This window comes from Zingiber officinale, chromosome 9B (genome assembly GCF_018446385.1).
Source record: "Zingiber officinale cultivar Zhangliang chromosome 9B, Zo_v1.1, whole genome shotgun sequence".
NCBI lineage: Eukaryota > Viridiplantae > Streptophyta > Magnoliopsida > Zingiberales > Zingiberaceae > Zingiber > Zingiber officinale.
Window position 1 is genome coordinate 36,695,079 of NC_056003.1, and position 72,089 is coordinate 36,767,167.

General features: G+C 38.3%; 2 protein-coding genes, 1 long non-coding RNA gene and 1 pseudogene across 3 annotated transcripts; 1 reads left to right on the plus strand and 3 right to left on the minus strand.

Annotated features, from left to right (window-relative positions):
- Nucleotides 1–15,597: 15,597 nt before the first annotated feature.
- Nucleotides 15,598–18,695, minus strand: LOC122025604 (G-type lectin S-receptor-like serine/threonine-protein kinase At4g27290). The gene is made up of 7 exons (XM_042584439.1): nt 17,386–18,695; nt 17,194–17,313; nt 16,965–17,101; nt 16,676–16,883; nt 16,353–16,590; nt 16,117–16,267; nt 15,598–16,019 (listed from the first exon to the last, which is right to left on the minus strand). Exons 1-7 carry the CDS (start codon nt 18,680–18,682, stop codon nt 15,714–15,716), a joined length of 2,457 nt encoding a protein of 818 aa, XP_042440373.1. The 5' UTR covers nt 18,683–18,695; the 3' UTR covers nt 15,598–15,713.
- A 4,276-nt stretch (nt 18,696–22,971) lies between these two features.
- On the minus strand, nt 22,972–25,760 carry LOC122023758. The gene is made up of 2 exons (XR_006123226.1): nt 25,465–25,760; nt 22,972–23,208 (listed from the first exon to the last, which is right to left on the minus strand). It is a non-coding gene; the product is annotated as an uncharacterized LOC122023758 (long non-coding RNA).
- Nucleotides 25,761–26,752: 992 nt separating this feature from the next.
- LOC122022934 (tubulin alpha-3 chain-like) lies at nt 26,753–27,682 on the plus strand. The gene is made up of 3 exons (XM_042581038.1): nt 26,753–26,762; nt 27,069–27,129; nt 27,221–27,682. The coding sequence occupies exons 1-3, from the start codon at nt 26,753–26,755 to the stop codon at nt 27,534–27,536; spliced, it is 387 nt and encodes a 128-aa protein (XP_042436972.1). The 3' UTR covers nt 27,537–27,682.
- Nucleotides 27,683–27,850: 168 nt separating this feature from the next.
- Nucleotides 27,851–30,718, minus strand: LOC122023757 (annotated as a pseudogene).
- Nucleotides 30,719–72,089: the final 41,371 nt, after the last annotated feature.

The window sequence follows — 72,089 nt, forward strand, 5'->3', positions numbered from 1 at the left end:
GAGTTCAATCTACCTCCATACCTGATGATTTAATTGATAAACTAAAGAATTTATCTTTAGGCCCTGCAGAAAAACCCAGAGAAGGAAGAGGCAAGCTCAGAGTCTTTAAGGACCCTTACAAGATCCTGAAGGAAGAACAGGAGAAACTAAAAAATTGATGGCAACAAGAGCGATTACTAAGCAACCTTCTAGTTCCTCTTAGACTCCCTCTTTAAAGACCAAATTTGAGAGTATCGAAGAAATCATAGGAGGATGCATAATCTGCAGCAAGCAACAAGAAGACTTGGCAGAAGGCTAACTGGAGGATCCACTCCAGCATATACTCTCGAACAACAAATAGATCCTCAGGCTCAACTGAGGTTATCTATGCAAGAAAGAGCGACCATAGTCCCTGTAGAAATACTATACCACTCCAGAAGGGATGACGCACATCATCAGGTTTACATGCATTGCTCTGAAGAGGCTATACTGGTGACTGAAGGAAACCAGTATCTTTCTCATATTGTATGTTGATGGCATACTTCTCATTAGAAATGATATCCTCACTCTTCAGTTAATAAAAACTTGACTTATTTCTCGATGAAAGATTTAGGTGAAGCAGCCTATATTTTAGGCATCAAAATCTATAGAGATAGATCCAAGAGATTGTTTGGTCTAAGTCAGAGTACATATATTGACAAGGTGCTTAATCTTTTTGTCATGTAGAATTCTAAGAAGGAATTTCTACTAATGTCACATTGTGTGATCCTTTCGAAGACTCAATGCCCCTCTTCTAGGGAAGAAAGGGATCGCATGGATCAAATTCCTTATGCATCTGTTCTAGGATCTATCATATACATCATGCTTTGTATGCGTCCTGATGTCTTGTATGCGTTAAGCATGACAAATAGATATTAGTTAGATCCAAGTGAAGGTCACTGGATAGCAATCCAAAATATTCTTAAGTACTTGAAAAGAATGAAAGAATATTTCTTAATATTTGGAGGTGATGAGGAGCTCGCTATAAAGTATTACAGTGATGCAAACTTCCAAACTGACAAGGATGATTCTAGATCACAGTTAGGGTATGCATTTTACTTAAATAGTGGTGTTGGTATTAGATATTATGGTGGTTCCATCTCATTCGAGAGATCATCGATAGAGGAGATGTGAGCCTATGCAGAATATCGACTGATGCTAACATTGCAGATCCTTTGACCAAGGCTTTTACATAGATAAAGCATGATCATCACTTGGTTATTGGATATTAGATATTTCCGTGATTAACACTAGTGGCATAAGGAGATTGTTAGTGGAAGTCCTAAGAGCCAATCAAGAGTTGATTAACTTAGGACATTTTGTATCATATTTTATTAATAAAAAGAAATGGTTATTATATTTACTTTAGATCTATACTAGATAAATAAGTATAACAATGTCCTAGGATAGTAAGTTCTAGTCTATAGTATATCAATTCATTGAATTGATAGTGGGAGCTTGTAAATATATATAAACACTACTCTTAACTATTCCTAGTCAAACATTAATATGCAATGACACAATTAATACGTTGAGACTGGCATGTAGGTCAATTGATGACTTAATCTCACAAGTCATAGATATGAGATATCACGTTGACACATAGGTATATATTAGAGAATATGTACTAAATTGACCCGTTATGAGATATTTCATGGATCATTATATGAGTGTCATAAATATTATTATAGTGACTATTGGTATGAATAGTTCTTAGACATGAAGTTACTACAATTCCCTACATAAGGAGTTGTATACTTTAGTATCGTCAAACATCACCTGTAACAAAATGGATGATAAAGTTGATCACTGGATATGCAATAGGTTATGTAGATAGATGTGAGTGATGTAAATGGGATATATCCCTTCCATATGACAGAAGTTATATGTAGGCCTCTTGATTGAGTAGGACACAAGAATGCATGGTCATGCTAAAATTAGTCAATATGAGATATTGAGCTTATTTAATTGAGTGTGTCTACTTAGGGATCAAGAAACATAAAGATTGATAAGATGATGACACGATTTATGCCTCAATGATTAATCTAGATATCAAGGATAGAAGGACTAAGTTATACAAGATAATAGATACAGAAAGGTTAGTTTAGATCTCAACATTCTCGTCATGTGGGTAGCAATGATGCATTGCTAGATGCTACTCATTGCTTATATATCTAAAGTAGTTTAGATACATTGCTAACGTTATGAGAACCTATTGGGTAACACACAAAAAATATGTTAATTTGGAGATGGGTTTATTTTAGTTTAACTAAAATACTATTGACCATAAGAATAATGGATTAATTCAAAGTGTTAGTGTCATCTTTATAGTGATTAGCACTAGTACTAGTGGAAGATTGTTAGTATTAGTCCGAAGAACCAATTATAAGATATTAGACTTATTAGGTTAATGGCTTATTGAGTTAATGGATAATCCAATATACTAAATCCAACTCATTAAGAGGATAATATAGATTAATAAAGATGAATTGATATCATTATTAGAAGAAGACCAAAAGGCAAAGACTCTTGATATTCCTTGAGACTCTTAGTATTCCTTGAAGAATATAAAGGTCTTTTGAGATCATTTTTCATGAGAGACTCTTGATCTTGTAATCTTCTTCCTCCTTCCTCTTTGGACGAACCTTCTATGTGGCTAGCACCACAAAGTTTGTTCTTCTCCAATTCGTGAGTTCATTAGATAGACGAAACATGTTCATGTGGATACCATAGAGACTCGCCCACTTGATCGTGTTGAGATCTACCGAGAATAAAGTTACTATTGGGAGTTCGTATTTACGCAACAAAGGTATAACTCCTTTTTAACAAACTTAGTATATGTTTTTCTCCTTCGCATGGATCTTTTGAAAGGGTCTAGTTAGTTTTTTCGCTGCACTTTTTGTATGTTTATCTCTCTAGATCCTTACAAATTACTAGCATGGTCCGGGCCTCCCCACGAGCATCCGATTACTCTTGACCTACTTGGGCCTCCCTATGAGCATCTGATTATTCTGACCTACTCCGAGTCTCCCCACGAGTATCCGATCACACTAACCTGGGTTGGGCCTTCCCCATGAGCATCTAATCACCCTGCCCCATTTCAGACCTCACCACAAGCATCTGATCATCCTGACCTGCTCCGAGCCTCCTGTAACTTCGTTCAAGATCACCCCACATGGCATTTGGTCTAGACCATAGCTCTGATACCAATTGTTGCGCAAAGAGGGGGCAACACCTCTCAACCTCTAACGTAAAAGAAGAGAAATAGAGAAAGAGATCATGTGGAGCAACGAGACAAAAATACTCAAGAAAAGGAGCAAATACGAGAAAGGAGAAGAAAAAGAGTTACCATGGTTCAGTGGCGTGCCTACTCCACAAAAAGGGCCAAAGTTTTATTAGAATTATCTCTATAAAAGAGAATCACATTCAATGATTCTCATGATTATACAATATGCTTATAATGATCCCTATAAATAGTGTATAAACCCTAGACCTGGTAAAATCATAATAAAATTTTGTTATGAAAAATTACAACAGAATTCTATTATGAAAAACAATAATAGAATTCTAATATATAAAATCGTAACAGAATTTTATTACAAAAAATATTAATAGACTTTTTCCCATAAATCCCTTGCATTGGCCTTCATCTACATATGAGCCAACCATCAACAATCTCCACCTTGGAGAATATTCACTCCTTTAAAGAATATGAGTATCTGAACAAAATTCCACCTGGATCTATGGATTTAGGCTTCCTTCCTCTAACATTAAGAGATATGGATCAAGTTCAAGCAATTCTTGAACATCTCTGTGGTCACTGGCTTTATAGGCATGTCTGCAGCATTGTTTGCAGTGTGAACCTTGTTGGTGCGGGAAGCATCCGACGATCGAACCTAGGTTTTGATTATGTCAAAGGGTCTAAAGTCAAGTTGTCTTGTTATCTAACAAGTTTGAATGAGATTGCAAGAAAAATCCTAAGTATTCTTAGGTAAAGGTCCTACCTGCAGTTAGGCAAGTGGAAAATCCTAGAGGGTGGTAACCCTAGGTTCTAGGGGGAGCTAACCCTAGATGGAAAGTCTTGGTGGGTCGAAAGCTTCAGGCAAAATCCTAGAGTCGAGGACTCTAAGTTGAAATCCTAGTGTCGCAAACTGGGTGGAAGTCTGGGCGGGTCGTGGAGCGGACGTCCAGCATGAAAACCGGAAGCTTTGAACGCTGAGCAAAAGTCCAATTGGTCTAGAGGATCAATTTGGCAACAAGTAACTTCTCCTGAGAGGAGTAGGTTAAGATGTGTTCCTCAAAGAGGGAATAGTAGGTGTAGGTTCGACCTAGAGTTTCGATCAAACTCAAAGTCAGAACCGGATAGCTAGAGGTTGTCAAAGTTCAGTTTATATATATTGTTTTATGCCTGGACTAACTTTATTTTACAGAAAATAAGGGGCTAGAAAAAGTTGGTCCGAGTGCTCGAAGACAGTCCAAGCACCTATACCTCAAAAGTTATCGCCAAGCTAATGTGGCGCACGCGGAGTGGCTAAGCCATGTGGTCCAGGTGCCTGGAACAATTTATAAAAGCAACTTCAACTAGGAGCTTCAGAACAACACAACGAACGACTTTTGCTTCTTTGAGCTACTCAGAAAATGCTTCCACGACACCCGAAAGCTCCGACAATAATTCTTCTAGAGATTTCCTCATACAAAGTTGTCGGTATTGTTTTATTTAAAAGTTACTTGTACTATAACTATAATCATTTTGTATTATTTTGGATTGATTAGTGATTGCCCATCAAAAGCACTCTTACGTGCGAACCTTAGAGTAGGAGTTGCCACAGACTCCGAACCAAGTAAAATCTTGAACTTGTTAGCATTTTTGTGTTTTTTTTTCTTTCATTATTCCACTACATATTTACTTAAAACGAACGAAATAGCCACGAGCGTTATTCACCCCCCCCCCCCCTCCCTAGTGCTTTTTCGATCCTACAATTGGTATCAGAGCGGGTAAGCCTTTCATTTTTTCCCTCCAAAATTATTTTTAAAAAATTCATTTTCATCATTCGTCAGTATTAGCAAAATATTATATTTTCCAAAATTTGTAATAATATTTTTTTATTAATATTTTATTATTTTTTCTCACTAATTATTTTTATTTTTCTCCCACACTACTAAACTAAGACCAAGTCTTGGAACATTTGTTATTATTTTTATTGTGTGCAATATTCTTGTTTTAATAGCCCACCAAGAAGTTTACATCACAACTCGTCTGTCTCTTTTCTTCGATGAAGACTTTGGCTACTGGAAGGGCAGAATGGAGTACTGCCTGAAGACAGAGGGAGAGATGTGGATCATCATTCACAGGCTTCTCCCTACCAGTCGACAGCACCAGAGCACTTGTCCCCTACGATAAATGGGATGCACCAACTCGTAAGAAAATTGAAGCCAATGCAAAAGCAACACAAACTCTTCAATGCGATTTAACCAAAGAAGAGCTTAACCAGGTTGGTGCCTTCAACAGTGCAAAGGAGTTGTGGGAAAAATTGATTGAGCTGCACGAGGGCACCTCCGATACTAAGATAAGTAAAAGGGATTTAATTTTAAATAAATTATATAATGTAAAAATGTAGGAAGGTGAGTCAGCAAGTCAGCTACATGCTCGCATATAAGACCTTCTCAACGACCTCCATGCAATCGATCAAAAGGTGGAGAAATGTGACGTCATAAGGTATGCACTGAATGCTTTTCCGAGGAATCCATTGTGGGCTTCAATGGTAGATGCTTACAAGGTATCCAAGGATCTCTCGATAATTAGGTTAGATGAATTTTTTTTCAGAATTTGAATTGAACGAACAGACTAATGCACGTCCGACCGAGAAAGGTATAGCTCTAATTTCAGGAACAAACAGAACATGGGAACCAAAAGCAAAGCACAGAACCGAACTCAAGTTCTAAGGTGAATTAGACTCAAAAGATGATAAGATTATCACCAAGCTTAAAAAATTGGTATGAAAAATGTGTAAAAAGAAGAAAGTCGCTCAATCAAACACGAAGGCTAAGTCTGGGGTTACTTGCTACGGCTGCAACCAAAAGGGACACTACAAGCCTGACTGTCCAAATCAGAAGTAAGGAAAAAGGAAGGCATTAAAGGCAACGTGGGATGAGTCGTCGGAAGAGTCAAACGAAGAAGAACACAATCAAGCAGGCTACCTTGCTCTACCAGTCCAAGAGTACGTTGCCGAAACCGAGTCCGAGTCTGATATCGAGAGTGAATCGAAAGCCGAGTCTGAGAGAAGCCACGGATCCGTATCCATTTCCGAAGAGCCTAATCACATAGTAAGCTCTTTAATTTCTAGTTCTAACGTAGATGATTTACAAAATTTAGTTTCATATTTATTAAAGAAATTGGCCAAATCCAACATCTGGGTCAAGTCACTCCAAAAGGAGGTAACAATCCTTAAGGAAGAGACTAACCTAAGTTCTTTAACTAAGCAAGTTCAAGAAGAAAATTTCAATTTGAAAACTCAAGTCAAAGAACTCAAGGACTCATTGGAACGGTTCACTTTCGGTTGCAAGAATCTTGATCTGATTCTTGGAAAACAAAGGGTCGTATACAACTAAAATGGGCTTAGATACAAGGTCAAATAAAGATTTAGATCCTACTTATCATTAATAAATCGATCAAATAGAAACTTAGTCCAAGCATGGGTCTCCAAGTCTAACTTGATTAATCAAGTTATACTTGGTCAATATTGGATCTCCAAGGATCAGATTCATTACCTTGATAGACCTTATCGAGGCTATGATCCAGGGGAAGCCAATAAAAAGACCATTTTTATCATAAAATAGGATTGTCTGATGTTTGATTTACTGCTTTTTATTATTCATACTTAGACTAGGGTAGATAAGAACTTAGGCTTGATTCATACTTGACTAGTTAGACTTAGGATTTTCAGAAAGGAAATTAAATATTCAATTTCTTTGAAAGATTTTGTCTAGAAGTGGTGGATGATCTCATACCCAAGAAGGCATAGTACCTCGCCACAGCCGGGAAGCCAATTATTAAAATAAATATTTAATTGACTAACTGTAAAACCTTAGTCTAACTCAATTGTAAATCAATCCTAGATTGGAATTTAAATTGATGATTAAATTAACCATTTCATAAAACTATTAAGGTTCCCTAATTTAAAATCTAGAAAAGAGTGAGATGGACCTAAGTTTAAAGTAGTTAACCAAACCCAAATTAATTAATTCAATTAAGTTAACTTAATTAATTTTGAAAAAGTAATTTCAAAATGATAATTAATTATTTTCAAATCATAATTAAATTATAATTATTTTAAATTATAATTAATTTCAAAATTATAATTAATTTTAAAATCATAATTAATTTTAAAATCATAATTAATTCTAAAATTATAATTAATTTCAAAATCATTATTTACAAAATTATAATTTCAAGATCATAATTAATTTTAATAAAATTCAAAAATCTTAATTATTTGATTATTAATTTTTAAATCATAATTAAATTTCAAATTATTAATTCTTAGATTTTCAAAATCTTAATTATTTTAAAAAGATAATTAATTTTCAAATCATAATTAATATGTAAGTTTATAATTTCAAACTTAATTAATTTTTAATATATTTTCAAAATCTTCAAAATTTTAGTTATTGTCAAATGTTTAAATCTAATTAAACTTATATTTTAAAATTTGAAATTCAAACTCATTGAAAATTCAAACTTATATTTTAAATCTCAATTTCAATGTTTTTAAATATTGATAAAATTAAAATAAACTTAACTTCGTCTCACACAAACTTATAAGTTTTACATGCTTGATAACATAGAATGGGTGAGATGGAAAATCAAGAAAATAAATAATAAATGTTATGTTTTTTTATTTATATGCTTGGACTTTAGGATCCTAAAAAAATTTTGGCATTAATTAAAGGGGAATACAAAGAAGTTTAAGACATTAATTTTTATTTTTATCTTGTTAAAGCATTGTTTTTCAAAGTTAAACTTTTCAGAAGTTCAAAATATTTTTGAAAGAGGAAGTTCATTTTTTTAAAAGAGAAATAAATTATCTTTGAAAAGACATAAACTAAGTATTTGCTAAAGTATTTTTACAAGAAAATATTTTTAAAGTTAAGTTTTTATCAAAATATTTTTAAATCTAAGGTTTTATTAAAATATTTTTAAAGCTAAAGCTTTTATCAAAATCTTTTTTAAGTTGAGTACTTTTAACTAAGTTTTTTTTCCAAACCTTTATTTTTAAAGCTAAGTATTAAATTCATCAAAGTCTTTTTAAAGCTAAGTTCTTATCAACTTCTTTTGAAAGCTAAGTACTCGATAAAATAATTATTTTTAAAGCTAAAATTTAGCTAAGTTATTTTTTTTAGAAAAAGCTAATATAGTTTCAAAACCTAAGATTAGCTTTTTTTTTTTTACATCTAAGTAATTTTCAAAGCTAAAATTTAGCTAAGTTCTTTTTTAGAAAAAGCTAAGTATTTTCAAAGCATTTCTAAATTAGATAAATGTGTTTCAAAGCACTTATTTTCAAAAGCTAAGTTTAGCTAAGTTTTTAAAAAAGTCAACTTACTTTCAAACGCTTAAAAATTAGCTAAGTCATTTTAAGTGATACCCTTCAAGGGGAGCTTAAAGTTAAATAGAATAAATATTTTCTATCTTTACATATAAAACAACCTTCTTTCTACTTAGTATTATTTTTTATTTATGTCAAAGGGGGAGAGAAAGTCAAAGTTAAGAATTTAAACATAACTTTTATGAAAGGGGGAGCATAAGGGAGTTTTTTTACAAATTATTGTATTTATGCTCATGCTTAAATTCTTTTATTTATTGTTATGTTTTACTTAATTTTGAACTGTATTGTCATAATCAAAAAGGGGAGATTGTTATTGTGGGAAGCATCTGACGATCGAACTTGAGTTTTGATTATGTCAAAGGATCCAAAGTTAAGTTGTCTTGTGATCTAACAAGTTTGAATGAGATTATAGGAAAAGTCCTAAGTGTACTTAGGCAAAAGTCCTAGCTATGGTTAGGTAAGTGGAAAACCTTAGGGGGCGGTAACCCTAAGTCCTAGGGGGAGGTAACCCTAGGTGGAAAGTCTTGGAGGGTCGAGAGCTTCAGACAAAATCCTAGAGTCGAGGACTCTAGGTTGAAATCCTAATGTCGCGAACCGGGTGGAAGTCTAGGCGGGTTGTGGAGCGGACGTCCAACATGAAGACTGGAAGCTTCGAACGCTGAGCAAAAATCTAGTTGGTCTGGAGGATCAATCTGGCAACAGGTAACTTCTCCTAAAAGGAGTAGGTGAGGACGCGTTCCCTGAAGAGGGAACAATAGGTGTTGGTTCGACCTAGTGTTTCAATAAAACTCAAAGTCAGAACAGGATAGTCAGAGGCTGTCAAATTTCAGTTTATATATATTATTTTATACCTAGATTAACTTTATTTTGTAGAAAATAAGGGACTGAAAAAAGCTAGTCCGAGCGCCTGGAACTGGTCCGGGCGCCCCAAGCTGGTCCAGGCGCCCAAAGTCGGTCCAGGTGCCCGGAACTCAAAAGTTATCGCCAAGCTGATATGGCGCGCGCGGAGTGGCCGAGCCACGTGGTCCAAGCGCCCGGAATAGCCTATAAAAGCAGCTTCGACCAGGATCTTCAAAACAACACAACAAATGACTTTCACTTCTTCGAGCTGCTCAGAAAACACTTCCACGACGCCCGAAAGCTCCGACGATGATTCTTCTAGAGATTTCCTCATACAAAGTTGTCGGTATTGTTTTATTTAAAAGTTACTTGTACTACAACTGTAATAATTTTGTATTGTTTCGGCTTGACTAGTGATTGTTCATCAAAAGTACTCTTACGTGCGGGCCTTGGAGTAGGAGTCTCCACAGGCTTTGAACCAAGTAAAATCTTGAACTTGTTAGCATTACTGTGTTTTCTTTTCTTTCATTATTCCACTATGTATTTACTTAAAATGAATGAAATAGCCACGAGCGCTATTCAAACCCCCCCCCTTCTAGCGCTTTTCGATCCTACAAACCTTCTCAAGTTAAATTTCCCCAGAAGTAATCAGCTCTCTGATCTTTTGAAACCTTACATAAATGTGCTTAATTCTCGCATGATACACCTAATTCTTCGTCAAATAGATAACACTCTGACTATAACATAACAACTTGACTCCACCTTGTTGAATGTCCAGTTCTCTAACCAACCTTATAAGTCATAAAGCTTCCTTTGCTTCTTCAGCTGGTGCCATGTACTTCAACTCCATAGTAGACAATGCAATAATAGATTGTATCATAGATTTCCAATATATAAGTCCTCTTATCATAGTGAAAATATATCTTGTAGTAGACCTCCTATCATCTAAATCTCTTGCATAGTCTACATCTATATACACAACAATTGAAGGATCTTTCGATTGTTTACTAAACATGATGTCATAATTAGTTGTATTTCTCAAGTATCTGGAAATTCACTTCACTGCATCCCAATGTGATCGGCCATGATTTGAGAGAAACTTGTTCACCATACTCACTGCTTGCGCCAAATTTGGTCTTGTGTAAACCATGGCATACATCAAGCAACCAACTACACTGGCATAAGGAACCTTTGACATCTCTTTGATCTCGTCATCTATCTTTAGTCACTGTGTACTAGATAACTTGAAGTGATGTGCCAGGGGTGTGCTCACCGACTTTACATTTTTTCATGTTGAATATATCCAACACCTTTTCCACATAGCTACGTTGAGACAACCATAATCTCCCTGCAACTCTATCACTGTGAATCTCCATTCCAAAAATTTTCTTGGTCTTTCCCAAATCTTTTATATCAAATTCCTTGCTCAGTAGCCTTTTTAATTTATAGACATCTTTCATCTTCTTCATAACAATGAGTATATCATCTATGTATAGTAGTAAGAAAACCAGTGATTCATCTTCAAGGCTCTTTACATATATGCAGTAATCATACTCACATCTCCTATATCCATTTTGAATCATGTATAAATCAAAACGTTTGTACCATTACCTAAGAGATTATTTCAATTCATAGAGTGATTTCTTCAACTTGCAAATCAACCTCTCTTGTCTAAGCTGACTAAATCCCTCAGGTTATGACATAAAAATTTATTCCTCCAAATTTCCATGAAGAAATGTTGTCTTCATATTCATTTGCTCCAGCTACAAATAGTGATATGCCACGAAAGCCAACACAACTCTAATTGACGTATGTCTTACTACTGGAGAGAAAATTTCTTCATAAGCAATCCCCTTTCTTTGTTAATACCTCTTTATTACCAATTGAGCCTTGAACTTCACTTCTTCTCCCTCTGACATTGCTTCTTTCTTCTTGAATATCCACTTGCATCCTATAGATTTCTTTCCTTCAGGAACTTCCACTAGATCCCACATTTGATTCTTATGTAACGACTCTATCTCCTCTACCATAGCACCCGTCCACTTGTCCTTCTTAGAGTTGTGTATCACCTCCTAAAAAGATGTAGGGTCTCCTCTACTAGTGATAAGTACATAAGATATCAAGTCTTCAAATTCATATCTGGTGGGTGGTTTTACGACTCGCTTAGTTCTTCCACCAGTAATAGTATGATGCTTCGTGTGCTCTGAGTTAGAATCATCAGAGTCATGAGTCTCTAGCTTCACTTGCACAACATCTTTCTCCATGTTGCTCTGTGATGTTTCCTTTCCTTCTTTCTGAATACGTTGTAGCATAGTCTTCTTATCAAACATCACATCTCTATTGATCACCACCTTGTTTGCCTTAGGATCCCAAAGCTTAAAGCCTTTAACTCCTTTTTGATATCCCAGAAAAATGCACTGCTTTAACTTTGCATCCAGATTTGATCTTTCCTTACTAGATATGTGCATATAAGCTGGGCATTCAAAAACTCGAAGATGAGAATAATCTACTTGATTTCCTGTTTATACTTCCTCTGATACTTTGCCTTCTAGTACTACCCTTGGTAATCTATTAATGAGATAACATGTCATGTTAATTGCTTCTGCTCAAAAATTCTTTGCTAACCCTGCATTCAGCCTGAGACAGTTTGTCTTTTGAATGATTGTCCTATTCAACCTTTCCACCACTCTGTTCTGCTAAGGTGTCCTGTGAACTAAGAAATGCCTCATTATCCCATGCTGCTCACAAAATTCCTAAAACTTTGAATCTATGTACTCAATCCCTTTATCTAACCTAAGGCATTTGATCTTCCTTCTGGTCTGGTTTTCCACTTCAATTTTTCCATAATTTAAACTTTGTAAAATTTTCGATTTGTAACGCATAAAGTATACCCAGACCTTTCGTGAGTAATCATCAGTAAAACTTACAAAATACAAGAACCCTCCTCGTGATGCTACACTGACTGATCCCGATAGATCCATATGTATGTAGTCCAAAATCTCTTCGTCTTGTTTGTTGTCGTCTTAAATTACACTTTGCTCTATTTTCCAATAACACAGAATTTACATAATTCAAGCTTGCACATCTTGACACCCTTCAACAAATCTCTCTTGTGAAGTTTTAGCATCCCATGTTCACCTATATGCCCTAGCCATATATGCCACAAGACAATAATGTTTGATTCAGACTCCATCGAGATAACTCCACCTACAACTATAGTCTCTATCAACTTATAAATGTTTCCTGCTAACTTTTATCCTTCATTATCATCAAAGCTCCCTTGCTGACTTTTATCACCCTGCTTACTAATTTGTAATTACAACTAATACCATTTGGTGTGGCTAGTGAGATCAAGTTCTTCCTTAGCTCTGGTATATATCTGGCATCACATAGGGCTCTGATCACACTATCAAATATCTTGATTCTGATGTTCCCTATACCGACAACTATGCATGATATATCATTTTCCATCAACACTGAATCAGAATTCATTGCCCTATAGGTGTCAAATCACTCCTTATTTGGAGTCATGTGATATAAACATACAGAGTCTAAGATACATGTATTCGTCAGCTACTTTAAATTTGACATAACTGATAACATATTCCTATCACCGCTTTCTGAATTGTCCTCTTCAACTATGTTTACAGACTTTGCCAAACTACCTTTGTTCTCTACAACATATTTCTTTATCTATGAACAATCTCTCTTCATATGACCTTTGTCTCTATACTTGTAGCACATGATCACCTCCTTCCTTCTCGACTTAGAACGAGTATTGTTGTTGTTACCCGATCCATGTTAAGATTTGTTCCTACCACGCTCTTGGTTACTATTTACCACAAGTTCTTCTCCCTGAGAAACTCCATCGCTAACCTAACAACGTACATGTGATCTCCTCCAATTTGAGAGTTTCCTTACCACATATCAAAGTAGTAACCAAATTCTTGTACATAGGAGATGAAGATAGAGAATTCAACAATATCAGCGCCTTGTCCTTGAAGTTCTTCCCAATCTGATCTCTTCATACTTTCCGATTTCCTTTCTCCTAACGCCTTTACCATGCCTTGTTGCACCAACAAGTACTTAACCCTTCTTTGCTATAATCCGAGGTTCCATCAAACTTCATCATATCAAACTTTGCAGAAGTCGTCCCCGACATGTTGAAGAAATCTATCAAAATCTGTAGCTCTGATACCATTGATTGTACTCAAAAGATGTTCACATATCTCCACAATGACACGATATTGTTTACTTTGGACCTAAGTCATCGTGATTTTATTCTTGGGCTCTACCCAAAATGTCTCATGTTAATGGAGATATCTTATATTCTTTTAAACTCATGATCTTTTCTAAATTTTTTTAATGTAAATTTTGATTGAATCCTCAACAGGTATAAATTTCAAAAACAAGAGTAGAGTTCACATCACTAACATAAATATGAACTTACCAAACAAGAATTTGTCTAGGCTTCCATTGGGCTCCATGATCGACACTACCTTGTTCTTGAACTCATCGACACCTCGTTCTGATGTTTTGGGCAATCTTTTCACAGCTATCTCCTCTTCTTGCAACCTACGCTGCAATCCTCACACTAAGCTTTAGCCTACTTAAACACAACAATGATCATTTCATCAAGCTTAGAATTCACACCTTATATACTGGACCAAATTCGCCCTCTCCAAGCTTGTTAGAAGAAGAAAAGTTATCAGTAGCCTGTACAATTGCAGCAAAGTCGAACGACGGCAGGTTTATCATTTCTTCTTCAGTTTTTTTCCGGATGGAATACTCTGTTTTCTTCCTTTTCCAAATGAAACAAGCAACAAGTGTTAGGAAAGTCAAAGTTGCCACCGAGGAAACGACTATTATCACGCCTCTGCGACTCCTGCCAGAACTACTTGACTCGATGGCTGTAAGAGGAGACGGCAAATTTAAGTGTGATTGATAATATTTCATCACCTTCATTTACGTCTGCAGCTGCAACCCTGACGAATAGATCCTGTCCGGAGCCAGAGTTGAACAGTCTGATGGTGAACCACAAGATGCACCCTCGGCCACTTCCGCTGATGTAGCGTAACAAATTTGACTTAAGGATTAAGTTTGTTTGATGATTTAGAAGTCTTTAGTCAATTCAATCTTCTTCTTTTCTGCACGTTTAGTCAACTTAGATTATGTCAATTTGAATTTTAGTGCCAAATCTAATTGATTTCACACTTAAATTTTACTTTCATGTGGAGAGGAAGACGACGTCTTAACTTAAACTCTTTATCCAACCATCAAAATCCAAAATCGCATCAGGCCACTCAAGACAAAATTGCACCAATGCAATCCACATAGTTGCGAATCGAAGCAAACTCTTATTAGAACTTGAAGACCAACTCCTGAGGCATTTAATCTCACATCCAAACACCCTTATGATTGTTACTATTCTATTTATTAGCTTCAGCAATACAATCTGATAATCCAAGTCTGACTAGTAGCATAGAAGATTTAGAGGCTAAAAATTTATCTGTAAGGAAAAATTATTTATCTATTATTCAAGATTTACAAATGAGAGTTTTTTTTTTCTCAGTTAAACATCCTCATGAGCTTTGTTATTCCAAGACAAGTCCATCTTTCATTTGTTGATAGTGTGGCATTGAAACCCCTCCTATTAGCTATCCACTTAGTTTCTAATGCAACTTATCAGCTCTAGCTACTTAAAAAAATCACTTTTTTTTAATAATTCTACCACTGGTCCATTCACATAGTAATGGATAATCTAAGGAATTATCATTTCTGGGGAAAAAAACAGTTTGGATGAAAGTGCCTTCTTTATAATCTATTATGGTCTAGCATAGCATTAGACCCCTTGCTAGCTTGAATTTCTTTCCATCTGTAAGTGACCAAGTTCTTTAGTAAACTCTAACTAAATCAAATAATATTTGTTGTTTGGGGGGATTCTACCTAATTCCCTTGCATTCCATCGCATGACTTGGGAAATTTGCATGCATCTGAGAAGTGAGAATGGTATACCTTAGGCACACCTTGGAAGTATTAAAACTAGGACTTTATTATTAGAACATGTTTATTGGCTCTTTTGGCCTAAAAAATCTCTAACTTTACACCAAGATATGGCATATTAATACAACACATTTTCAAATTATTGATCTTCATATATTGTCTACAATTGTTTGTTCAATATGTAGCAAAATAAAATAAAAATACTCAATTCACATCAACTTGGTAGTCACATTTTGATTGTGATAATTTCTATCGACCTTCTAAAATTGTGATTGATAACTGATTAGAAAATACTGCACAATGCTCATAGTTATTTAAATTAGTTTCTGATAGATCACTTGGCACCACAAAACCTGGTCTTTTAGGCTCTAGCAATTGAGTAGTTTCGTTACTCAAAGACCATACTATTGATGACATTGTAGGTCTATCTTCTGGTTGTTCTTGAACACATAAGAGTCCAATATTTATACACTTCAAAACCTCAGCAACACAAAATGCCCCCATTGATCCATCCAATGCTTCCAAAACTCTATCTTCTTTCCACAAAGTCCAAATCTGCATATAGTTGATTGACTCTTTAAAAATAAAAATAAAAAAGATAAATATGATATATAATAAGCTAAATATATATACATTATATATAGACACTTACATGATCTAGGAGGTTTAGGTGCTCTACAGAAATATAAAATCCAGCATTCTTTTTACCGGTAATGATTTCAAGTATTAATACTCCAAAACTAAAAACATCTGATTTCACTGAATAAGCTCCATTTTTGACGTATTCTGGAGACATATACCCACTGTAGAAGTAAAGATGAAGAAGAATTAGTTTTTTATATGAATCAATTACATTATACATAAATATAAAAGTTAAGATTTACATACTATGTTCCAACCACTCTCCTTGTTCTTCTTATTGTTTCATTTCCATTAAATATTTTTGCCAGACCAAAATCTGATATTTTTGGATTCATATTCTCATCCAGAAGAATATTGCTTGCTTTCAAATCTCTATGAATGATTCTTAGTAAGGAATCATGATGAAGATAGAGAAGACCTCGAGCAATGCCAAGAATTATATTGTAACGCAATTTCCAATCTAATGATCTAGCTTTGACTTTATCTGAGCATCAATGTATATGTAGTGTTGGTATAAATTTCAAAAACAAGAGTAGAAGTTCACATCACTAACATAAATATGAATTTACCAAACAAGAATTTGTCTAGGCTTCCATTGGGCATGAATTGATAGATCAACATCCTCTCCCTTGTTTCAATGCAATAGCCAAGAAGTCGAACAAGATTTCGATGTTGTAGCTCCGCAATCGACACAACCTCGTTCTTGAATTCATCGGCACCTTGTTCTGATGTTTTGGACAATCTTTTTACAGCTATTTCCTGCTCTTTCAACCAACCCTGCAATCGTCATAGTAAACTTTAGCATACTTAAACATAACAATGATCCACATCGAGATTTATCAAGCTTAGAGTATACACCTTATATACGGGACCAAATCCGCCCTCTCCGAGCTTGTTAGAGGAAGAAAAGTTATCAGTAGCCCGTACAATTGCAGCAAAGTCGAACGAGGGCAGGTTTATCGTCTCTTCTTCAGTTTCTCTCCGGATAGAATACTCTGTTTTGACATATTCAAATAACAATCGCAATGTGTGAATAGTCAATGCTGAAAAGGATGAATTGTCAGAGAAGAGGAAGATGAGATGATACGTTTTTTCTTCCTTTTCCAAATGAAACAACCAACAAGTGTTAGGAAAGTCAAAGTTGCCACCGAGGAAACGACTGTGATCATGCCTCTGCGACTCCGGCGAGAACCACTTGATTCCATAGCTGTATGAGGATAAGGCAAATTTAAGTGTGATTGATAATATTTCATGACTGCTATTGATAGTATTTCATCACCTTCATTTAAATCTGCAGCTGCAACCTTGACGAATAGATCTTGTCCGGATCCAGAGTAGAACAGTTTGATGTCTGTGAGCGGAGTGAACCACAATATGCACCCTCGGCCACTGCCGCTGATGTTGGCTCTCGCATAAGCCGTGCAAGAACAGTTGCTCAGGCACGAAATTTTACAGTCGTCGAGGCTTTCCGTGCTCCAGTCCACCGTCGACGCGGATGTGTCCGGCAATTTCACGTTGCTCTGCTGGATGAACCCGTCTGTTTTGTTATGGCAGTCCAACTCTGTGTTCCTCACGCAGCCACCGGAGGTGTTCACGATGCGCTCCCAGTCGTTTCGATTCCGGGGATGAAAGCCCTGCAGACACTTGCACGGCGGCCAGTCGGGGTAGCAAAGGCCGTAGGGGCCGCAGAGGGAAATGGTGCGGTCGCAGGCGTCCCTCGGAAACTCCGTCCGCTTGATCCATGACTGACTTTCCTTGGTCCACAGAAGGACCTCTATGGCCCCTGACGTCGGATTGATGACCGTTTGCCTGATCAGCGAGGGATCGGGGACGGTGTAGCTGTACACCACCTGCTCGCCGTCGATCACCACGCTGTAGTCCAACATATCGGTCGACATCATCTCTGGGACGCCGCTGAAGTAGAGGCCGTTCCATAGCCCGAAGCGCAAATTCTGCTGCGTGCCCACCCACACGAATAGCTGGGGACCGTTGCGCAAGTCGATGCCAAGGGTGTAGTTCCCCTCTGCCGGGTCGCTGGTGCTCGCCCACGCCGTGAGGATGCGGTTGTGTCGGCTCGTCAGGTTCCACCCCAACTTCATGCCCGGGAGGAGCGTGTTCGTCGGGAAGTCGAAGCTCTGCCATGCGTAGCTGCTGCTGCCGAAGTCGCCGGCTTCTCGAACGACCAAGTTCCCGTTGTCGAGGAGTTGCGCCACGGGGTTAGCGAGTGACGATGAGCTGGACGACCACAAGATGGTGGAGCTGCTGTCGGAGACGACAAGCGTTCCGTTTGTAGTGAGCGAAAGGACTCCGGACCCATCGGTGATCGGGCGGTTGCGGTTGGCGACCCATACGAAGGTTTTCTGGGAGACGTTGCGGAACCACATGCCAACGTAACGGTTGCTGGATCCGGCGGGGGTAAAGAAACCCAGCTCGAAGGAGTCGGAGATCAAGATTTCTCCGGAAGCGTCGAGGAGACGCTGGCCAGAGGTTAAGGTATCGCCGGCATAGGAGAGTGAAAACAGAGCAGCCGTGAGGTTGAAGAGGATGCAGAGGAGGAACGGGATTCTTCTCGCCATGGATTCGGCTTGAATGTACATGTTTATCAATGAAAACAAAATTAATATGATCTAATTTGATGTGGAAGAATATACGGACTCGTACAGTGAAGATAAAAGGTGTGAGAAATTCAGAGGATTGACAGTTTCTTAATTCTTATCATCAAATTGAAAGTCAACCTGTCCTTGACTTTTGACTTTTGACTATTGACTATTGGCTTTCACCTTCTTCTTGACAAAATCAAACACGAGATTTCACATGCGATTTTAGTTAAAAAAAAAAAAAAAACTACCACATTTAGGTAAAAAATTTAGTGAAAATTGATTTAATCTGTTAAACCGCTCAAGTGAAGAAGGACATTTGGGAATAAAGTTAACGATGAAATGTTCTTTTAATATGTTTTAAACATGGTCCCTTTGGCCATTTTATTTTTCTGGATTTTAAAATTTTCTGGTAAAAAGTGACTTGTGAGCCTAATCACCCTTCAACCTCACAATAAGATATATATATATATATATATAAAAGTTTTTTATATATAAAAGTTTTTTTATCGATATAAATTAAGAAGTACTTGTCACGAACGGTCTAGAAATTCAACATTCCATGATTACACTTCCTATTTAGAGAAAAAAAATCCTACAAATAAGTAGTAACACCTAAGTGACAACTTTTTATTCCTCAAGAAATTCTAATATAAAAAAATGTTGAACAGAGAAATTCTAATATAAAAATGTAGAACCGTCACATTAATAGTCTCTCGACCAGCCACCATCATTGGCAATGAGGTAAAGAGGAGAAGCTCAAGTGGTAAATGTCCGGGAGGAGTCTACCGAGGCAGTGAAACCCTCTATTGAGTTTTGCCTCTCCCCCACCACCAAAGTTTATTCTAAGAAGTTACCACTAAATTATGCTCCCAAGGGTGAGAAATTCTAATATAATTATATAATTATAGTAAAAGGTGGAATCTGTCACCCCAGCAGTCCCACACAACCATCTGTAAGGAGGTAAATAGGAAAATTACAGTTGACCATATAGGATCGATGCACATGATAGGAGATGAATCACGTGACTTTAAAGACGCTTAATCTTTTTCGAATCTTAAAAGAAAGTGTGCAGCGAAAAATTAAACTAAGAAAGCGGAAGCTATGAGAAAGTGAACACAAGTATTTTTACTTAGTTCGGAGCCTTGCCGACCCTACTCCAAGATCCAGATCACTTAGACCTATCGATGGCAATCTACTAAAATCCTCTATCGATAAACTCCCGGTAGAGTAATCGAGTACACAGAATAATATGAACAAAGTGTAACACTCTACACTTTCCTTAACAATAAAACAAATAACTGTAACTTAAATTTTTATCAACACAAAAATAAAGAATTTGAAGCGCCGGTGTGTTGGTGTCGAAAGTAGCCTTCCGGTGTCGTAGGAATCTCCTTGCATCAGCGCACAAGTACAAAAGTCAGAGCAAAAGATATTCTGAGGTTGTTGTTCGAAGCTTCTTTTATAGTCAATTCCGTATTGGTGCAATTTGCACTAACAGTCCAACTCAGGTTTTGATGAATGACAAGTGAGTTAAGTTAGGTGTTGTCTTAATCTAAACTTGTTATCAAGTGTGCAGAGTTGACTAACTTAACGGGTCAAGAGAACCTAATACCAGGTGGGAAGTCCAGTTGAGATGTGTGATTCTCGAGTGGTGAAGTCCGGATGTGTGATTCTAGCAGGAGATCGGGATATGTGATTCTCGAGTGGTGAAGTCTGAATGCACGATCCCGGTAGAAAGACCTAGTGGGCCAGATTGACATCAAGAAGGTAACTTGACATTCGGTAAGTGAGGTAAGTCACTGAAGGAGAGTGACTAAGTAAGGATGCGTCCCGATTAAGGAGACAGTAGGCTCCGATCCAATTTAGGGTATACATCTCCTTTTACAAGAAATGGTGAATCCTTTGTTGGCTATTCAAATACTTTCGGACACTTCGACTTATACCCAATTATTCCGGGTGCATATCTCCATGGAGGTGTTTGCTTAAGATGTCAAAATATAAGTCTTCATGACCAAGATAACTTGAATACCTCAAGTTGAAGGAACCTTGCACTCGAATTGCATTAAGAACTTTACAGACATATCCATATATGTAGAGAATCATATGAAGACTTACAACAGGTCACTCCAATGAACTAGTTATCATAACTAGCTAGCATCCACATTTAACTCTTGACATCCCAATATCTCTAGCTAGTGAGGAACAATTGCTTGGATAAACCAAGGAGTATAACAAGTGCTAGTCTTACATAATCGATGATGGCCGAACTCATCAATTCAATGAATAGGGACTATTTCAATATATTCATAATTTCACATGTAGAGATACTCACTAGTTGTGATCCAATTACAAGTTCTTTCATACTATGAATCGTATTGAGGATATTCATTAAATGAGTTTAATATTCAATCATACACATAAAAAATATGCACTCAAACAGTGAATTTTATTTATTCAATAAATGATACAATATCTAAGATACTTACCTTAGGACACCTCTCAAATATGACATACAATCTCATTAGGACTCGTCATCATTGGATCACTCTCCTTCAGTGACTTACCTCAATTACCATTTGCAATCTCTTGACTTGCCTCTTAACCCACTAAGTCTTCTTGCCAGAATCACACATCCTGACTTCAGTCAATTGTCTAGAATCGAACATCCCGACTGAACTTAAGCCAACTGTTAGGTCTCATAGACCAAGTTGAACTTCCTGTTAGAATCGTACATCTGGACTTCAACCTAATATCTAGTCCTCTAGACTTGTCAATTCATACACACTCGATAAAGAGGTTAGATAAACATAACATCTAACTTTAATCTATTTGTCATTTATCAAAACCTAAGTTTGATCATTGGTGTTAATTGCACCAACATGACATTGCAGAGAGGACATTTTCTTCGACTTTGTCTAGATTCGACCCGTATTTATTGTAGCAATATCTACCCTGCAGTAGCCAACTGAACCATGTCCCGGTGGTGAGAAATTCTAATATAAAACAATGATTAACAAGATCAGGTAACGTCAAACCTAGGGCAACCGGCCTGACCCCATCGAAGTTTCCCACTAGCCGCCAATGTAAATTGTGAAGCATTGATGGCGGGTGGCCCAGAAGCTCAACATCCCTTGGTTGTGTGTCCCATTTGGAAGAAAAATCCCCGCAAATGCACCGTAGTTGGGAATTGAACTATAGTTGCATGGGTGACAATTAGACGTCCCTCCACTACACCATATCCTCGAAATGAGAAATTCTAATATAAAATAATAAACCCAGCTAGCCTTAGGGTTGACCGGTCCGGTCCCATAAAATTTTTCCACCGACCACCAGGATAAATTAGGAAGTGCTCGCAGCGAGCAGCATAGAAGTCCAACATCCATTGGTTGTGCCTCCATTTGGAGAAAAAATTCCCACAAATATGTCATAGTTAGGAATTGAACTGTAGGTGCTTGGGTAACAACTTGAATATCCTACCGCTACACCATAACCTCGGATTATATATATATATATATATATATATATATATAAGTTAGCTTCATTGACTAACCCTGTGTTAGCAATTCGAGTTGCAAAAATCACTTTTTGCGTTGCGGAAACCTTGAAGCTAGCCACGGATCCGTGCGAAGATATATTTAAAATTAAATCATGTACATGTTTCTACACTAGATCTACCTTAGATCTACATGAAATGAGATTATGCCTTTATTGCAAAGCCCTTCGCTTATCCCGCTCGTCCAAGAGTTGTCGGATCTCGTAGGGTGTCAAGTGTACACCCCTCTAAAAGCATCCACACGGACAAAAGGTGGAGAAGAACCACTTAGAGTGTGCTAGCACTCTTGGGTGGCTCGGCAATGAAGGAGAGGGAGAGAACAAGAGAATGAGAGGAGGAAGAAGAAGACTTCAATGATCACACAATTACTTTTCTCATCATTAAGTGGTCGGCCACCTTATGAGAGGTTATATACCTCCATGTAATACCAAGAGACATGACTCTTGGTCTCCCTCATGAGGTGACACACACTTGATATAGCCATGATGATGTGGAACATCATCATTGGCCGGCCCCCATGCCATATCACAATGAAGTGACATTTGGTCAAGTCAAACTTGACCCTTCATCTTCCCTCTCAAGTCAAGTCAAACTTGACTCATTTATCTCCCATGATTGATCAAATCTAACCACTGAAACATCCTGTGACCAATCCCTCAATTTTTTTTTTTTTTTTTTGTAACCCTCTCGACCTCTGCTATGTAGATAACTGTAGTGCAATTCCATCATAATGATTTATTTTATCCAATGTAAATAATGTCATCGCAATAGGAGTTTAAACAAAAGAACAATGAATTCTCGAATTTCTCTCTAAACAAATGAAGGACCTCTCACAATGAAATGAATATGCTCTGCACTCTTAGACGTCCGGACAGTGCCATGCGTCCATCTCGCCTTCTTGCCTACTCCGTCCACATATGTTCCGTCACATTCTGGTAGACGTCCTCACCTGTAACGTAAGCATCATGAGTCTACGAACCCAGCAAGTACAATTCGATATGAGTAATATGACATCCATGAAGTAGCAAGAATAGTAACTAGTATGCATAAACTTATCTCAAATACAGTAAACCGAAGAAAGGTATGATATGTAAAAGTTCCTACATAGCTAATAAGGGTGAATATGTCACATATCCGATAACCATTATTAGAGCCAGTCAACAGTCCCATGAACCTAGAGGTACCTCCTAAAGAACATGCAGTCAGTCATATAGCCGAAGCTAATAATAAATTATCAGTCAAGTTTGAATAGACCCTCCCCGGAGATCATCCCGGGTCACTCATCCCCTACTGTCACCACATATGCACATACTCAACCAATTAGCCACATAGAATTTCCTATAACCATAATAAATTCCCGTCATTCATTCCTTGGTATAATCGAGTCATTCTTTCCATATTCCTTTCTATAACATTAGCATACTTCATTTAATCCATAGGCATTCATAAGAATCTTTCCAGAGTCAAATTCATGCATAACATAAGAAAACTACTAGGTAAGAACCCGACTCATGCATAATAAAATAGAGAATAGCTCACGAGAAACAAAACTAGCATGGAAAGCTTGAATCCCTTTTGGACACATGGAACACTATCTGATACCAAAACCCACAGCGAAGCTACAATAGTTAGAGGAAAACCATACCAATTCTCATACAAAGTCTCAAACACATCAGTAAAACATAAGAATAAATTCAAAATTGATCCAACATTCACTAAGTCTGTTTAGAAGAGAAAGAAGCTCAAAACCTTCACAAGAAAAATCAGTACACCTCAAACCGAATCAATATCTTGCTACCATCTCCAAGAGAGACCAATCAAAATCCCAAGTTGACACAAAAGAACAAAACCAGCCCGAATTAGCTCCAACATTAAAGAACTTCAACATTAAACGGCCAAATGCATAAGAACCAATATCTACTCCAAATCTTTCCTATATACCCGTGCTATCTCAAGGAAAGAACCTGAGCAACATCATTAGACCAAAATATGTCCAGTATTTCAAAACCCACCAGAAGCAATAAGAACGTCGTCATACATAGCTTAATTAACAAAGGAATTGTCTCCAACTACAAGGCAATAAGAATAAGCATAACATCATCATTCAAAACCTAATCTATCAATAAATCTGGTCCAGAATTTCGGAAGCACTAAAGAGACGCAAGGACCTCATCGATCACAGCTTAGTTTACCCAACAATCCATTAAGAATTTCAGAGGTTTATTACAGTGTTGACAGAACCAAGGGTCGAATTCACCATGAATCAAAACACAAAACAGAATTAGAATGCACCTTCATTTCTGTGCCTAGAAATCCCTGATCAAAACACAACCTCAGAATCAATTCGGAAACCCAAGAAGGAAGCAAATCATCCTCGAAATGGACTCAAAGACCTCACAGGAACCAAAAGCCAACTTCAGAACTCCACAGAAAATCAACACGCAACTTATATCTCTATTTAACCTCTCAGCTAGGCAATCAAATAAACAGGTAGCATTCAGAGAGCTCGCATCAACAACGACATGGAGATAATCGGATCCAACCCATTAACAGCCAATTCGAAAATCCGAACTTAACAAATACTTGTAATCACCATAGCAGATATATTAAAATCTGTTGAATCAAGTCCGGAAAACAAACTTAACTAATCATAGAGGCAGATCAGCCCGTATTAGATCCAACACAGCAATGCTACACATGAAATCCAACAGACATGACAAGAAACCAAAACGATACAAGTGACCGCAAAGCATCCAATGTCCACTGAGTTCATCTGTAATCCTACGAGCAGGAACAAAGGGAGAACCCGAAAGAAACCATCGAACCATAATAAACACATTACTTCTATCACAAAAGCTCCATGCCATCGTAACAGAGAAAACTTGGAAGATGAAATCGAGTTAGCGCCAAAACCCCCAAATCTGCAGCATCTCAACCTCACAAAACCGAAAACATGCCACATCGAATCCCATCATAAGCTCAAATCCTTGCGGAACTCCAAACAAGGCCACCGTCCGACACGAATGCCTCCAAAAACAAACACAAATCTAAAGCAAAGCCTCAAGAGGATACCCACCGAACCAGGACAACATAGAAACCTTGAGTTGAGTCAGGAGTATCACAGAATAAAATCGATTCGCGAGACATTCAATAGAACAAACCACATCGTTAAGGACTCAACATCTCCTAGGTTTCCATTCCATACCTCACAGATCTCACGTTAACATAGGGAATGAACTTGCCTTCCTTTCCTCATTCCTCTGTCGGAGACCTCGCCCTAGATGTAACCGTGCCGCCGGTGAGGTGGTCGAAGGACTCCACGTCCGCTCGCAACTCCCTCGCGGGCTCACCGAGATAGTGTCGTGCTTGATCGAGAACCTGAGCTCGGTGGAGAGCCGATCGACACCAGCGAAGGTGAAGAGGAGAGGTGGAATCGGCGATTCGGGCGAAACCATCCGGAATCGGGGAGGGATCTTCTGGACCGCATTTCTCTGGTCCGCCCCTGGACCACATGGGGATATAAAATCTCCCTCACGTGTAAAACACGTGCACGCACCCACTCGAAAAACAGCCCTAACCTCTCTCTCGCCCTCCAGCGTCGCTCCAGCGCCGAAGCCCCAGCCCCGTCGCCTCCCTCCCTCCCTCCAGCGCCGAAGACCTAGCCCCGTCGCCTCCCTCCCTCCCTCCAGCGCCGAAGCCCTAGCTCCGTCGCCTCCCTCCAGCGCCGAAGCCCTAGCCCCGTTGCCTCCCTCCCCCGACCTCGAGCGCCGACCTCCATCGCGACGACCTCCAGCGCCGACCTCCATCGCGACGACCTCCAGCGGCCTCCAGCATCGCGGCGACCTCCCTCCTGCGGCCTCCAGCGACCTTCGCGCCCTCCAGCCCCCGCGACGACCTCCAACGGCCCCCTCCAACGACCTCCGCAACATCCAGTGCATCGCCGACATCCCTCCCGCTGCCTCCACCTTCAGTGCATCCCTACAAAGTGTTCCTAATTTCCCCAACGTACACATCAATTCTTACAAAGTGTTCCTATTTACCCCATTTATCAGTTTATTCTTACAAATTGAATCAACTTAGACTTGAACAATCACCAACTGACATTATGGTTTCTTACCTTGCATGTTCTACGCTAGTAGTGTTTCACAAGCAGTCGCATGTGCATCTACATGCATCTTTTAGCAATTGTTCAATTTGGATCCATGCTTTCCCCTTGCATTTATTTTCCTAGCTGTTTTGAGAGACTTTTCCTAGTTGATGTTGAAAAACTTTTCATTTATTCTTGTTTGTGATGTTTAAACTTGTCATTTATTTTGAGTTTGAGTTGCTGTTACCAAATCCTTTGAATTATAGTTGATTTAGTTAAAGGGTGTTGGCTTTGGGGATTTTGTTGGATTCTTGATGTTTATATGATCTGTGGAGCAGGATGTTTAAGTTTCTTAGTTTGTAAAAGCAATGCATGCTTTAATGAATTAAACTCATGATATGTTGACATGGGCAACAGTTAGTAAGTGTTCTATTTTATATAGGAATGTGTTCTATTGATCTCTATTAGGATTTAATTTCCAAATCTGAATTTTTGTGAAGTATGTTCATAAGTTCTTATTTATGCTACTGATCATTCTCAAAAGAAATCCTTTAAACTATAGTTGATTTAATTAAAGCTATTACAATTCATGTTAGATGCCCCCTTGAGTTGCTATTTTTTAAATGTCTTATTTTGATTATCTGATTCATAGGTAGTTTTGATTATCAAATTAAATATCTTAATGTGATTATATAATTTATGTCTTATTTTTTGCATGGTAGTGTTGTTCAATGCTGCCGTTGCCACCATTAAGACTAAAAGAACCGTCCAATTTGTTGATTGGTGAGCAACCTGGCATTTTTTTTTTTCATTTGCAAGGTTTGATATCTTGTGTGCTTTTGATTGATTACTATATCTTTGTTGCGTTTTCAAGGTGCCCTACTGGTTTCAAGTGTGGTATTAACTACCAGCCGCCCACAGTGGTGCCTGGAGGAGACCTAGCCAAGGTTCAGCGTGATGTGTGCATGATCAGCAACAACACTTCCGTTGCCGAAGTATTCTCAAGAATTGACCACAAGTTTGATCTCATGTACGCCAAGCGAGCATTTGTTCACTGGTACGTTGGTGAAGGAATGGAAGAAGGGGAGTTCTCAGAAGCACGAGAGGACTTGGCTGCACTCGAGAAGGATTACGAGGAGGTTGGCGCAGAAGGTGCAGATGAAGACGGGGAAGATCCTGAAGATTACTAAGTGATCTTGTTTCCTTAATGGGATTTGCTTTTTGTTCATCTGCTTCGGGGAATCATTGTATCTGCTTGAAGCTTTGCCATCTTTTTGTGTTGGAAATTTGGAATGTTTAAGACCGTAAACCTGAACTGTTTCAGCTATTCTGCTTACAATTTGACTCATGTCATATCGTTAATGCTATATTGTCTTTACTTTCAGGTTATGTTCACGGTTGGTGATGGACGCATGTGTGTGTTTTTTGTGGAAGATTGATGGAATGAAAATAGCATATTGAAATGCCGATGTAACGTTAGACAACAAATTGAGGCATATCTCAATAACCAAATCAAACACACATTTGACAGAGCCAAGATAACATTCAGTCATTGACACTGCCATTGCCTAAGTACCCTAAAAAAAAGTAGGGACCAATGGCAGATCCATCAAAGCATTACCAGAAACCATATTTCTCTTAAGAAATATGGCTGCTTCTCTCCAAATTTACACAGCTCAAGAAAACAATACTAAATCAAGAAACGACACTACACTGGATGTTAACAAATCACAATACTTAAAGGCTACGGACAAGTAGAGCTTCGACCAGGTCCTCCATAGTAAAAGTATTGCCCCCATTCACCATTGTTCCCATTCTGCACATTGTAGCAATTCGATTGCTCCGTGAAGGATCCGATCCTTGTTGGAGCTCTTAGATTGTTAGAACCATCAACTATCTGAATGTTCCTGAAGTAGCTCGCCTTGCTGTATCCTTCTTCAGCGAAGTGCCCACTCCCCATCTCTGTGGAAGTATGCACACCATCTGGCTCAGAGTTCACAGCCTCCCCTCCCCATTGGATCATTGACGCACTATCTGCCAGGTAGGAGAAGAGAAAGGAAGGCCAGTAGCCAAGCACATAGTCCCTCCCAAATTGCATCCACCAGTGCCCCTCCTTAGGATCCTGTCAGTGCCATTATTCATAATGGTAAAGAAAAATGTTATCAATTATAAAGAAAAAGATCTGCAGAGCTTTTGCATTTGGTGTTTGTGCATGATGAAACAAACAAGAGTGGTTGAGATTCTCCAGCTTGGTTTATTATTATACTAGAATTTGCATGTTAACTGAAACTGAACCTTCCAAACAAGTATGCTTATATCGTATTGTGATCCGTCATAGTTCGAAATTGGGTAGATTGGCACCCATCGCAATCTCATTGTTTATTTTAATGAAACCAGAACACAGTAGGTTGTAGCAGCCAGTTGCTTGGTATGCATCACTCTGAAATTTTACATAAAAAACTAATAATCAACTAAGCAAGTACCAAAAAACAAAAAACAACCATGAAACCAATTCTTTTGATATTAATCTAAGAAATGGTACAATGAAATGAAGAATATCTCAGTAAGTGCATCTCCTTTACTAATAATAAACTGCAAAGATAAAACAGGATAACAAAACTAGTGGAGATTGAACTCACAGTCCAATAAGTAAAAAGCCTTGTGTAATTGTCCCCATACAGATCTGGGCTGACCTGATATTGAAACACTAGAATAAGTTAATGCAAGCATTGATCCTAAGAGAATGGTTGAGAAGATTAGGATGATCAAATTTGAAGAACAGAAGTATACCTGCCAACCAACTTCAATGCTGTTAAGATCCTCCCCGAAAGAGCCCCCTAATATCCAGAGCTGAGAGAGACTGAACTCATTGAATTCCTGGACCTTTGGCTGCCAGACATTAATTGTTGCTTTTGCTCCATAGTATTTCTCACCCTCAGCATAAGCAATTGCATGCTACTCGAAGAACCAATCAAGCAACAAAAAGAAATTTTCCAACTATTACAAACAGACACATTACTTAAAGAGGCTGCTTCAATTATAACACATCAGATATATGTTCATTTGAAGCATGATACCTGATGGCCATTTTTTGCATGTCTTTCCTTGTACATGAACAACACTACCATGCAAAAAATAAGACATAAATTATATAATCAAATTAAGATATTTAATTTGATAATCAAAACTACCTATGAATCAGATAATCAAAATAAGACATTTAAAAAATAGCAACTCAAGGGGCATCTAACATGAATTGTAATAGCTTTAACTAAATCAACTATAGTTTAAATGATTTCTTTTGAGAATGATCAGTAGCATAAATAAGAACTTATGAACATACTTCACAAAAATTCAGATTTGGAAATTAAATCCTAATAGAGATCAATAGAACACATTCCTATATAAAATAGAACACTTACTAACTGTTGCCCATGTCAACATATCATGAGTTTAATTCATTAAAGCATGCATTGCTTTTACAAACTAAGAAACTTAAACATCCTGCTCCACAGATCATATAAACATCAAGAATCCAACAAAATCCCCAAAGTCAACACCCTTTAACTAAATCAACTATAGTTCAAAGGATTTGGTAACAGCAACTCAAACTCAAAATAAATGACAAGTTTAAACATCACAAACAAGAATAAATGAAAAGTTTTTCAACATCAACTAGGAAAAGTCTCTCAAAACAGCTAGGAAAATAAATGCAAGGGGAAAGCATGGATCCAAATTGAACAATTGCTAAAAGATGCATGTAGATGCACATGCGACTGCTTGTGAAACACTACTAGCGTAGAACATGCAAGGTAAGAAACCATAATATCAGTTGGTGATTGTTCAAGTCTAAGTTGATTCAATTTGTAAGAATAAACTGATAAATGGGACAAATAGGAACACTTTGTAAGAATTGATGTGTACGTTGGGGAAATTAGGAACACTTTGTAGGGATGCACTGGAGGTGGAGGCAGCGGGAGGGAGGTCGGCGATGCACTGGATGTTGCGGAGGTCGTTGGAGGGGGCCGTTGGAGGTCGTCGCGGGGGCTGGAGGGCGCGAAGGTCGCTGGAGGCCGCAGGAGGGAGGTCGCTGCGATGCTGGAGGCCGCTGGAGGTCGTCGCGATGGAGGTCGGCGCTGGAGGTCGTCGCGATGGAGGTCGGCGCTCGAGGTCGGGGGAGGGAGGCAACGGGGCTAAGGCTTCGGCGCTGGAGGGAGGCGACGGAGCTAGGGCTTCGGCGCTGGAGGGAGGGAGGGAGGCGACGGGGCTAGGTCTTCGGCGCTGGAGGGAGGGAGGGAGGCGACGGGGCTGGGGCTTCGGTGCTGGAGCGACGCTGGAGGGCGAGAGAGAGGTTAGGGCTGTTTTTCGAGTGGGTGCGTGCACGTGTTTTACACGTGAGGGAGATTTTATATCCCCACTGTGGTCCAGGGGCGGACCAGAGAAATGCGGTCCAGAAGATCCTTCCTCCGGAATCGGGCGAAAGACATAGGTATAAATACCTAGGTCTTTTATTCCTAACCCCTAACCCTAAGTTAATTAAGTTAAGTAACTCCCAACCTAATTAATAGTTCTATCCCTTTAAAATATGTCATATAAGTTCAATTAAAATTTTTAAAAAAATCTAAAATTCGTAGAATATTTTATAAGTTAATCCTTTAATTAGCACTTGTGTGACCTTAGACATTTTCATAACTAAATTCCTTAATTTCGCTCGTGGGTCCTTACAATTGATTCAAGTCAATTTTATTTAATGAATCTCTATTCATTGAATTCAATTGATTCAATGAGTCATAATCTAAATTAGACTCATTGAACACATGAATCAAATTGAGTCCAACTCAATTAATCTAATTTGGATTACTCTAAATCCAATTTGGTTCATCATATGAACCTAATCCTATTGGTCCATCATATGAACTTATTCTACATCTAATTGCCCTTTATGTGTGACCCCTATAGGTTCTTGTAACGTTGGCAATGCTCCTAAACTCATTAGGAGCATAAGTAATGAGCGATATCTAGCAACACATCATTACTACCCAAGTTACAAGAATGTTGAGATCCAACATCACCTTTATGACTACTAATTGTGACTCTCACAATATGTGACAATGTCCTTCTATCCTTGACATCTAAATTGATCAAATGAGGCATAGACCGTGTCATCTTCTAATAAATTTATATCTTGAACTCCAAGTAGACTCACTCTAATCAAATGAACTCAATATCTCATATTGACTCATTTGGGCATGGTTATGCACTTAGTGGTCTCACTCTATCAAGAATCATGATGTCTCTCCCGTCATATAGGAGGGATAGATCTCATCTACATCACTCACATCTCTCCGCATAATTTGTTACATACCTAGTAATCGTCTTTATAGTCCACCCAGTTACGGGTGACGTTTGACGAAGCCAAAGTATGCAACTCTTTATGTAGGGAACCATGGTGACTTCAGGTCCAATGACTGATAGTCATACTAATAGTCACATGAGAAAGTATATGACACTCATATAACGATCCATGATACTTTCTCATAGTGGGTCATTCAGTATACATTCTCCAATACATACTCATGTGTCAACTTGATATCTCTATATCCATGACTTGTGAGATCAAGTCATCGAGTTGACATATATGCTAGTCTCATCGCATTAACATTGTCCCTGAATATTAATACTTGACCAGGAATGATTAAAAGTAGTGTTCTCAATATCATCTCACTATCAATTCAACCAATCGATTGATATAGATAAGAACCTTCTACTCAAGGACGCTATTATACTTAGTTATTTGGCACCAATACAAATAAATATAATAACCATAAAAAATGTCTTTATAAGTATATAGGAATATGATACATCGAGTCCATACAATAATCATCATATGATTGGCTCTAGGGCTCTATCTAACAATCTCCCACTAACACTAGTGTCAATCAGTGTAGGCTCTAAGGCCCAATGATCTAGTGTGACCATCATGCTTTCTTTGTGCCAAAGCCTTAGTCAAGGGATTAGCGACGTTAGCCTCTGTGGGTACTCTGCAAATCTCCACATCTCCTCTATCGATGATCTCTCGAATGAGATGGAAGCGCCGTAGTATGTGTTTGGTCCGTTGGTGTCAGCGAGGTTCCTTAGCCCGCGCAATTACTCCATTGTTGTCACAATAGAGCTATATAGGATCAGCTATGCTAGGAACCACCCCAAGCTCAGTAATGAACTTGCGGATCCAAACTGCCTCCTTTGCTGCTTCTGATGCAGCAATATACTCGGCCTCTGTTGTAGAATCAGCAATTGTGTCCTGCTTCGAACTCTTCCAGCTCACAGCACTACCATTCAAGCAAAACATGAACCCAGACTGCGATCTATAATCATCCTGGTCAGTTTGGAAGCTGGCATCATTGTAACCCTTTACAGCTAGCTCGTCATCGCCTCCAAATATCAAGAAATAGTCTTTAGTCCTTCTAAGGTACTTAAGAATATTCTTGACCGCTATCCAATGACGCTCACCTGGATCTGACTGGTATCTGCTCATCATGCTCAAAGCATACGAAACATCAAGACGAATACATAGCATGGCGTACATGATAGATTCTATGGCTGAGGCATAAGGGATCTTATCCATGCGGTCTCTCTCCTCTCTAGAAGAGGGACTTTGTGTCTTCGAAAGACACACACCATGTGATATCGGCATAAATCCTTTCTTGGAATTCTGCATGGCAAACCGTAGTAATACTGTGTCAATATATGTACTTTGACTTAGGCCAAGCAATCTCTTAGATCTGTTGGACCCCGTGGTAGTTTTGATGTGATCAGCCAAGTTGGTTAGGTCCTGTTGTGTTTGATCCCTGTGTCTGAGTGTGCAGGAGCTTAGGAACACAGGAAGTCGAGCGGAAGACGTAGCTAGCGAGAAGGATGGCACGGGAAGGGAGTCGACGGGCTCGGTGCGTCCGAAGGACGAGAGAGCTGCGGAAGAGTACTCCGGTGGGCGTGAAGAGCGTGCGCGGCGTTCGAGGGACGTTAAGCCGGGACGGAAGACTGCTCGAGGAGAAGGTCGGGAATTGGGTTCGGGTGAGCCCTATTCCGGTTGGCCGAAATCACCCAAAAGAATGGAGCATCGGAAGCTAGAAAAACCAAGCTGGAAACTGTGCTGCCAGCTTGGAGGCACCTCCATCATGAAGGCGCCTTCAACAGGTCAGTTTTGACCGTTTGCGTTGCGGATAAAGTTTTATCCGTTGACCGAGCTGGAGGCACCTTAAACCTTGTTGGAGGCGCCTTGGACCCTCGGGATAGACTTTCCAAGAGCTATATAAAGGCCCCTGGAGCTAGGAATTCAATAACAATTCAAGCAATCAATCTGTAAGCAATTCCTAGCAGTAGTTCTGAGCAATTAGAGTGTAAAAGGCTTCTCTGCCTTCAGAGAAGGAGAATTTTCTTAGTGCGCTTTTCACTGCCCTGGATTAACAACTCTCTTGGTTGTAACCAGGTTAAATTTCTGTTTCTGTTTCTATTTTCTGTCTCTACTTTTTTACTACTGCATTTATTCTGAGTTGAAATCCGAGGAGGATAGTTTCATTTTTGTTTACAGCAATTCACCCCCCTCTTGCCGGTCTCCGCTGCACCAACAATTGGTATCAGAGTCTGATCGTCTCAGAAGGACTAACCGCCAACTGAAGCACTACGATCAAGACGATGGCTGGAGCGAACATCTATCCCCCGAAGTTCGACGGAGACTTCGCCACATGGAAGCGTAAAATGGAGGTATTTTTTAAAACCGAATTTGACATTCTGTTAATAATGAAATATGGCTATGCAGTTCCGAAAGATAAGGAGGAAAATACCTGGACGAAAAAGGAGCAAGCATATTTCGTCACCAACGGAAAGGCTAAGTTCCACCTACTCAGTGTTCTACCGCCGCAGGAGGTAAATCGGATCGGAAGCTACGACTCCGCGAAAGATCTCTGGAAAAATTCCTGGAGCTTCACGAAGGTACTTCCGAAGCGAAGCTAGCGAAGCGCGACATCCTCCGGAACCAGTTAACGAACCTCCGGATGAACCAAGGCGAGAAGGTAGCGCAACTCCAAGCGAGAATCAAGGAGCTGATAATGCAACTAACGAACCTTGGAGAAGAGGTAACCAACCGGGATTCTATCCGATACACGCTCAATGCCTTCCCGAGAACTCCAGAGTGGGCCTCCTTAGTAGATGCGTACTACTTCTCTAAGGACCTCGAGGTAAGTACGTTAGAACAATTATTTTCGACTTTTGAACTTCACGAATCTCGAGTTTCAGAGCCAAATGGAGTAGAGAAGACCAGTCAGAAGCCTCAGTCGACGAATCCGAAGGGGCACTACTGGTAAGACGCTTCAATAAGTTTTTCAGTTCTAATAAATTTAAATCGCAGAGGCATCATCGAAAGAAGAGGACGATTCGTTGCTACAACTGCAACGAAGAAGGGCACATCAAGGAGGACTGCCCAAAATTGAATAGAAAGGAGAAAGAAAAGGAAAAGCCAAAATACAAGAAACCAGAACCCTCCAAGCACAAGAATCTGAAGGCTACTTGGTCATATTCGTCAACCTTTGAGTCGGACATCGAAGAATTCTCAGGGTTAGCGCTATTGGTGAACCATCAACCAGAAGAAGACTCAAGCTCAGAGATGAGCATCGATGAAGGGGGAGGAACATCAGAAGAAGAAAGCAGCAGTGAAGGGGGAGCGTCACCAGATCAGGTAAGTAAGGTACGCAATCTAACCCCGTCTCAGTCATTTTGATTTATTAAATCGCTTTCTAAAGACTTATTCGAAGTAGAAAAAGAAAATAAAGAATTAAAAATGAAATTAGCAAAAGCATGTCCACTTGAAATGTATGATAGTGTAAAATCAGAAAATGATAAATTAAAATTAGAAATTGAAAAACTGAAATCTGCTGCATGCTTAAATCAATTTCCAAATTCAAAATTAAGAATTTATGGTAAATTAAATTGGTATATAAGGAAGCATCAAGGTAAACTTAGGAAAATACCAAGAAACTATTTACCCCCTAGATTTTTTAATAATCCTGTAGGAAGGAACCTCTATTGGGTTCCAAAATATGTGCTCAATTAATTTTTCAAAAATTAAAAGCGTAGTGAGAAAATTAAACACTGACATTCTTTATGGAAGCTTTGTCTAAGGAAGTGGTTATTGCTCCAATAACCAAGAAGGCCTAGTGCCTCACCACGACCTGGAAGCTAAAATATTGAAAGAAAATGTTTAATTAACTTTCTGAAAAAACATTAAACAAGAATTAAATAATGCTTTGAAAGTTTATCAAATATTTGTTAAAATAAATAAAAATTCCTTAGAATTTTTTTAAAAAAATTCTAACTTAATTTTTTTGGGTTAGAAATTTTCTTCTGGAAAATTCTAAAAGTTCATTCACTTGACTTAGAAATATTTTTTGGGAACATTTGAACATTTACTTAGGATTTTTTTTACTTAGAAATTTTTTTTTTTTTGGAAAATTTATTTTAACTTAGCAATTTTTTTTCAAAAATTCATTTTTAACTTAGAAAATTTTCAAAAACTTCAATCTTACTTGAAAATTCTTAAGACCCCATTTTTGCTGTGATCAAAGGGGGAGAGAAAAGTACAAGTTTAGGGGGAGTTAGAGAAAACTTAAATTTTTTCTAATTGCAAAAATTATTCTTAACTTGTTAGTTTAGTAACTTTTTCTTTAAAATTACTGTTTATGTCTATTTTTAACCCTAACTTGAACTTGGGTTGATGCACATCAAAAAGGGGGAGATTGTTGGACCCCGTGGTAGTTTTGATGTGATCAACCAAGTTGGTTAGGTCCTGCTGTGTTTGATCCCTGTGTCTGAGTGTGCAGGAGCTTAGGAACACAGGAAGTCGAGCGGAAGACGCAGCTAGCGAGAAGGACGGCACGAGAAGGGAGCCGACGGGCTCGGTGCGTCCGAAGGACGAGAGAGCTGCGGAAGAGTACTCCGGTGAGCGTGAAGAGCGTGCGCGGCGTTCGAGGGACGTTAAGCCGGGATGGAAGGCTACTCGAGGAGAAGGTCGGGAATTGGGTTCGGGTGAGCCCTATTCCGGTTGGCCGAAATCACCCAAAAGAACGGAGCGTCGGAAGCTGGAAAAACCAAGTTGGAAACTGTGCTGCCAGCTTGGAGGCGCCTCCAGCAGGCTTGGAGGCGCCTCCATCTGTTGAAAGCGCCTTCAACAGGTCAGTTTTGACCGTTTGCGTTGCGGATAAAGTTTTATCCGCTGATCGAGCTGGAGGCGCCTTAAACCTTGTTGGAGGCACCTTGGACCCTCGGGATAGACTTTCCAAGAGCTATATAAAGGCCCCTGGAGCTAGGAATTCAATAACAACTCAAGCAATCAATCTGTAAGCAATTCCTAGCAGTAGTTCTGAGCAATTAGAGTGTAAAAGGCTTCTCCGCCTTCAGAGAAGGAGAATTTTTTTAGTGCGCTTTTCACTGCCCTGGATTAACAACCCTCTTGGTTGTAACCAGGTTAAATTTCTGTTTCTGTTTCTATTTTCTGTCTCTACTTTTTTACTACTGCATTTATTCTGAGTTGAAATCCGAGGAGGGTAGTTTCATTTTTGTTTACAGCAATTCACCCCCCTCTTGCCAGTCTCCGCTACACCAACAAGATCTATCTCTGTAGATCTTTATGCCTAGAATACAGGCTGCTTCACCTAAGTCCTTCATTGAGAAACAATTCCCCAGCCAAGTCTTTACAGACTGCAGCAAAGGGATGTCATTTCCAATGAGTAGTATGTCATCCACATACAATACAAGAAAGACAACTGTGTTCCCAACAACCTTCTTGTAGACACAGGGTTCGTCTTCATTGTTGATAAAACCAAACTGTTTGATCGTATTATCGAATCGAATATTCCAGCTCCGAGAAGCTTTCTTTAGTCCATAAATGGACTTATGCAGCTTGCATACTCTGCCAGTATGCAGTGGATCTACAAAACCCTCAGGTTGTGTCATGTACACATCCTCGAGCAAGTTTCCATTCAGAAACGCGATTTTGACATCCATCTGCCAGATCTCATAATCATGGTATGCTGCAATAGTAAGCATGATCTGAATAGATTTAAACATCACTACTGGAGAAAAAGTTTCATCATAGTCAATACTATGAATTTGCTTGAAACCTTTAGCTACCAAATGACCCTTATAGGTAATAAGTCCATCCATGTAAGTCTTTCTCTTAAAGACCGACTTACACCCAATGGGTTTAACGCCTTCAGGTGGATCAACCAAAGTCCATACTTGGTTGGTGTATATGGATTCCATCTCGGATCTCATGGCCTCTAGCCATTACTCAGAATCTGGGCTCATCACAGCTTCCTGATAAGAGGTAGGCTCATTCTCAATGAGCATAACGTCATTATGGTCAGACAAGAGAAATGAGTATCTCTCAGGCTGACGACGTACCCTATCAGACCAACGAAGAGGTAGGTCTACTTGAACTGGTTGTTGTTCCTCAACTCCTTGTGGAACAATCTCATCATCCACAACATTTTGTGGTTTCAATCCAACTTCCATCAAGGCTTCAGTGCTATGGTCCATATCTTAAACTTCTTTAAGATCGAACGTACTCCTACTAGTTTTTCTAGAAACAAAGTTCCTTTCTAGAAATACCCCAGTCTTAGCCACAAACACTTTGTGTTGACTAGGAATGTAGAAGTAATATCCCTTCGTTTCCTTGGGATATCCAATAAAATAGCACTTGTCGGATTTGGGTCCCAGTTTGTCCGAGATTTGACATCGAACGTAAGTCTCACAACCCCAAATCATCATAAAAGATACCTGGGCATCTCTCCCAGTCCATATCCTATATGGTGTCTTTATCACAGCTTTGGATGGAACACGGTTAAGTGTGAAGGTTGCTGTGTCTAGAGCATATCCCCAAAAGGATATAGGAAGATCTGTGTGACTCATCATAGATCGTACCATATCTAATAGGGTATGATTCCTCCTTTCGGATACATCATTCCACTGTGGTGTTCCAGGAGGAGTGAGTTGGGATAAAATCCCACACTCAGCTAGATAGTCATGAAACTCATGGGTAAGGTATTCCCCCACCTCGATCTGATCGAAGTATCTTAATACTCTTGCCTAGCTGGTTTTGTACCTCATTCTTGAATTCTTTAAACTTTTCAAAGGATTGTGACTTATGTGTCATCAGATACACATAATCATATATACTGAAGCCATCAGTAAATGTAATGAAGTACCTATAACCACCTCTGGCAGCGACATTGAAAGGGTCACATACATCACTATGTATAAGTCCTAACAAGTCAGTCGCTCTTTCGCTATGTCCACTAAAGGGAGTCTTATTCATCTTGCCTAGTAGGCATGACTCGCATGTCTCATATGATTCAAAATCAAATGAGTCCAGCAAACCATCTTTACGGAGCTGGGATAAGCGATTCTCATTTATATGACCTAAGCGATAATGCCAGAGATAGATTTGGTTCATATTATTTGAGTTGAACCTTTTGGTACTTATGTTATAGATGAGGTTCTCTAAGTCTAGAATATAGAGTCCGTTCATCAGAGGTGCACTACAGTAGAACATATCTTTTAAATAAACAGAACAACATTTGTTCTTTATTACAAAACAAAAGCCTTTCTTGTCTAAACAAGAGACTGAAATGATGTTCTTTATAAGAGCAGACACATAACAACATTCATCTAACTCTAGTACAAGCCCAGAGGGCAGAGATAGATGTAAGTTCCTACAGCAACAGCAGCAACCCGTGCTCCATTGCCTACTCGTAGGTCCACCTCGCCCTTCGTCAATGCCCTGCTATTTCTCAGCGCCTGCACATTAGTACAAATATGAGAAGCACATCTGGTATCTAATACCCACGATGCAGAAATAGATAGATTGACTTCTATAACATATATACCTGAAGTAGAAGTCTCACTTCTCTTCTTCTTAAGATCTTCCAGATATACTTTGAAGTTCCTCTTCCAGTGCCCGGTCTGACTGCAGTGGAAGCAGGTAACATCCTTGGCAACCCCTCCTTTAGGTTTCATTATCTTGGCTTTGCCCTTGGCTTGGGACTTTCCCTTACCTTTAGGCTTGCCCTTGCCTTTATGCTTTTGCACCATCAAAATGGAGTTCGACTTTACCTTCTTAAGGTTGAGCTCAGCAGTTCTCAACATGCTTAGCAACTCAGGCAGTGACTTGTCAATTTCGTTCATGTTGTAATTTATGACAAATTGACTGTAGTTCTTTAGCAAGGATTACAAGATCAAGTCTATGACCAGCTCTTGGCTAAGTGGGAATCTCAACCTCTGTAGGTTTTCTATGTACCCAATCATCTTGAGCACATATGGACCTACGAAAGTCTCATCTTGCATCTTGCACTGAAACAGTGCCTTGGAGATCTCGAATCTCTCGTGCCTCGCTTGTCCTTGATATAGTTGACGAAGATGTTCAACCATATCATAAGCAGATATCAACTCGTGTTGCTTCTGAAGCTCAGAGTTCATGGTTGCGAGCATGAGGCATGGCACATCTAATGCATCATCTTGATGCTTCTTATAAGCATCTCGATCAGCTCGCGTGGCAGTGGCAGGAGGTGCCTCGGGAATGGGCTGCTCCAGGACGTACAGTTTTCTTTCTTGTGTGAGAACAATTGTCAGATTCCTGTACCAGTCCAGGAAATTAGTTCCATTGAGCTTGTCCTTGTCAATGACAGAACGCAAGGAGAAAGTGTTCGTGTTTGTTGACATGACAATCTACAACAGAAATAATGCAGAAAGTAAATATCATATTCCATTTATCATTTAATTAGGCCTTTAATTAAATGATGCTCCCACTGACTCATGGGACAAGATCCACATCATACTATGACTTGAGTTAGCTTTGGCTAAATCACCCAAGACTTAGTATGATCGGTAGATAACGAATTATCAATTACATCTCTATGCAACTCTTGTTTATAGGATCAAGATTCTCATTTATAAGAAAACTTGAGTTAACTTTGGCTAAATCGTCCAAGATTTAGTATAAATGTGATTTGTATCCTATCTTCCAACCGTTGGAAAATGCCTATAGTTATACCCGATCCAATTGAGTTAACTAGTTATACTCAATCTAATTGAGTTTGTACTCACCCAAGCTTTGATAGGCGGGACCAAGATTGTCCCTCCGCACCCTACCAAGATAATATGTGTTGCTCTGCTTTGGCAGATTCAACAACAACAAATGATCGAGGTAATGATGGGTATCAAAACTTGGTAGGCATCTCGAGTTGACTTGATTAAGATCTAATCTAATCGTTAATGTGTATCATATACGCATCAAGACACTAATTACCCTACACTAGCATGCATCACATACACACAAGCAAATATATCAAGATATATACATATATTGTGATGAGTTCATGGCCCTACTATGATCTTCTCAACCCAATGAGAAGATCGGACGATCAACCTAGGATCAACGTCTTCTTCAAGCGCCTCCTTTTGATCGTCATGTGTTGACAGCACTCTCCTCGTAACTCCTTCTTGAGTGGACCTTCCACCGCTTCATTTTGTACATTACAAATATGAAACTCGAGTTACATTCGAGTCTAAAATCTAATTACAACAGGAATATAAATAAAGGAGGCACGACGCGCAAGTCGCAAATCACATACAACACGCACAACACAAAAATGACGCTCAAACCATATTATGAATTACAACACAATTTTTGTCCAATCAAATTGGGGGTTTGGGGCCATGATCATCATAATATCATACATAATTCTAAATTATGTGTTTTACATAAATTTCTATAATTTTTTTACTGTTTTTATGAATTTTATGAGTTACAACTTCCCGGCGGTCCCGATTAGCGATTTTTGGGTGCCATCGCAGGACAATGCCCCTTGCGGGGTTAGGGGCAGCGCCCCTACTCGCGAAATGAATATTGAGAGTGTCCCATCTTGATTTAACAGCGCCTTAAGCCGCTGTCCCAAAATAATTTGGATGAGACCTTGCCGTTTCGGAAGGTTTTTTTCGGTAGTTGAAGCATACAAGCGTCCAAACACTTGTTGCTTCGCCTCTACGAGAAAATACTCACAAAATCCATAAAAATAGTAAACTTACAGAAACTTACAGATCTGAAATCTTTTCATAAAAACAAAATACAAATAAGTACATGCTTCGCACGTGGCTCTGATACCACTGTTAGCAATTCGAGCCGCAAAAATCGCTTTTTGCGTTGCGGAAACCCCGAAGCTAGCCACGGATCTGTGCGAAGATATATTTAAAATTAAATCATGTACATATTTCTACACTAGATCTACCTTAGATCTACATGAAAAGAGATTATACCTTTGTTGTGAAGCCCTTCGCTTATCCTGCTCGTCCAAGAATTGTCGGATCTCGTAAGGTGTCAAGTGTACACCCCTCTAAAAGTATCCACACAAACAAAAGGTGGAGAAAAACCACTTAGAGTGTGCTAGCACTCTTAGGTGGCTCGGCAATGGAGGAGAGGGAGAGAACAAGAATGAGAGGAGGAAGAAGACGACTTCAATGAGCACACAATTTCTTTTCTCACCATTAAGTGGTCGGCCACCTTATTAGAGGTTATATACCTCCATGTAATACCAAGAGTCATGACTCTTGGTCTCCCTCATGAGGTGGCACACACTTGATGTAGCCATGATGATGTGGAACATCATCATTGGCCGACCCCCATGCCATGTCACAATGAAGTGGCATTTGGTCAAGTCAAACTTGACCCTTCATCTTTCTCTCAAGTCAAGTCAAACTTGACCCATTTATCTCCCAGGGTTGATCAAATCTAACCATTGATTCAAGTCAATTTGATTTAATGAATCTCTATTCATTGAATTAAATTGATTCAATGAGTCATAATCTAAATTAGACTCATTGAACACATGAATCAAATTGAGTCCAACTCAATTAGTCTAATTTGGTTTACTCTTAATCAAATTTGGTTCATCATATGAACCTAATCCTCCTGGTCCATCATATGAACCTATTCTCCATATAATTGCCCTTTGTGTGTGACCGTATAGGTTCTTGTAACGTTAGCAATGCTCCTAAACCCATTAGGAGCATAAGTAATGAGCGGTATCTAGCAACACATAATTACTACCCAAGTTACAAGAATGTTGAGATCCAACATCACCTTTGTGACTACTAATTATGACTCTCACAATATGTGACAATGTCCTTCTATCCTTGACATCTAAATTGATCAAATGAGGCATAGACCGTGTCATCCTCTAATCAATTTATATCTTGAACTCCAAGTAGACTCACTCTAATCAAATGAGCTCAATATCTCATATTGACTCATTTGAGCATGGTCATGCACTTAGTGGTCTCACTCTATCAAGAACCATGATGTCTCTCCCGTCATATAGGAGGGATAGATCTCATCTACATCACTCACATCCCTCCGCATAATTTGTTACATACCCAGTAATCGCCTTTATAGTCCACTCAGTTACGGGTGACGTTTGACGAAGCCAAAGTATGCAACTCCTTATGTAGGGAACCATGGTGACTTCAGGTCCAAGGACTGATAGTCATACTAATAGTCATATGAGAAAGTATATGACACTCATATAACGATCCATGATACTTTCTCATGGCGGGTCATTCAGTATATATTCTCCAATGCATACCCATGTGTCAACTTGATATCTCTATATCCATGACTTGTGAGATCAAGTCATCGAGTTGACCTATATGCTAGTCTCATTGCATTAACATTGTCCCTGAATGTTAATACTTGACCAGGAATGATTAAGAGTAGTGTTCTCTGTATCATCTCACTATCAATTCAACTAATCGATTGATATAGATAAGAACCTTCTACTCAAGGACGCTATTATACTTAGTTATTTGACATCAATACAAGTAAATATAATAACCATAAAGAAATGTCTTTATAAGTATATAGGAATATGATACATCGAGTTCATACAACAATTATCATATGATTGGCTCTATGGCTCTAACTAACATCCTGAGGGTGATTGGCCCGACACCATGAAATTTGTTCACCGGCTACCCGGATAAATTGGGAAACATTCGCGACGGGCGGCCAAGAAGCCTAGCATCCTTTGGTTGCGCGTCTCATTTGGAGAAAAAATTCCTACAAATTCGCCATAGATAGGATCGAACCGTAATGTCTGGGTAACAAACTAAATACCCTGCCGTTGCGTCATAGCCCCGAGGCGAGAAAGTCTAATATATATATATACCAGTTAGTCTCATTGACTAGCCATAGGAGTGGTCAACCCGGTCCCATGAAATTTTATCACCGACCACCAGGGTAAATCAGGAAGGGCTCACGACGAGCGACCAAGAAGCTCAATATCCTTTGATTTCACATGTTATTTGACGAAAAAATTCATAAAAATTCACCATAACTAGGGATCTAACGGTAAATATTTGAATAACAATTTAAATATCTTGTTGTTATATCATAGCCCGGAGCAATAAATTTTAATATAAAAAAAATGATTAACCAGGCTGGGTAACGTTGAGCCTGAGGTGATCGGCCCGGCCCCACGAAAGTTTTCCACCGACCATCAGGATAAATCGGGAAGCACTCGCAGCAGGCAGCTCAGGAACCCAACATCCTTTAGTTGTGTGCCTTATTTGAAGGAAAAATTCTTATAAATTTACTATAATTAAGATTTAAATCATAAATACCTATATGATAATTTAGATGTCCTATCACTGTACCATAATCCCGACGGCAAGAAAGTCTAATATAAGCTCCCGCCATTAATTGTCTTGAGATATATTAAAGAATCATTGATTGAGATAGAAACATCATGCAACTCATTTGCTATTTGTTAAAATCCATTACATAAAATATGATATTTAACTATAAAATAAAATAAAAAGTATTTTAAAATTATTAGGTGTAGAGACTCATGGCACGTTTAAAAGACTCTAAATTATTAAGTGTACTTTTCAAGTTTGTCTTATCCTAAAAATGTTCCCAGGGCGGCGGAGTTGTTATCTGAGACGACGAGCATTCTGTGCCCTCTTTTCACTTTGTAGAAAGTAAAATAGAGAACAGAAGAGTATTTTAAAAATTAAAATTTAGGTAAGACACTATTTTAATAAATTTTGAAAGAGGAGATGAAAAAGATACTGTTTTATGATTTTCTATCCATACATATTCTTACTAAATTATATTTAATTGATGCTTTTTAATTAAAAAAATATTGCAATATGACCTTAATGTGATTATTGTGGAATGCATCTAATCGGTTTGGAGATAAATTATTTGATGAAGATGATAATTCAAAATAACATTCAGTTTATCATTTAGAGGGGCATTTAAGAAATACTTATTTTTATTATAATAGAATATAATAGATTCAAATAACATAAAGAATATTTTCATCTTTGTTCCATCCATGTATATCGGGAATGATATGATACTCACATAAAATCAGGTTAACGCCTATTGGAGTTGTATTCCAGAGGACCAATGCGGGTGAGAAGTAGATTTAGAGAAAGGAAAAAAAGTGAGCTAGCCGTGAGTGACAATGTTGACATCGATGCTCATGTACCACAGCCTAGGATCAGCTCAAGTAGATTATTCGGATTGAATCCGTCATTACGTACTCGACTCTGATACCCAACTAAATACACAGAGCACTCGAAATGTACTCAGTTACGGATGAAATCGGACACTAGAGGGGAATATCATATCATAACTCCCGTACATATAAACATAAAGAATAAAATTAAAATAACCGTGTCTTCTTTGTTTGACATTAAAATTCTATTTCACTATAGTAGTATATACATCCGAGTTAATAAATTTAGTAAAAATGGTCACTTGAGACAGTAGTGATGTTGAACATGTGAGGATGAATTAAAAATTAAGTAATTAATTATCTTTATCGATGTCATTATGTCGGAAGACAACTTAATTATATGTCTAACGTGTGAATCTATTAGAAAAGGATATCTGAAGAAAAATACGTCCTTTTGATGTTGTACTCTCCGATTAAAGTTATACTCAGCTAACTAATTATTTTCAAAAACTAAATAATAAAAGGACTATCACCTAATTCTATCATGCGTCGAGATTAGACGGAAGAAAATATTTAATATCTATGCTTTCTGTTCCTTTCTAGAGTTGGTTGTAAAATATCCTCACAAAATTAGATAGACGGGATCCAAGGGCATCCTGAGTTATAGTCCAAATCGGATCATCAAGTAAAAATGTTGAATTAAAATGGATTGGCTAGGATAAAATCTATAGATAGATAGGGGTATAAATGAATCAAGTCACTAAAAATTCATTTGAGCTCGTTTAATTAGACTCATTAAGATAAATAAATCAACTCAAGTTTCATAATATTCGACTCATTAATTCGTGAACATATTTTTTAAGTTTATGAATAAATTTTTAAATAAAGAAATAATAGTTTTAATATTGAATTTATAAATTTTACACTCTACTTATAAAATATAAAAATAAATATATTAAATTTATTTATTAAAATAAAATTATAAATTTTAATAAGAAATATTATAATTTTTATTAAATATAAAATTTAATTTTTAAATAAATATTTAAATTTATAATTTATATTTATTAAGTTCATTTAAACTCGATAAAAACTCTTGAGTCATGAATATAGCTCGAATTCGGTTCAATTATAAATGAACTAAACTTAAATATTTAAGAGTTTGGTTCGACTCGGTTCGATTACATCCCTATAGATAGATGTGAAGATAAGAAATATATATTAGTCCAAATTAAATTTAGACTTGATTTGATCTGAACCCAGTTTAATTTATTTGAATCTCTTCAATCAATTTAAATTAGTTAAGAATATTTTTTAGAAAACTTATTTTCGTCTTTGTTTTTTTATTAGCTTCCATGTATACTGCCTCACTCCCACTACCTCACATGCAAATCTTTATGCATGACCTTCTTTTTCTCCTTCTACCTTCTCCCTGTTTTTTTTATCCCAACTGCAGCTTAATGATTTTTTTCTTCTCCTTAGCTAGTAAATAAGTTTTCAAAATATATGAATCACATATTATAATTTTAAAATTATTAAATCATGTATCCATTTTTCATTTTATCATCATCCTTAAATCAATTCTACTGGAAAAATAATCAGTCAACTGATTTTTTATAATCAGTCAACTGATTTTTTTTTTCCAATCGAATTGATTTTATTCTATTTGAAAAATCCATTAAATTAAAATCGGCTGATGATTCTAAAGATCTCGGAATAATATGAAATTAATTCCTATACATTCGTCTAGTTCTCCTGATTATAAAAATGCTATCAAATATAAATTTGACATAATATATTGAGAGTAATAATTTTTTAAACATGAATTAGTTTTTCAAACACATTCATGTTCAAAAAATCACCGCTCTCAATATATTAGTTCAAATTGATATTTGATAGCATTTTAATAATCAAGAGAACTAGACAACACATATGAACTGGTTTTATATCATTCCGAGGTCTCTTGACCCATCAACCGATTTTAGTCGAAACCTGCTGATAGATCTAGAGATTTTGAAATGACATGAAATCAGATCTTATGTGTTCATCTAGTTCTTCTGATTATAAAAATACTATCAAATATCAATTTGACGTAATATATTAAAAACAATGATTTTTTTTTTAAACTATGGCCGAATGAACCTAATAAAATCAACGTAGGTTTATTCCGCCAAAATCAGTTGATGGACCTAGAGAGCTTGGAATAAAGTAAAACTAGATCATATTAGTTTTTCTAATTCTTATGATTATATTCATGCCCTCGAACATAAAATTGACCAAATATATTGAGAGCAGTGATTTTTTGAACACTAATTAATTTTTCGGATACATTTATGTTTAAAAAATCACTGCTTTCAATATATTTTTTACAATCAAGAGAACTAGACGAACATATAGGAACTGATTTCATATAATTTCGAGATCTCTAGGTGGTCGAAACCGGCTGATGAACCTAGAAATCTCGAAATGATATGAAACCAGTTCCTATATGTTCATCTAGTTCTTTTGATTGTAAAAAAACTATCAAACATCAATTTGATTTAATATATTGAAAGCAGTGATTTTTTTTTAATATGAATTAGTTTTTTAGACATATTCGTGTTTAAAAAATCACTACTTTTAATATATTGTGTCAAATTGATGTTTGATAGTATTTTTATAATAAGAAGAATTAGATAAATGTATAGGAACGGGTTCATGTCATTTCGAGGTCTCTAAGTCTATCAGTCAATTTTAACCGAAACTAGCTACTGAATTTCAAAGACATCGAAAGAAATCAATTCGATTGGAAAAAAAATCAATAGACTAATTTTTTTAGTCGAATTGATTTAAGAATGAGGATAAAATAGAAAATGGATACGTGATTTAATAATTTTAAAATTATGATATATGATTTAAATATTTAAAAAATTTATTTACTGAATTCGGTAAAAAGTGATTTATTTTTTCTATTTTTAAAAGCAGCAGTTCTCTTTTTTCACTTCCTTCTAGTGTTTTCTAGGCGACCAATAGCGACCAATAGCAACCTAGTCTTTCTTTCTCTCTAACCAGAACAGATACGACTTGTATTCTTATTTTTTTTCCTTTGATCGTTATAGGTGTTTTATTATTTATTTTTCTTTTCCTTCAGACAGTTCAAGCAAACTAACTAAGATACAATAATTATATAAAATTAAGGTCAATTAAGAAATTATTAGCCTTATAGAATTTATAAGAATTTTAAAATAGTTATTTTATATTTTATAGGGATAAAAAGGAAAAACGAAAGCCTGTTTAGTTAATCCTATTAGAGGAAATGTTGATTTCTTAAACGGATTTTATTTTTCTCTCCTAGACCTGAAACCACGGCGAATTCTCTCTCGCGTCTCCTCTCCTTCTCACGTCGCCGTAGCCGCCTTTGCGTGTCGGCCGCGCCTTTGCATCCCTCTCCTCCATCGAGGGGCACCTGTCTCCCTGATCGCAACCACAGTCTCTCTCCTCTCCTCTCCTCTCCTCTTTGCGCCTCGCCCCACACATGGGGTGATGTCTGCCGCGCGAGCGATCGTCGTCGCTCCCTATGCGCCGAACGTTGGCACAGCTACTCGCCCACGCAACTGGCTAATGTTGGCCCCGCATCCGTCTCCTTCCCTGATGACTGGCGTTTCCCCCTCATCCGCATAGCAGCCGATGTCAGAACCTTTTCTCTTCTGTGCACTATCGTCTCGATGCTTGACGCCGCCGCCTCCATCGCCAAGCGTCGCAGTCGACCAAGAACAGCCACCGCTTCCTCAGATGAACTCATGTTGCTATGCTCACGTGTGTCAACCACCAAAGTTGCTATTGGCATTGTGCCGTAGGAGGCCACTGCCAATCACTAGCCTAGTTCTTCCTCGGATAGAGGCCAACTGTTAAGCGTTACAAGAGACTGAGGGAAACGGAGTCCTTTCGTCTCTCTTGGTGCTGCAAACTGCTGCAAACGCCAAGGAGACAAAGGGACGTCCTCTTCGTCTTCCTTAGTCTTCTTATAAAGTTGCATCCAAACCTTTGAGAAAAGGACGAGGGTGCAGAGGTTTTGAAAGGTGATCAGAGAGCGCAGCGAAGTGTGAGGCGACGGTGATTTGGTCGAGCAAAGGAGAACATCCAGAGGCTGGGATTTGGCTCGTGAACTTTGAAGTGCTTTCCGGTTGCGCCGTGGTCGTGCTTCCGACAGCGGCAGCCTCTTCGTCGACTGACGTCTTTAGTTGCGATTTCTACGGGAGATCACTGTGAGTGATTATAGTTTGCTTCGTTTCTGTTTCATGCTCTCAAAAAGATCAATAATGGTATCAGAGCATAGTTTTGAATGCATGAAAATCGATGCGGAGATCACTCTCGTGTTTTTTCTTCTTCTGTCGTGAAGAAGAAGATGAATAGTGAATATTGTTCATTAATTGAATCGATTGAAATTTCATTTCAATCGATTCAAAATCGCACAGAGTTCTTTAATCGATTCACGGATCGATTGAAGAATAAAAAATGCGAACAACGTTGTTTTTTTGACGAAGCATAGTGCTGAATCGATTCATGAATTGATTGGAAAAGAAAAAAACAAAATGAATAATTTATATTTTTTATTTTCCAAGATATTTGAATCGAATGATAAAGAATTAAATCAATTTAAAATCGTGCATAGTGATTTAATAGATTGAAAACAAAATGAGATGCACAACCTAAATCGATTCATGAATCGATTGAAAAAAAAAAAAAGGAGATGTACAGTGCTTTTGATGGAGCATACTAACAAAGAAAAAAAAACGTGTAAAACAAAATGCATGCATGTTTTATTTTTTTTTCTTCTTCCCGTGTATGAACCGTGGTTAAAATTTAATTAAATATATTTATTAATTAATTAAATATATAAGGAAATGTATTTATTAATTAATAAATAAATATTTAATTAATTTATAATTTAATTTACTAAAAATTGAACCATACCAACTTATCCAATCAAATCCAGGTCTGATTTAAATTATTAATTGATTTAAGCAGTTCAGTTTGATTCAATGATACTTAAAGTTGGTTCAAATTATTTGTTGATTTAACCAGTTCGGTTTATTATTGAATTAATTGGGATATTCTTGATTACAAAAGTTGAGTTGATCAAATATGACCAGATTAGTTTTGTTGTGTCAGATTTGATCAAAAAGATTAGATTTGTTCTAATGGGTCGGACTTAATCCAATGAGCATTAGATGAATCAAACGAACCTAAGTTTGATCAATAAGTCTGAGATTGACTCAAATGGGCTTAAACAATAACAGAACATGAGTCAGAAATCCTTGTCCAATTAGATTAGTTCTAATGAGGACAATAAATTAAGCTTAAGATCCGGATTCCTGATCGACCAATCCAATGTGTCAGTCACATGAGACGACCCAAAATAAGGAAATTTATTTTTCTTAATTGCTTGTGCATTCTGTATATTTTGTTCTATATGTGGGAATTGAATTAGACCGGTTTTTGTTATTGGTCTGTCGGTTTTGTACTGACATCATGATTTTTAATTCCAGATACAAAGAACGATATACACGATGACTAGTCGCTATGAACGACAACATGAGCTATGGGAGGAGATCAAGAAGCTGGAATATGACTCGAATCACGGAGTCGGTAGGCTTATTGGTCGGCTTGATTGATTATTCTGGAATCTCGAGCAAGAAGGGTATCCAGTCCATGAAAAAGAAAGAAGATGGTCTCTGGTTTATTCATTATCGGAACATCTAAGGCAGATAGCATTCCAACTTTGGGATGATTCTAATGGGCACATCTCATATTTAGAGATGTGTAGGGAGTTACTTCATTTGGAATGGGGTCATGAAGAATCTGAAGAGGATCCAGATCCTGAAGAAATGGACCTCGAAGAATCTAAGGAGGATCCAGAAATGGATTCTGAAGATTTAGAGGAGGATCCAAATCCCGCAGAATCTGAGGATGATCCGGAGATGAACCTCGAATAATTTAAAGAGGATCCAGAAATGGATCCTGAAGATTTTGAGGAAGATCTAGAGAAAGATCCCGAAGAATCAGAGGAGGATCCTCAAGAGTGTGTAGAAGATCCAGAAATGGATATGATGGATACATCTGAGGCTGAATCACCCATCATAAAATCCGGGATAAATGGGATGCAATTACCCACTACTCTAGCATTTATCCTAGTGGGAGTAGTGCTAGCTTATCTATGTTACTAGTGTTCTGTTTACTATCATTATGTACGAACAGTGCTAGCTCATCTAGTTTTTGAGTCATGTAATAATTTTTATCGTTATATACGAACAGAATTATATAATGAAAAGTTATGTTATATGTTAACAAACTTAGAAATAATTAGTTCATTTCATGACATGATTAGTTCATGTGAATATGATTCGTTCATATATTAATATGATTAGTTCATATGAAAAATGATTAGTTCATTTTTAATAATGATTCGTTCATTAGATGGGATGTGTGTAATAAAATTGATCAATGTTGATTAGATTAGAACATACGAATGATGAGTGGGGATAACTACTCATCATGATCACTTGATTTTGTAAACTAATTCTAATTTACATTGAGTCAATGATTAATTGCACATATATGAATTACACTAAAATAATAAATAATGTGTTTATTTATGTAGATCATGACAACTAAAAATATCATAGCTGAACTCAATAAGGACGAGAAATTATATGGGGATAACTACAAAATCTGGTACCTCAAGATACAATACATTATTAAGGAACAAGAAGTTCTAAAGGTTTTAAATCAAATCATGGAAGAACCAACTGATGGTTCTACAGCACATCACAGACGTGACCTTGATGCCTATAAGACATGGAAAAGGAAGGATTCCATTGCTAAGGGTGTATTGATTAGTTCAATGGTGGATGACCTGGTATTTGAGTATGACCCATTATCATTTGCTCATGCTGTCTGGGTAGCCCTTAGAAAGAAGTACAGTGGAGTTAGTCTGAGTAAGCTCCGTCAGCTAACTATCAAGTTTGATAGTTGTAAAAAGCACTCGAATGTTACCATTGCCCAACATCTCAGGGAGATGGGTAACATGATTCGAGAGCTTAAGACTGCTAGTCATGCGTTGACCGATGAACAATAGATTCAAGCAGTTATCCGTTCCCTTCTTGATTCTTAGGAAATGATGAAACAGAATCTGACCCACAGTGAGAGTATCAAGACTTTCACCGATGTCTCACGCCATGTTGAACTTGAGGCGGAGAGGATTGAATCTGCAAGGATTTATGGTCAAGCTTTTGTAGCTGAAGGCTTTGGTTCCAAGAATAAGAAAAGATAGTTTAAGAAAGGAAAGGGAAAAGGAAAGGAGGCTAGTGTTGTTGCTGTTAAAAACCAAATTAAGAAGAAAGGAAAGAGATATGGGCAGAGACCTATGAACAAGTTGACTTGCTTCAACTATGGCAAGAAGGGTCATTTTGCTTGGAAGTGTGCTGAGCCTAAAAAGGTAGATCCATCTTTGTCTTCTTTCCACGAGCAATATGTTGCAAGTACAGTGTTATTAGCTGATTCGTATCCTTTGTGGATTGTAGATTCAGGAGCAATGAACCACGTAGCACGTGATCGAGCTATATATGTGGAGAACCGTCGGGTACCAGCTGGCAACAAATGGATATATGTAGGAAACAATGCAAGAATTGAAGTCAAAGGAATTGACAATTGCAAAACTCAACCTACGTGGTGGGTGTACCTTGTTTCTGCATGGTGTCCTGTATGCCCCTGAGATTCGACGGAATTTGGTTTCCGTCATTTGTCTTCTTGATTTAGGTTATAATGTAAATTTTTATAGTCGTTGTGTGGAACTTTGAATTAACTCTGTGTTAATTGAGTATGGTTATGTAACAAATGGTTTTATGGTTCTTGATGTAGAACCAAATAATAATGATGGTTGTTTTTTAAACATTGCTCTTACTAGTAATGTTGATATTAATGATGAAATTTGGCATGCTAGATTGAGATATATAGGACAAGAACGAATGAATAGATTAGCTAAGGAGGGCCTTTTAGGTACTCATGCTAAGATTAACTTGTCTATATGTGAGCATTGTCTTGCTGGAAAGACGACTAGGAAATCATTTGGTAAGGCTATTAGGGTTAAATCACCGTTGCAATTAATTCATTCGGATATTTGTGGTCCAATGAATATAAAGGCTAGAAATAGGAGTTCTTATTTCATTACATTTATTGATGACTTCACACATTTTGGTCATGTGTATTTGATTTCTCACAAACTGAAGCATTGGATTGCTTTATTCGTTACTTGAACGAAGTTGAGAATCAATTGGAATGTAAGGTTAAAACCTTGCGCACTGACCATGGAGGTGAATATTTGTCTGATCAGTTCAAGACAATATATAATGAGAAAGGGATTATTAGACAGCTTACTATCCCTGGAACTTCATAGAAAAATGGGGTTGCTGAAAGAAGAAATAAGACTCTTCTTGAAATGGTTAGGTCTATGATGGCGCAGGCTAATTTGCCAATCTCCTATTGGGGAGATACATTATTAGTTGCGGCCTATATACTTAACAAAGTGCTTTCAAAGTCAGTTCCATCTACCCCATATGAATGTTGGATAGGCAGAAAGTCGGATTTAAGTAATCTGAGACCTTGGGGATCAACTGTCTATGTTCATGATAAGACTCACGAACATAGAAAATTAGGACCCAGAGGTAAGAAGCGTATCTTTATAAGGTACTCTAAGACTTCTAAGGGTTATGTTTTTATTGGTGAGCGACAAGATGGAACCATCTCTAAAATAGAGTCAAGAGATGCTACTTTTCTTGAAACTGAGTTCCCAACACGAGGTGAAATTGATAATACAATTCCTCTATATGAGATAGAGGAGGAGGATAATGCTCCTTTATCCACAGATCAAGAGATGTCTGAATCTAATCAACCGAGTGGGAGTAATTTGCCACTGAATGAGTCAGTTTCTCAACAGTCTAACCTTCGAAGAAGTAATCATCAGATTATTCATCGGAGAAGGTTTGATATTGAGAATGAGGCATTGATGATTCTCCTAGTTGATGATGAGGAACCTCGAACAATTGAGGAAGCTTTGAGAAGCTCAGTTAGAAAAGAATGAAAAATTGCAATGGATGAAGAAATGGAGTCAATGAGAAAGAATCAAGTTTGGGATTTAGTCGATTTTTCTCTAGGCCGAAGGGCTATTGGGAATAAGTGGATTCTCAAAGTAAAGAGGAAAGCAGATAGATTGATTAATCGATACAAAGCTCGATTAGTTGCAAAAAGATATACCCAAATGGAGGATATTAACTTTGAAGAGACATTCTCCCCAGTTGTGAAGTTTGTGTCAATACGTGTCATCCTAACTATAGTAGCATAATATGACATGGAATTACATCAGATGAATGTAAAAACAGCTTTCCTTAATGGTAATCTTGATGAAGAAATCTATATAGTACAACCTGAAGGTTATGTTACTGAAGGCCAAGAGAAAAGAGTATGTAGACTTAGGAAGTCTATATATGGGCTAAAGCAAGCGTCAAGACAATGGAACATAAGATTCAATAAAGTCATTTTGTCTTATTGTTTCGAGATTATCAATAAGGATCATTGTGTCTACCTAAGAAAGGAAAAAGGAAAGTTTGTCATATTATCATATGTTGATGATATGCTAATAGCTGGAAGCGGCATAAAGTGTGTGATAGAAGTCAAAAGTGTGCTTTCATCACAATTTGACATAATAGATATGGGAGAAGCAGAGTACATCTTAGGAGTGAAGATCGTTAGAGACCGATCAAAAAGACTTTTGGATTTGTCTCAAGAAACTTATATCACTAAGATGCTACAATACTTCAATATGTCAGATTACAACATTGAACAACACCTATAGCGAAAGGTACTGTCTTGAGCAAAAGTATGTATCCCAAGACTCCTGAGGAAATAGTCGAAATGAAGAAGAAACCATATGCCAGTGCTATTGGTAGTTTGATGTACATTATGTTGTGTACTTGTCCTGATATAAGCTATGATGTTGCCTTTGTTAGTCGTTTACAGTCAAACCCAGGATCGAGACACTAGAAAGCGGTGAAGAAGATATTCATATATCTCAAAGGAACAACGGATTATTGCCTCTGCTTCCAAGGATCATAAATGAGCCTAAGTGGCTACACAGATATAGATTGGGCAGGAGACCTTGATGACAGAAAATCCACATCTGGTTATGTCTTCTTGCTGAATGGTGGCCCCATCTCATGAAACATCAAGAAGCAGGCTTATGTAGCCTTGTCGACAATGGAAGCTGAGTATGTGACTTGTGCAGCGGCTGTGCAAGAGGCTGTCTGGCTAAAAAGGTTCCTGAAGCATCTGAAGATTGCTATGGATAGTGGGAGTCCTGTTACTGTGTACTGTGACAGTCAAACTGCAATAGCTTTTTCCAAGGATCCTAAATATCACAACAAAGGTAAACATATAGAAATCAAATATAATTTTGTAAGGGATATTGTTGACAAGAAAAAGATAATTCTTGAGTACATCCCTACACGGAATATGTTTACTGATCCTTTTACTAAGCCATTGACTAAAGAGTCATTTCATGGACATGTGAAGTCTTTGGGACTTCGAAGAATGTAACTAATTGTAAAGATATTTTGATAAATGAAAAATATCATGATCTATTCAGTGTATATGTCTTTGTTACATTCGAATAAAAGTCTCGATAAACATGTTGGCAGATTAAGATTGGTCCACTCACATGGACAATCATCTCTATTTGTTAAGTACAAATAGAGATAAGACTGTTGCTTATGAGACAGATTATGTAGCTGTGAATAGAGACATACCCATAATTTAAGGTCGCTTTGATAATTGTGTCAAGATGAGATCATTTGTGTAATGATTAGAGTAAATGCACCCACTATTTACTAAATCTGCTTAAAGACCATATTAGAATTCATATGTTGAATTCAGGGTTAGACATTAAGTATGTCTAGATCAAAATCTGTACGATGTTAAATTTGGGAAAAACATGCACTTCTTTTAGTAAAGAGAATAACATCATAGTATGTGATTCATACTACATGTGCTATGACGACAAGAAGAGTGGTAGGAGAATGGATCCCTGCTTCTCTACTATGTGAGACCCTTGAGATTATAAGTTAATCTCAATCTTACCCTAAGTGACTATTTAGCTGTCTACTTGAAGTTTTGATCAGTGTCTGCTACTTTGGCATGTTTCCTATTTGCTATGGATGATTCGACCTATGGAGCAAAACTAGGAAAGCGACTGATTAGAATGAATAGTTCTAGCTAAAAAGGAAGATTAAAATTGATTTACATCTGTGACATTTATTCACTGGTACCAGTTACATTTTTAGTTTAGTACATAAAATGTAATTGTGAATAATTTGTTTTATTGGAGATGTTAAACATGCTCTTGACATATAGTCAATATGAGGGATTAGAGATGTTCATGATGTAAATAATTTAATCTGGGGTAAAGGCAAGCCATTTATGTCTCTGATTCATTTTATGGACATTTATGTCTCTGATTCGTTTAATGGAGCAGCTATGTAAGGTGTGACAATCTTCTTAGCAGTTGAATGCTCAGTGTGCTTGCTGTCGCACGAACCATTTTCCTTGATGTATGGAATGGATGTTCTTATTTGGTCTTTGTGACTAATTTATTTTGCTCTGGTCTTCGTGACTTGATTCTCATAAAGTCTACGTGATTTATTTGGTTTTTGTGACTAATTTTTCTCTGGTCTTCGTGACATGATCACCTTGTAGTCTATGTGACTGACATGGTCTATGTGACCATATAACCTTATAGATTGACTTGGACGAGTGGGAGATATTGGGCGTTACAAGAGACAAAGGGAAACAGAGTCCTTTCATCTCTCTCATTGCTGCAAATGGCAAGGAGACGAAGGGGCGTCCTTTCCCCTTCGTCTTCCTTAGTCTTCTTATAAAGGTGCGTCCAAACCTTTGAGAAAAGGACGAGGGTGCAGAGGTTTTGAAAGGTGATCAGAGAGTGCAACGAAGTGTGAGGCGACGGTGATTTGGTCGAGCAAAGGAGAATGTCCAGAGGTTGGGATTTGGTTCGTGAACTTTGAAGTGCTTTCCGGTTGCGCCGTGATCGTGTTTCCGACAGCGACAGCCTCTTCGTCGACCGACGTCTTCAGTTGCGATTTCTGCGGGAGATCACTGTGAGTGATTATAGTTTGCTTCGTTTCTGTTTCATGCTCTCAAAAAGACCAACACCAACTATTGGTCGCAGAGAGTTGTTGCCGGACAACAAAGTATGAGTAGAGTAACAAAATCTTACCTTTAATTAATTGGATTGTTACATGAGTAATTAATGATTTCATAAATTGATCACTTAACTAAATTGATCACATTAATTAATCTTATATGAGTAAAAATTATTACCAGTGCTATTGATTCTCTATTATTAGATTGGATTTTAGTTAAACAATGATTTGATTAATGAAATGATTAATGGTTAATTAACTCATTAAGGGTTAATCAGATTATTAAATGGATAATTGATTAGATATCAATTAAAAGTTAACTAAGTTAGTTTAATTACCTTGGGAGTTAATTGAATAGTTAATAGGATTACTCTAGTACTTATATTGGTTTTGTATCCTATATTTGTAGGATCATAATTGAACTCGATACGATCTCTTAAACATGAAGACGGTTAGAACGATCTACAATAGAGGTAGTTACCTCTTGTTTCTCTTTTAGACCTCTGTAATTGGTACATGATTTATTTTATTATTGTGATATATATATATATAATTGATTTTTAAGATTGATATTTATTTTGCTTGCCTTTATATTTAGTCTATTTGATATCTATGCAGTCTTCTTTGTTTTCGTACATGTATTATTTGAGTATTACCATAGTATATATAGTTACAGATTTATGCTCGGACATTTACACCATATAGTGATACACTTAGGTTTGTAACTATATGTTAGTGATACTATAGTATAGTTGTATACTTATATGAGTACATATATGTTAATGAGATTATACCTGTTTATACAAGATAAATATCTTACTTATTGGTGCAATCGACTTAGGTTTGATCTGTACGATCATAATTTTGATATGTGTGTCAAAGAGTTTAAGTTAGGTTTTCATATTGATTTGATACGTGTGTTTGAGTCATGCAGGACTTAGTGAAACACACATTAGGAGCTTGGTTTGGCAAAGCTTAGGAAGCTCATCCTAGGGTTCAGGTCCTTGAGACGGTGAAGGATGATGTGAAAGGTATCCAAGGGACCATCGGACGAAAAGCAATGAAGAGGAGCCAAGGGAAGTGGACTTCAAAGCAACGTGATGGATGCATGGAGAGGAGTCGTGGGCTCGAATGCATCTAAGGGATGAAGGTCGAGGAAGAGGGCTTTATAGGGCGACTTTGGAGAAGATGAGTGTGAGTGTAACCATACTAGTCGACTGATAGAAGTTGCAGTCAACTAGTCCGGAGTCGACTGAGTAGTTGACTGGGAGCGAACAGAGACTCTCTACTTGTTCATCCAACAGCGACCAGCCGACTGATACTTTTACCATTCGACTGGTAAGTGGTTGTTGGTGACCGTTAGTAGAATCCCGGATTCTGTGGAGTAGCCGTTGGCTACATCCAACAGTAGCACTAGTCGACTGATGGAAGTGTTAATGAATTGGTACACAGGAAATGAGTTGATTAGTGATCAACTCTTTCCTCTTTATATATAGGAAGCTTGGGGCATTAAAGGAGGTTATTGATCTTCTTATATACTCCTAGTCTTGGCCTCCAAGCTTCCAAAAGCCTACACTCTTCTTCTAAAGCTTATTCTCAACCTTGTAAAGAAGAAGAGTGCATTGTGAGAGGTTTGCTCCATTAAGAAGGAGAAAGCTCTAGCATGAAATTATCGAGGACTAATCCACCGAAGGATTAAGGGTTTATCCACCTCAAGGACAAGCCGTGGAGTAGAAGCAAGCAATCTCTGAATCATGTAAAAGGAAACGTGTTAGAATTTGTGTTCTTTCCTTGTTGCTTTCATTAGTTAGTTTTATTTTCACTTGCGCAACTAACAATTTATAGAGAAGCGAAAGTTGGGGGTACCGTCTATTCAACCCCCCTTTTAGCCAGCTAAGATCCTCCAACAATTGGTATGAGAGTAAGAACGTCCTTTAACGGACTAATCGCTGAGAAGAACACTTCATTAAAATGGCCAGTTCAAGCACCCACATATCAAAATTGGAGGGTGATTTCTCTTGGTGGAATAAAAGAATGAAGGTATTTTTTGATACTGATTTTGATTATAATGCTAATCATGAGAAGTGGTTTTGAAGTGCCTAAGGATAAATGCAATGAGACAATCAACATAACAAGATGAACCAAGAAGCAAAGGGAAGAACATTTAGCAAATTCAAAGGCAATCCATCACCTACTAAATGTGCTTCTCCAACAAGAAGTGACTAGGATTGGAAATTATACAAATGCCAAGGACTTATGGGAGAAGTTGGTTGAGCTTCATAAAAGGACAACGGAAGAAGAATTAACAAAAAGAGATCTCCTTCGAACACAACTCAACAACATCCAACTCGAAAAAGGAGAAAAGTTATCTATACTTCATATGAATATAAACAAGCTTGTACCAAGCCAAACAATAATCTTGTTCATGAACGCTTGGTCCATTTACAACATTGTCTACAAGAATACCCTCATTCACTTTAGCAGAGAATTTTCTCAAGTGATCTTTGGTGTTTAAAATGTATACTTTACATCCAAATACTATAAGATGTTTAATTATAGGTGATTTTCCAAACCATAGCTCATCAGGTGTTTTATCCCAAAATCTATGTATTAGGGTACCATTTTTCACATAGCAGGTCATATTTATTGCTTTAGCCCATAGGTAGTTGTGAAGTGAATATTCATTCAACATACTCCTAGCGGCCTCTTGTAAGACTCTAATCTTTCTCTCAATAACTCCATTTTGTTGAGGTGTCCTAGGGGTAGAAAATTCATGTTTATATCCATGTTGTGAGCAAAAATTAACAAATCTTTTATTTTCAAATTCACTTCCATGATCACTTCTTAATAGATTTATTTTTCAGATTCTTCTCTTTTTCTACTCTTCTATAAAAGGCAATCAATGTTTCTAAGGTATTATCCTTATGTTTCAAGAAAAACACCCTAGTGTATCTAGTAAAATCATCTATCACAACTAAGCAATATCTACTATCATTCAAGGAGACATTCTTACTACTATCAAACAAATCTATGTGTAATAGTTCTAATGCAGTAGATGTACTCAAAACAATTTTACCTTTGTGGGTAGCTTTGATTTGCTTACCCATTTGATATGCATCATACAATTTGTCTTTTTAAAACTTCAACTTTGGAAATCCTTATATTAACTCTTTATTTGATAGTTCTCATGTTGGTATGAGCAAGTCTCTGATGCTAAAGCCAGTCTCTTCTTCTTTAGACATGAAATACTTAGTAAACACATTAGTAACACTAAATAATTCAACTTGATAAATGTTTTCCTTCCTATTACCAATAAGCATAGTAGTGTTAAGTTCATTATACTTGATTAGATATTGAGATGAGTTAAACTCAACTCTGTATCTCAAATCATATAGTTGACTAACACATAGAAGATTGAAGGTCATGCCTTTCACTAGCAAAACATTTTTAATCACAAATTGTTTAAAAATTTGAATGTTTCATATTCCTATAACCTTTACTTCACCACTATTATCAAAAGAAATGGTACTTTTATTTTTGTTCTTAAGTGATGAGAATTTTGATAAGTCTCTTATCATGTGCCTAGAGCATCCGCTATCTATTAACCATGTTGTTATATGCTCCCCCTCTGTGCAAGCCTGTTTAAACATGATGAATTAAATATTTTGGCACCCAAATGTTGAGTCTGGTATCATCAATAGCATATTGCTTGGGTACCCAAGTTTGCACACTTCTAACTTTTGAAACATGATTTCTACTAATTAGGAACATAAATTAACTTCTTTATACTTTAGTTTATACCCTAATCCTACTTTGTTATAAACCACCCTTGACCTCCTAAAATTATGCTCAAATATTTAGAATTTGAAGTAAAATTTTCTAATGTACTTCTAAGATCATTTACTTGCAATTTCGAAGATGCATTGTTTTTGAGCTCATCAAACTTGTTAATAGTAGTTTCATGATGTAACTTGCTTCACATGACATAGGATCAACTTTAAGTGACCTCAATTCATTTTGTAGTTCTTTAATTCTAACTTTTGATCTAGATAAAGCATTTGTTAAGCATGTAATGGTAAAATATAGCTTATCTAATTTAGGAGAAGTTATCTCATCATCACTAAATGATGACTCGCTTGAGGACTCAACTTCTTTTCCATGATTTTCTTCTTCATCTTCACTATTCTTAACATTGCTCAATGTCATGAGAGCTAAGTGTCTTGAAATCTTTCTTTCAATTTCTTCATCCGATGAACTAGATGATGAATCATCCCATGTAGCCTTTAAAACCTTCTTTTTCTTTGACTTATCATCTTGTTTCTTCAACTCCGGACAATCGGCTTTGAAGTGCCCTTTCGTATTGCACTCAAAACAAATTACATCAAATTTTGATTTTGATCTTACCGGAGACTTACCCCTTCTTTGTTGTTACTGAAAATCTTCTTGGCATCCTTCTTGTTGAACCTTCAGAGTGTCTCATCATGTTTTGAACAAAGTTAGCCATTTCATTGGATGATAGCTCCTCATCACTATCATCTTGTCCAGACTCGGAGGAGGACTCTTTCTTCTTCTCTTTCTTTTCTTTGTTTTTCTTCTTTATCTTTTCACCTCCAACCAATACTATACCTTTGTCATTATAACTTGCATTAGCTTGTTCATGCAATTCTGTTCCTATCCGAAAGCGTGAAGCTGGAAAGTCGGGGATGTGGCGACTCTGTTGACTGGATGAAGACCTCGCTCCTCTCTGTAAAACAAAACCAAACCAGGGAAAGTATCCTCGGTGTTGACCCTCCGACGCTCAAGTTAGAAACAGAAGAAGAAGAGAACGTGAAAGTACTAGGAATAGAGATTAATCTTGCCTTTCTTCATATTTATCATACTCTTTTATACCTATCTTAGTGGCCCTTCATATTTCCCTGTTTAATGATATTAATTGCAGACAGAAGACATCTTTGTCTTGACTTCTTCGCATTCAATGATAGATGGAATGTTCTCTTTTGTTTTCTTTTCCCCTTATTAAGTATCCATTTTTTTCTCTTTTATTATATCGGTTCATTATTCATTGTCAAATGGCATACTCTGAGTTGGACGGATGACCCGCTCGGCCTGCTCTCCTGCTTATTGGGATGACCAGATGCTATTTCATCCAAACGACCGACCAGACAGCGATTCCTCCGATCGACCTATGTATCCCCTTCTCACTCAGGCGACGCGGTTGAGCCACGTTGACTGTCTTGACTTTGACCTCCACTGTGCCCGTTGACCTGTGCCAGGTGGGCTCCTCCTTACCGCCGCATCCCAAGCCTCCCTTCAAGTCTAGTTGAAGGAGGCTGTAAGTCCAATTGACTGGACAAGATGTGTCGCTGACGACTCTAAGGCCGAGCTGCCTTCATGCTCCGATTTTCGATCGACCGATTGGCGACAGGCTCATGCTGGTCGGCCCTCTTTTGCGGGGTTATTGCTAGGCCTAAGCCTTCGAAGCGAAAAGGTGCATAGGTTGTTCGGATATGTGGTGATCACGTGCCCATGCCTGATCAGAACGATAGGTGGTTATACTTGGTGACAATTTTCTCCTGCTTGCTCCTCGTGACCGTCGACCGAGCACAGTCTCGGCTGATGTCATCTGAATTTCTTGAAGACTGCGTAAATCCCTGATAATCATGGCTGAGTACGCGACCATACCTTTTTAATTGAGTACCTTAAATGCTGCGTCATGACAGAGGGATATGTGTCCTATATTGCCATCGTGTGCTTGATGTGACAGGCGGATATCCGCTTGTGACACGACGTGCACCTTTTCAAATTCAACGGTTGGATCTGCTTCTATGTTTCTGTAACTCCAAATCTGACGGCTGGGGTCGATCTGCAGTGAGGTTTATAAACCTCGCGTGCACCGCTGTCTTCCTCACTTCGCATGTTCGTCTTCTAGTCTTCATCTTCGAGCTTCCCTGCAACGTTGTGTGCTTCTCCTTTCCAACGATTTTTTAGTAAGCTACCTCCTTTCAATCGAATCCTTTCTCTGTTCTTAGCGTCCTCTCTTTTAATCCAACTTCATTATTTCTTATCGACCTTCGTTTCTGATGGTAAGCTCCTCACAATCTCCTGTCTCCGTTCTTGGATTCTAGTACACGTTCATCAAGTCTAGGTTCGACGGAGGCGATTCTGAGAGTTTGAGAGCCGCTTTTGAAATTTCCTCTGATTATCAAATCGGCCTTCCTTCGGCTTTCGACCGCTCGAACGAGACACCTTCGAGTTTTGTATGCTTCTTTAGGGATAAATTTACTGCTAGTCTGCGGTTCCCGATCCATCTTTTCTTCTCTGTCGTTTGTAAATATTTCTGTATCTCTCTCTATCAACTAGTGTTGAACTCCTTTCGACTGTTGTGCGGGGTCATCGTTCTATTCCGCCTGCACGACATTCTTCTTACTCCTCGGCTCTTCCACTATTTCTATTATCCCAAATTGTCCGAGCCAGGGATTTTTCTCTTCCAATCCCGAGTGGGCATAGTCTTCTTTGATAAGATGTTGTCCTCCAACAAGCATTGGAAGGACTACTACTTCTTTGTTCGCTTTCCTGAGCAGCCGGACTTTCTGACCAGCTGGCAATTAAAGGTGTCGAACCCTCCATGCAGCTTCCAGCTTGGTCGGGGTGTAATACCATATTCACAAGTTGTTGCTGGAGGGCGTTCTCTACGTGTTCATCTTGAGCCCTGTCCGAAAGCGTGAAGTTGGATAGCCGGGGATGTAGCGGCTCTGCTGACTAGATGAAGACCTCGCTTCTCTCTGCAAAACAAAACCAAACCAGGGAAGGGATCCCCGGCATTGGCCCTTCGACGCTCAAGTTAGAAACAGAAGAAGAAGAGAAAGTGAAAGTACTAGGGATAGAGATTAATCTTGTCTTTCTTCATACCTATCATACTATTTTATATCTGTCTTAGTGACCTTTCATATTCCCCTGTTTAATGATATTAATTGCAGACAGAAGACATCTTTATCTTGGCTTCTCCGCATTCAATGATAGATGAAATTTTTTTTGTTTTCTCTTCCCCTTATTAAGTTATCCGTTTTTTCCTCTTTTATTATATCGGTTCATTATTCACTGTCAAATGACATACCTTGAGCTGGACGGATGTCCCGCTCAGCCCGCTCTCCTGTCGATCGGGCTGACCAGACGCTGTTTCATCCAGATGGCCGACCAGACAGCGGTTCCTCCGATCGGCCTATGTATCCCCTTCTCGCTCGGGCGACGTGGTTGAGCCACGTTGACCGTCTTGACTTTGATCTCCACTATGGTCATTGACCCGTGCCAGGTGGGCTCCTCCTTACCGCCGCATCATAGTTCATAAAATAATGCATAAAGTTTAACAATTGATAAATCCCTTGAAATCTTATAGGCATCAACCATTAATGATCATAGTGAGTTTCTCAGGAAGGATTTCAGCGCATACCTGATGAGATCTCGGCTAAGCAACGTGTAGCGTCATTTTTGTTTGCGGTGGCAGTTTGGGGAGCTTCCAGCAAACTCGTGAACAAGCATGCGGCTGTAAATTGTGTTTAGCTTGCCACTCCTTTGCATTGTTTGCTGGCAGGAGTGAGAACGACGGAAGAAGGCAATAAAGGAAGGAGCGAGAGTGAAGGAAATTTAAATTTGAGAAAGTTGAGAGATTAAAAAATGAGTCATAAGTTTTGAATAGAAAACGAAAGGAAAGAGGAATAAAATTTTTTTAATAATATAAATAAATCAGGCTAGAAATGTCATGTAAACGTGTCACTTAATAAATAAATAAATAAATAAATAAATATATATATATATATATATATAAAATTTGACGGATCTCAATATAATAAGGACACTAGCTAGACATATGTCTTAATGGCTTATGTTTTGAACAGACACTAATTAAATATGTTTAATATCTTTTCAATACAACTGTGCTCTAATACTCGTTGAAATCGTGCAACAAATACAATTATGACAAATATCGAAAAAAAATGACGGAAAGTAATGCGAAGATTTATATGTTCAGCGATGTGCCTATATCAACAAGAGTGACGATATATTTTTCACTAGATAATCCATTATGGTTACATATTTTGTATTTATAAAACCTTAGACATGTTTTGTATTTAAAACGCAAATACTCCTATATCGTTTGCATCTCCAACCAAACCAGCATCTCTTTCTTAACCAGATATGAGCCACATACTTCAACAACTAGGTCAATGAGTAATTAATTGATCCATTGACTGGATTACAACCAGACCATGTCCAATTTGCATTCCACCCATGGGCAAGCCTATTCGTAAACGATTGGTGAGGTAAAACATCCTCTTATGGTTAGATAGTTGCATAGCTTCTTTTATTTGTTAAAAAAAAGAAACAAAATATGATTTTATCCTAAACATTATTTTAAGAAATTTGAAACAATATGTGTACAATGAATTTTCAAAACTACGTATAGTAAATAAAAATTATATGTAAATAAAAAATTAAAGCGTCTTTTAATCTATACAGTAAAAACAAATCCTATTTTTAAAAATTTATTAAAATAGCAAATTATTTATAATTTATACAAATAGTACGCTACTTAAGGATGTAAATGAACTATGACGCTCATGAACTTTTCGAAACTTGATTCGATAAAAGTTCATTTGAGCTTGTTTAATGAAGCTCGTTAAAATAAATAAATCAAACTTAAGGTTCACAATATTCGACTCGTTAGTTCGTGAATATGTTCATTAAACTCATGAATAAACTTTTAAATAAAAATAATAATAATTTTAATATTGAATTTATAGATTTTACATTCTACTTATGAAATATATAGATAAATATATTAAATTTATTTATTAGAATAAAATTATAAATTTAATAAGAATATTATAAATTTTTTTAAAAAATATATAATTTAATTTTTAATAAATATTTAAATTTATAATTTATATTTATTGAACTCGTTTAGACTCGATAAAAGTTCGAATAAGCTCGTGAGCCATGAATATATTCGTTAAATAAATCTTGAACTCGATTCAATTATAAACGAGTCAAACTCAAATATTTAAAAGTCCGGCTCGACTCGATTCGGCTCAGCTCGATTACACTCCTAGCGCTACTCCGTAGAAAGTAAATTAAATGTGATTCCATTTTGTATGAAGTAATTCAAAAGTGGACGGTAGATGAGTATTTAAGAAATTAAATTACGGATGACCTATTATTTTAATAAGAAGATAAATAAAACATATTGTTTTGATTTTTTACAATATATAGTCTTATTAAATTATAGATGAGATATTATTTTAATAATTTTAAAACAGGAGATAAAAAAAATGCTGTTTTGATTTTCTATCAATACATATTTTTATTAAATTTTATTTAATTGATGTTCTTTAAATTACAAAAAAAAAAAAAAAAAGTGCAATATGCCCTGGGTGTCGTTATTGTGACAAGCAGCTAACGAGCTTCGAGATAAATTACTTTATACGTATGTTAGTGTTTTGGAGGAGGTGAGTGAAAGAGGAAAGGATAAATAAGATGAAAGAAAATTTTAATCCTTCTTTGGGATGGAACAAGTCAAGGAGGGCAAGCAGAATTTTGATCCTTATTTGATTTGGGATAGGGAGAACCGGAGAAGGATAAATTTTATTTTGTATGTTCATGAGCCGGTATAATTTTTTATAATCCGATTCGGAATGTAAAAAAAAAAAAACAGAGCTCAAAAATATTTTAATTCAATTTTATCTCTATTTTAAAATATTAATTCCTTAATTAATTCATATATTATTTTTGCACTGCCACTTTTCACACCGCACACATCGTCACCGTCCAACGTCTAACTACTCTACTCCCACTCCAAGACTCAAATGATGTGTTTGTTATGAAAATTTTACAGATTTAATGAGCTATATCTATTTTTCCTCATATAAGTTTATATTAAAAAGTAAGGATGTTTTTATAATTTTATATATTTAATTTTTATTTTCTTTATTTTTTTTCCATATAAGATAATAGATATTTTGATAAACCTTACCTCTCTGCCAAATCAGAAACTTCCCCTTTCTTCTCCGTTAAAAACCTTTTCTCACCCATCGAAACAGAACGTAAAAAACAAGGACGAAGAGGATAATCCAAAATAACGTTTAGCATATCATCCTGTCCGAGAGTCGAGTCGACGAATGTTGAGGACGTGATGTTCGCTCCTATCTTCGAGTGAGCTCCAAGGTGATATGGACCTCCGATGAACCTGCAACAAAGCCGAGACGGGAAGGGATTTCCAGCGACGACCCTCCGAAGCTCAAGTCAGGCAACGACGAGATGAAACAGAAGCAGAGTAACGAGACTGTAGCTATAGTGATAAATAGCCAATACCTCCGTCGAAGTCTGGGGGGCCTTACATAGGGTCTCAAGGAGGCGCGTGCACGCTTCTCGAGACATGCACGCTTCTCAAAGTGTACCTTAGAATGACCGTGTTAGAAAAGTGTGTTTGGCGCTATACTGCAACTTTTCGACCATATCTCTGACATGACAGTGGAAACTTCCACCGTACGATTTTCTATCCGGTCCAGCCGCCGACCATGCTGTCCGTCGGCGGCACTTGGCTCGAGAAGGATATCACCAGCTGCCTACCTCCTTTGTCCTCTTTTGCGCCTTTTGTCTGTTTCCGGACCGAGCAGGAGGGCCGCTCAGCCACCCCGACGGTCGGGCGTAAAGGTTGTTGGTGCAATATTCCTTAGGTCAAGGCTGACCTGGTTGACAGAGCTTGAATTGGGTCAAGCTCGAGTCTTGATGTTTGAGTTTCGATGTTTGACAATACATGGAGACAAGACATGGAGATTGCAGGTGCAATTGTTCATGTGGGGAGATTATGAAGAAGAGTCATGTAGGTCAAGTTTGACTGGGTACTTGACTGGAAAATTCTGGTGAGTGAAGCCAGGTGAAAGACCTAGTGAGTGAATCTAGGCAGTACGAAAGTTCTGGTGAGTGAAGCCAGGCAGAAGGAAAATCCCGGTGAGTGAAGTCAGGTGAAAGTCCTAGTGAGTGAAGTCAGACAGAAGGAAAATCCTGGTGAGTGAAGCCAGGTGAAAGATCTAGTGAGTGAAGCTAGGTAGTTAGAAAATTCTGGTGAGTGAAGCCAGGTGAAAGATCTAGTGAGTGAAGCTAGGCAGTTGAAAAATCCTGGTAAGTGAAACAATGGGAAAGACCTAGTGATTGAAGCTAGGCAGAAGGAAAATCCTGGTGAGTGAAGTCAGGTGAAAGACCTAGTGAGTGAAGCTAGGCAGGATGAAAAGTCCTGGTAAGTGAAGCTAGGTAAATGAGAAGTCCTAGTGAGTGAAGCTAGGCAGAAGGAAAATCCTAATGAGTGAAGCTAGGTGAAAGTCCTGGTGAGTGAAGCCAGGCACAGGAAATCCAGATAGATCAAGTTTGATCAGATATCTGGTGTTGGGAAGCTCAAGTAGGTCAAAGAGATTGACTGGATACTTGGCACTGGAAATCCAGGTGGATCAAGATTGATCGGACACCTGGTGGAGATAAGTCCAAGTGGGTCAAGGATGACCGGACACTTGGTACGAAGAGAAAAGTCCAAGTGGGTCAAAGGGATTGACCGGACACTTGGTGAGGGAGTTCTAGCAGGTCAAGGTGACCAGATGCTAGGCATGATGTACCAACATGTCATGGTTGACCGGATGTTGATCTAGGGGACTTTGGACTTGTTTTTGGGCAAAAACAAGAGCTGGATCGATCAGCCGATCAATTGGCTCATGCCCAATCGATCGGCTAATCGATTGGGCGAGTCCTTGCGACATGCCTCCTCCCAATCGATCAGTGGACCGATTAGGAGAATCGCCGATTGCACAGAAAGCCTCCCAATCGATCGGCCGATCGATTGGGAGCCTCCAATCGATCGGGCAATCGATTGGGAGTTGCGATTCTACGCGATAAGCCCTGGATCGATCGACCGATCGATCCAGGCGTTTCCCGAGAGCACAGAGGCGCTCTGGATCGATCGGCCGATCGATCCAAAGCCTCCCCAATCGATTGGGAGCAATCCATTCGATTGGGATCCGACCGTTGGCGCAGATATTAGCCGTTGGCGAGCGTTTCTTCGACAGCACTTCCTCGATTCTTCTCCACGCGACACTGCGATCCTCTCCTGCTCTTTTCGTCAGATCTTGAAGGTTCTTGGAGACTAGTGCTGGTACACGTCCAAGTCAAGAGGCGAGCTTTAACAAGAAGAAGAAGCTAGGGTTAGGGTTTTCTTGTGCATATCTTGTAAGCTATTGCTTGTATTGTATTTTCCTTTCCTTTCTTCTTGTACTGTGAGCTTGTAGGGCTTCTCCGCCTTCAGTAGTTACCGTAAAGGAGTATTTTATTAGTGGAAGGTGCGTGAGTGTGTGGATCCTTGGACTAGTCACCTCTTCTTGAGGTGGATACCAAGTAAATCTACGAGTTAGCGTTGTGTGGTTGTTTCTTTATATTTTCCGCTGCATTTCATCATAAGAAGCAAGCAACGACGAGCACGAGATCGCGCTGAGCTATTCATCCCCCTCTAGCTACATTTCGGTCCCAACAAGTGGTATCAGAGCAAGGCCGCTCTTCACCGGAATCATCGCCGGAAGGGGCAACAAAGCTAGAGGGTAAAGAAGTTAAAGCAAATTCATCAAAGTCAAAGAATTCAAGAAGCTCAACTTCAAGATGGAATTCCGAGATGGACTCGGATTCGACATGAGGGTGCTTCCACCATTCACAATGATGAGCTTCGATCTTTGGAAGTCAAGGATCAAAAATTTCTTGATGGTGGAGATAGAGCAATGGTTTGCTCTAATGGAAGGCTTTGAAGCTCCAACAAGTTCAAAGGGCAAAATTCTCAAGAGGAGCAAGTGGAGCCAAGAACAAATTCAAAGGAGCATGGCCAATGATAAAGTTGTTAGGACCGATGATCGCGGCTAGAGAGGGGGGTGTGAATAGCCGCCCCAAATTCTTTCGTTTCTTCCTACGATTAGGGTTAGCGCAGCGGAAATAACTAAATAGAAACGCAAAGGAAAAAGACAAACCTCAAACTCGATGGATGTAACGAGGTTCGGAGATGAAACTCCTACTCCTCGGCGTGTCCGTAAGGTGGACGAAGCCTATCAATCCGTCGGTGGATGAGTCCCCGGAAACCCGGCTAATAATCACTCCTTCTGGGTGGAGAAACCTCGCCACAATGTCTTGCAACAGCAAGATAAACAGGAGTACAAGAATACAGCAAGAAACTAAGTACAATACAAAGATGTAATAACCCTAGCTTGCCTTCTTGTCGACTGGATGAAGCAGCAGCTTCAAGCGACGCCTACAACAGCAGGAACCCAGTCGAAGAAGTCGAGGAAGCTCACGCGAAGCTTCGGAAGCGAGCTTAACAAAAGCTCTAGCACAGCACTTGCAGAAGCAAGAAGAAGTTCAAGGAGAAGCAGAAGCTTCGGTGAAGTAGAAGTGTAAGAGCAAGCCACTGTAGAAGCCCTTGAACTCCTTCTTATAACCTCTGATATCCTGAGCCAACCTGCGAACCTGCAAGCAAAAAGACCAGAACACAGAAGCCCGAAATAACCTAGCCGTTGAGTCACAACGGCTAGTCCTGGATCGATCAGGCTCCAACCTGATCGGTTCACACTGTCCCTGATCGGTCTTGGGGACCGATCAGGCTAAGCCTGGACTGATCAGGCTATGTCCTGATCGGTCCAGGAGGAGTCTGATCGGTCCCTTGGACCGATCAACCTTTCTCCTTCTTCTCTTCTGTTTGCTTCCTGATCGGTCTTCAGACCGATCAGATAATCCACAGAAGCATTCTGTTTGATTACTGATCGGTCACCAGACCGATCAGCCGTATCACTGGATCGGTCCCCAGATCGATCCAGAGCTTGGCTTTTGCCCAAACCAAGTCCCAAACATTCTAAACCAACATCCGGTCAACCTTGACCTGTTGGTACATCATGCTTAGCATCCGGTCACTCCCTTGACCTGCTAACACTCCCCACCATGTGTCCGGTCAATCCCTTTGACCCACTTGGACTTTTCTCTTGGTGTCAAGTATCCGGTCACTCCCTTGACCTACTTGACCTTCTCAACACCAGATGTCCGATCACCCTTGATCCATCTGGATTTTTTCTTGCCCAGTTTTACTCACCAGGACTTTCACCTAGCTTCACTCACTAGGGTTTTCACCTGGCTTCACTCACCAGGATTTCCAATCTGCCCGGCTTCACTCACCAGGACTTTCCCACAGCCTGGCTTCACTCACCAGGACTTTCCCACTGCCTGGCTTCACTCACCAGGACTTATCCGTCTGCCTGGCTTCACTCACCAGGACTTTCCCACTGCCTGGCTTCACTCACCAGGACTTATCCGTCTGCCTGGCTTCACTCACCAGGACTTTCCATATCCGGTCCAGAGAACGAGCTCCCGAGCCCTCTCTGACCATTGTCAGAGCTACCGAGCTACCGAGCTACCGAGCTACCGAGCTACCGAGCTACCGAGCTCTCTCCGACTTCGTCCAGAGAACGAGCTACCGAGCCCTCTCCGACTTCATCCGATCCAGAGAACGAGCTACCGAGCCATCTCTGACCTAGTCCGGAGAGCGAGCTACCGAGCTACCGAGCTACCGAGCTACCAAGCTACCGAGCTACCGAGCTACCGAGCTCTCTCCGACTTCGCATGCCAAGCTTCCATGCCAAGCTCCCATGCCAAGCTCCCTGCTTGGACTTCTCCGTGCCAAGTCTCCATACCTGGACTTTTCCCGTGCCAAGCTCCCTGCTTAGACTTTTTCGTGCCAAGTCTCCATACTTGGACTTTTCCGAGTCAGGTCAACTCACCTCGGGTCAACCAGGTCAACCTTGACCAAGGGTTGCACCCACAACTTCCCAAGTTTCTGTTCTTGTCAAACATCAAGATACAA

Bases quoted from the DNA above. Each gene is read 5' to 3' on its own strand.
- LOC122025604 (XM_042584439.1), bottom strand. From the start codon at position 18,682: ATGGCGAGAAGAATCCCGTTCCTCCTCTGCATCCTCTTCAACCTCACG. The intron at 17,102-17,193 runs GTATCATCTCAT...ATGTCAAAACAG, and splicing joins TTGGAAAAGGAAGAAAAAAC to AGTATTCTATCCGGAGAGAA. The intron at 16,268-16,352 runs GTATGTAAATCT...TTACTTCTACAG, and splicing joins AGGAGAGTGGTTGGAACATA to TGGGTATATGTCTCCAGAAT.
- LOC122022934 (XM_042581038.1), top strand. The intron at 27,130-27,220 runs GTGAGCAACCTG...TGCGTTTTCAAG, and splicing joins ACCGTCCAATTTGTTGATTG to GTGCCCTACTGGTTTCAAGT.